Source organism: Manacus candei, unplaced genomic scaffold (genome assembly GCF_025592945.1).
Source record: "Manacus candei isolate 608988 ecotype Guabito, Panama unplaced genomic scaffold, ASM2559294v1 h1tg000151l, whole genome shotgun sequence".
Taxonomy (NCBI): Eukaryota; Metazoa; Chordata; class Aves; order Passeriformes; family Pipridae; genus Manacus; species Manacus candei.
The window spans coordinates 66114-138202 of NW_026138199.1; the positions used below are offsets into that span (position 1 = coordinate 66114).

A 72089-nucleotide genomic window follows, 5' to 3' on the forward strand; every position below is an offset into this window, starting at 1 on the left:
AGATTCTCCTCTGTGAGCTTGAATCCTCCTCTGTGACATCACATCCCGCCCTGTGACATCACAGCGACCTGTGACATCACATCCACCTCTGTGACATCACATCCTCCTCTGTGACATCACATCCTCCACTGTGACATAACAGTTCTCCTGTGACATCACATCCTCCTCTGCGACATCACATCCTCAACTGTGACTTCACAGTTCCCTTTGACAGCATATCCTCCTCTGTGACATCATTTCCCCTCTGTGACATCGCATGTCTCTTATGACATCAAATCATCCTCTGTGACATCACAACCTCCTCTGTGACATCACATCCTCCATGAGATATCGCGTCTCTCCTATGACATCACATCCTCCTTCGTGACATCACCGCTCACCTATGTAATCACAGTTCCCCTGAGACATCATAGCCTCCTCTCTGTCATTTAATCTTCCTGTGGGACATCACATTCTCCTCTGGACATTGCATGTTTCCTGTGACATCACATCCTCCTCTGTGACATAACAGCTCTCCCGTGGCATCACATCCTCCGCGGTGACATCACATTCCCCCTGCGACCCCGCATCTCTCCAATGAAATCACATCCTCCTTCGTGACATCACAGCTCACCTATGTAATCACAGTTCCCCTGTGACATCATCGCCTCCTCTCCGACATTTAATCTTCCTCTGGGACATCACATTCTCCTCTGGGACATTGCATGTTTCCTGTGACATCACATCCTCCTCTGTGACATCACTGATCTCCTGTGACATCACATTCTCCCCTGTGGCATTACAGCACCTCCGTGACATCGCATCCTCCTATGTGTCATCACATCCTCCTCTGTGACATCACAGCTCCCCTATGACATCACATCCTCATCGGTGACATCACATGCTTACTGCGACATCACATCCTCCTCTGTGAATTCACATCCTCCTCTGTGACATCACATCCCGCCCTGTGACATCACAGCAACCTGTGACATCACATCCGCCTCTGTGACATCACAGCTCTCCTGTGACATCACATCCTCCTCTGTGACATCACATCCTCCTCTGTGACATCACATCCTCCACTGTGACATAACAGTTCTCCTGTGACATCACATCCTCCTCTGTGACATCACATCCTCCTCTCTGACATCACATGCTTACTGCGACATCACATCATCCTCTGCGACATCACATCCTCAACTGTGACTTCACAGTTCCCTTTGACATCATATCCTCCTCTGTGACATCATTTCCCCTCTGTGACATCGTGTCTCTCCTATGACATCACATCCTCCTTCGTGACATCAGAGCTCACCTATGTAATCACAGTTCCCCTGTGAGATCATAGCCTCCTCTCTGACATTTAATATTCCTCTGGGACATCACATTCTCCTCTGGGACATTGCATGTTTCCTGTGACATCACATCCTCCTCTGTGACATCACAGCTACCCAATGACATCACATCCTCCTCTGTGACATCACATCCCGCCCGGTGATATCACATGCTTACTACAACATCACATCCTTTTCTGTGATATCACATCCTCCTCTGTGACATCACATCCTCTTCTGTGAAATCACAGGTCTCCTATGACATCACAGCTCCCCTATGACATCACATCCTCCTCTGTGACAGCACATCCTCCTCTGTGACATCACATCCTCTTCTGTGAAATCACTGGTCTCCTATGACATCACAGCTCCCCTATTACATCACAGCCCCTCTGTGACATCACATCCTCCTCTGTGGCATCACATCCTCGTCTGTGACATCACTTGAACCCTAGGACATCACATCCTCCTCTGTGACATCACATCCTCCTCTGTGACATCACATCCCCCTCTGACTTCACAGTTCCCTTTGACATCACATCCTACCCTATGACATCATATCCCCTCTGTGACATCGCAAGTCTCTTTTGACATCAAATCATCCTCTGTCATCACAGATCTCCTGTGATGTCACATTCTCCCCTGTGACATAACAGACCCTCTGTGACATCACATCCCCCTCTGTGACATCACAGCTCTCCTGTGACATCACAGCTCCCCTATGACATCACATCCTCCTCTGTGACATCACATCCTCCCTGTGACGTCAGAGCTCTTCTATGGCATCACAGATCTCCTATGACATCACACCCTCCTCTGCGACATCACATCCTCCTCTGTGACTTCACAGTTCCCTTTGACATCACATCCTCCTCTGTGATATCATATCCCCTCTGTGAATTCGCATGTCTCTTATGACATCAAATCATCCTCTGTGACATCACAGATCTCCTGGGACATCACATTCTCCCCTGTGACATCACATCTACCTCTGTGACATCACATCCTCCTCTGTGACATAACAACTCTCCTGTGACATCACATCCTCCTCTGCGACATCACATCCTCCTCTGTGACATCACCGCTCTTCTATGACATCACAGCTCCCCTATGACATCACATCCTCCTCTGTGACAGCACATCCTCCTCTGTGACATCACATCCTCTTCTGTGAAATCACAGGTCTCCTATGACATCACAGCTCCCCTATTACATCACAGCCCCTCTGGGACATCACATCCTCCTCTGTGACATCACAGCTCTCCTGTGACATCACATCCTCCTCTGTGACATCACAACCTCCTCTGTGGCATCACATCCTCGTCTGTGACATCACTTGAACCCTAGGACATCACATCCTCCTCTGTGACATCACATCCTCCTCTGTGACATCACATCCTCCTCTGTGACATCACATCCTCCCTGTCACGTCAGAGCTCTTCTATGACATCACAGATCTCCTATAACATCACACCCTCCTCTGCGACATCACATCCTCCTCTGTGACTTCACAGTTCCCTTTGACATCACATCCTCCTCTCTGACATCATATCCCCTCTGTGAATTTGCATGTCTCTTATGACATCAAATCATCCTCTGTGACATCACAGATCTCCTGTGACATCACATTTTCCCCTGTGACATCACATCTACCTCTGTGACATCACATCCTCCTCTGTGACATCACAGACCTCCTGTGACATCACATTCTCCTCTGCGACATCACATCCTCCTCTGTGACATCACCGCTCTTCTATGACATCACAGCTCCCCTATGACATCACATCCTCCTCTGTGACAGCACATCCTCCTCTGTGACATCACATCCTCTTCTGTGAAATCACAGGTCTCCTATGACATCACAGCTCCCCTATTACATCACAGCCCCTCTGTGACATCACATCCTCCTCTGTGACATCACAGCTGTCCTGTGACATCACATCCTCCTCTGTGACATCACATCCTCCTCTGTGACATCACATCCTCCTCCGTGACATCACAGTTCTCCTATGACATCACAGCTCCCCTATGACATCACATCCTCCTCTGTGACATCACATCCTCAACTGTGACTTCACAGTTCCCTTTGACAGCATATCCTCCTCTGTGACATCATTTCCCCTCTGTGACATCGCATGTCTCTTATGACATCAAATCATCCTCTGTGACATCACAACCTCCTCTGTGACATCACATCCTCCATGAGACATCGCGTCTCTCCTATGACATCACATCCTCCTTCGTGACATCACCGCTCACCTATGTAATCACAGTTCCCCTGAGACATCATTGCCTCCTCTCTGTCATTTAATCTTCCTCTGGGACATCACATTCTCCTCTGGGACATTGCATGTTTCCTGTGACATCACATCCTCCTCTGTGACATAACAGCTCTCCCGTGGCATCACATCCTCCGCGGTGACATCACATTCCCCCTGCGACCCCGCATCTCTCCAATGAAATCACATCCTCCTTCGTGACATCACAGCTCACCTATGTAATCACAGTTCCCCTGTGACATCATCGCCTCCTCTCCGACATTTAATCTTCCTCTGGGACATCACATTCTCCTCTGGGACATTGCATGTTTCCTGTGACATCACATCCTCCTCTGTGACATCACTGATCTCCTGTGACATCACATTCTCCCCTGTGGCATTACAGCACCTCCGTGACATCGCATCCTCCTATGTGTCATCACATCCTCCTCTGTGACATCACAGCTCCCCTATGACATCACATCCTCATCGGTGACATCACATGCTTACGGCGACATCACATCCTCCTCTGTGAATTCACATCCTCCTCTGTGACATCACAGGTCTCCTATGACATCACATTCTCCTCTGTGAGCTTGCATCCTCCTCTGTGACATCACATCCCGCCCTGTGACATCACAGCAACCTGTGACATCACATCCGCCTCTGTGACATCACAGCTCTCCTGTGACATCACATCCTCCTCTGTGACATCACATCCTCCTCTGTGACATCACATCCTCCACTGTGACATAACAGTTCTCCTGTGACATCACATCCTCCTCTGTGACATCACATCCTCCTCTGTGACATCACATGCTTACTGCGACATCACATCCTCCTCTGTGACATCACATCCTCAACTGTGACTTAACAGTTCCCTTTGACATCATATCCTCCTCTGTGACATCATTTCCCCTCTGTGACATCGCATGTCTCTTATGACATCAAATCATCCTCTGTGACATCACATCCTCCATGAGACATCACGTCTCTCCTATGACATCACATCCTCCTTCGTGACATCACAGCTCACCTATGTAATCACAGTTCCCCTGTGACATCATAGCCTCCTCTCTGACATTTAATCTTCCTGTGGGACATCACATTCTCCTCTGGGACATTGCATGTTTCCTGTGACATCACATCCTCCTCTGTGACATCACAGCTCCCCTATGACATCACATCCTCCTCTGCGACATCACATCCTCCTCTCTGACATCACAGCTCTCCTATGACATCACAGCTCCCCTATGACATCACATCCTCCTCTGTGACATCACATCCCGCCCGGTGAGATCACATGCTTACTGCAACATCACATCCTCCTCTGTGATATCACATCCTCCTCTGTGACATTCACAGGTCTCCGATGACATCAGATTCTCCTCTGTGAGCTTGCATCCTCCTCTGTGACATCTCATCCCACCCTGTGACTTCACAGCGACCTGGGACATCATATCCTCATCTGTGGCATCACATCTTCCCCGTTACTTCACAGCTCCCATGTGACATCACATCCTCCTCTGTAACATCACATCCTCCCCTGTGATATCAAAACTCCCAGTGACGTCACATCCTCCTCTGTGTCATCACATGTCTCCTATTACACCATATCCTACCTGTGACATCGCATCCTCCGCTGTGTAATCACATCCCCTCTGTGACATCGCACGTCTTCTACGACATCACATCCACCTCTATGACATCGCAACCACATCCACCTCTGTGACATCATATCCCCTCTGTGAATTCGCATGTCTCTTATGACATCAAATCATCCTCTGTGACATCACAGATCTCCTGTGACATCACATTCTCCCCTGTGACATCACATCTACCTCTGTGACATCACATCCTCCTCTGTGACATAACAACTCTCCTGTGACATCACATCCTCCTCTGCGACATCACATCCTCCTCTGTGACATCACCGCTCTTCTATGACATCACAGCTCCCCTATGACATCACATCCTCCTCTGTGACAGCACATCCTCCTCTGTGACATCACATCCTCTTCTGTGAAATCACAGGTCTCCTATGACATCACAGCTCCCCTATTACATCACAGCCCCTCTGGGACATCACATCCTCCTCTGTGACATCACAGCTCTCCTGTGACAACACATCCTCCTCTGTGACATCACATCCTCCTCTGTGGCATCACATCCTCGTCTGTGACATCACTTGAACCCTAGGACATCACATCCTCCTCTGTGACATCACATCCTCCTCTGTGACATCACATCCTCCCTGTCACGTCAGAGCTCTTCTATGACATCACAGATCTCCTATAACATCACACCCTCCTCTGCGACATCACATCCTCCTCTGTGACTTCACAGTTCCCTTTGACATCACATCCTCCTCTCTGACATCATATCCCCTCTGTGACTTCGCATGTCTCTTATGACATCAAATCATCCTCTGTGACATCACAGATCTCCTGTGACATCACATTCTCCCCTGTGACATCACATCTACCTCTGTGACATCACATCCTCCTCTGTGACATCACAGATCTCCTGTGGCATCACATCCTCCTCTGCGACATCACATCCTCCTCTGTGACATCACCGCTCTTCTATGACATCACAGCTCCCCTATGACATCACATCCTCCTCTGTAACAGCACATCCTCCTCTGTGACATCACATCCTCTTCTGTGAAATCACAGGTCTCCTATGACATCACAGCTCCCCTATTACATCACAGCCCCTCTGTGACATCACATCCTCCTCTGTGACATCACAGCTCTCCGGTGACATCACATCCTCCTCTGACTTCACAGTTCCATTTGACATCACATCCTACCCTATGACATCATATCCCCTCTGTGACATCGCAAGTCTCTTTTGATATCAAATCATCCTCTGTCATCACAGATCTCCTGTGATGTCACATTCTCCCCTGTGACATAACAGACCCTCTGTGACATCACATCCTCCTCTGTGACATCACAGCTCTCCTGTGACATCACATCCTCCTCTGTGCCATCACATCCTCCTCTGTGATATCACAGCTCTCCCGTGGCATCACATCCTCCGCGGTGACATCACATTCCCTCTCCGACTCGCAACTCTCCAATGAAATCACATCCTCGTTCGTGACATCACAGCTCACCTATGTAATCACTGTTCCCCTGTGATATCATAGCCTCCTCTCTGACATTTAATCTTCCTCTGGGACATCACATTCTGCTCTGGGACATTGCATGTTTCCTGTGACATCACAGTTCCCCTCTGACATCACATCCTCATCGGTGACATCACATGCTTACTGCGACATCACATCCTTCTCTGTGAATTCACATCCTCCTCTGTGAAATCACAGGCCTCCTATTACATCACATTCTCCTCTGTGAGCGTGAATCCTCCTCTGTGACATCACATCCCGCCCTGTGACATCACAGTAACTTGTGACATCACATCCGCCTCTGTGACATCACAACTCTCCTGTGACATCACATCCTCCTCTGTGACATCACATCCTCCTCTGTGACATCACATCCTCCACTGTGACATAACAGTTCTCCTGTGACATCACATCCTCCTCTGTGACATCACATCCTCCTCTGTGACATCACATGCTTGCTGCGACATCACATCCTCCTCTGCGACATCACATCCTCAACTGTGACTTCACTGTTCCCTTTGACATCATATCCTCCTCTGTGACATCATTTCCCCTCTGTGACATGGCATGTCTCTTATGACATCAAATCATCCTCTGTGACATCACATCCTCCTCTGTGACATCACATCCTCTGTGACATTCACAGGTCTCCGATGACATCAGATTCTCCTCTGTGAGCTTGCATCCTCTTCTGTGACATCACATCCCGCCCTGTGACTTCACAGCAACCTGGGACATCATATCCTCATCTGTGGCATCACATCTTCCCCGTTACATCACAGCTCCCATGTGACATCACATCCTCCTCTGTAACATCACATCCTCCCCTGTGACATCAAAACTCCCAGTGACGTCACATCCTCCTCTGTGTCATCACATGTCTCCTATTACACCATATCCTCCCTGTGACATCGCATCCTCCGCTGTGTAATCACATCCCCTCTGTGACATCGCACGTCTTCTAGGACATCACATCCACCTCTGTGACATCGCATCCACATCCACCTCTGTGACATCACATCCCCTCTGTGGCATCACATGCTTCCTGTGAAAGCAGACCCACATCTGTGATATCACATCCCCCTCTGTGACATCATATGTCTCCTATGACATCACATCCTCCTTTGTGACATCTCAGCCTCCTTTGTGACAACACAGCTCTCCAATGACATCACAACTCCCTAAGAGATCACATCCTCCTCTGTGACATCACATCCTCCTCTGTGAGAACACATCCTCCTCTGTGACATCACTGGTCTCCTGTGGCATCACATCCTCCGCGGTGACATCACATTCCCCCTGCGACCCTGCAACTCTCCAATGAAATCACATCCTCCTTCGTGACATCACAGTTCACCTATGTAATCACAGTTCCCCTGTGACATCATAGCCTCCTCTCTGACATTTAATCTTCCTCTGGGACATTGCATGTTTCCTGTGACATCACATCCTCCTCTGTGACATCACAGCTCCCCTATGACATCACATCCTCATCGGTGACATCACATGCTTATTGCGACATCACATCCTCCTCTGTGAATTCACATCCTCCTCTGTGATATCACAGGTCTCCTATGACATCACATTCTCCTCTGTGAGCTTGCATCCTCCTCTGTGACATCACATCCCGCCCTGTGACATTACAGCAACCTGTGACATCACATCCGCCTCTGTGACATCACAGCTCTCCTGTGACATCACATCCTCCTCCGTGACATCACATCCTCCTCTGTGACATCACATCCCGCCCGGTGATATCACATGCTTACTGCGACATCACATCCTCCTCTGTGACATCACATCCTCCTCTATGACATCAGAGGTCTCCTATGACATCACAGCTCCCCTGTGACATAACAGCCCCTCTGTGACATCACATCCTCCTCTGTGACATCACAGCTCTCCTGTGACATCACATCCTCCTCTGTGACATCACATCCTCCTCTGTGGCATCACATCCTCGACTGTGATATCACTTGAACCCTAGGACATCACATCCTCCTCTGTTACATCACATCCTCCTCTGTGACATCACATCCCCCTCTGACTTCACAGTTCCCTTTGACATCACATCCTACCTTATGACATCATATCCCCTCTGTGACATCACAGCTCTCCTGTGACATCACATCCTCCTCTGTGCCATCACATCCTCCTCTGTGATATCACAGCTCTCCTATGACATCACAGCTCCCCTATGACATCACATCCTCCTCTGTGACATCACATCCTCCTCTTTTGACATCAAATCATCCTCTGTCATCACAGATCTCCTGTGATGTCACATTCTCCCCTGTGACATAACAGACCCTCTGTGACATCACATCCTCCTCTGTGACGTCACAGCTCTCCTGTGACATCACATCCTCCTCTGTGACATCACATCCTCCTCTGTGATATCACAGCTCTCTTATGACATCACACCTCCCCTATGACATCACATCCTCCTCTGTGACATCACATCCACCCTGTGACGTCAGAGCTCTTCTATGACATCAGAGATCTCCTATGACATCGCATCCTCCTCTGTGACATCACATGCTTACTGCGACATCACGCCCTCCTCTGCGACATCAAATCCTCCTGTGTGACTTCACAGTTCCCTTTGACATCACATCCTCCTCTGTGACATCGTAACCCCTCTGTGACTTCGCAGGTCTCTTATGACATCACATCCTCCACTGTGACATCACAGCTCACCTGTGACATCACATCCTCCTCTGTGACATCGCATCCTCCTCTGTGGCATCACATCCTCGTCTGTGACATCACTTGAACCCTAGGACATCACATCCTCCTCTGTGACATCACATCCTCCTCTGTGACATCACATCCCCCTCTGACTTCACAGTTCCCTTTGACATCACATCCTACCCTATGACATCATATCCCCTCTGTGACATCGCAAGTCTCTTTTGACATCAAATCATCCTCTGTCATCACAGATCTCCTGTGATGTCACATTCTCCCCTGTGACATAACAGACCCACTGTGACAGCACATCCTCCTCTGTGACATCACAGATCTCCTGTGACATCACATCCTCCCTGTGCCATCACATCCTCCTCTGTGATATCACAGCTCTCCTATGACATCACAGCTCCCCTATGACATCACATCCTCCTCTGTGACATCACATCCTCCCTGTGACGTCAGAGCTCTTCTATGACATCACAGATCTCCTATGACATCGCATCCTCCTCTGTGACATCACAGTTCCCTTTGACATCACATCCTCCTCTCTGACATCATATCCCCTCTGTGACTTCGCATGTCTCTTATGACATCAAATCATCCTCTGCGACATCACAGATCTCCTGTGACATCACATTCTCCCCTGTGACATCACATCTACCTCTGTGACATCAAATCATCCTCTGTGACATCACAGATCTCCTGTGACATCACATTCTCCCCTGTATCATGACAGTCCCTCTGTGACATCACAACCACGTCTGTGACATCATATCCTCCTCTGTGATTTCACATCCTCCTCAGTTATATCACAGATCTCCTGTGACATCACATTCTCCCCTGTGACATAACAGCCCCTCTGTGACATCACATCCTCCTCTGTGAGATCACATCCTCCTCGGTGACATAACAGCTCTCCTATGACATCACAGTTCTCCTGTGACATCACATCCTTCCTGTGACATCACATGCTTCTTGTGACTTCACATACTCTTCTATGGCATCACATCCTCCTCTGTGACATCCTATCCTCCTCTGTGACATCACATCCTCCCTGTGACATCACATACTCCTCTGGGAAAAGACAGCTCCATGTGACATCACATCCTCTTCTGTGACATCACAGCTCCCCGGGGCATCGCATCCCCCCCTGCAACATCACGTCACTCCTATGACATCAGATCTTCCTTTGTGACATCACAGCTCACCTATGAAATCACAGTTCCCCTGTGACATCATAGCCTCCTCTCTGACATTTAATCTTCCTCTGGGACATCACATTCTCCTCTGGGACATTGCATGTTTCCTGTGACAGCACATCCTCCTCTGTGACATCACAGATCTCCTGTGAATTAACATCCTCCTCTGTGCCATCACATACTCCCCATGGCATCACATTCTCCTCTGTGACATCGGAGCTCTCCTATGACATCACATCTTTCCTGATACCACATGCTTCCTACGACATCACATTCTCCTCTCTGACATCACATCGTCCTCTGTGACATCACTTTCCCCTCTGTGACATCGCATGTCTCTTATGACAGCACATCCTCCTCTGTGACATCACAGATCTCCTGTGACATCACATCCTCCTCAGTGACATCACATTGCACTCTGCTACATCACATCCTCAACTGTGACATCACAGCTCCACGTGACATCACATCCTCCTCTGTGATATCGGATGTCTCCTAGGAAATCAATTCCTCCTCTGTGACATCACATCCTTCTCTGTGATATCACAGCTCCCCAGTGACATGAAATCCTTCTTGTGACATCACATGCTTCCTGTGACATCACATCCTCCCCTGTGTCATCACTTGTACCCTAGGACATCACATCCTCCTCTGTGACATCACATTCTCCTCTGTGACATCACATCCTCCTGTGACTTCACAGTTCCCTTTGACATCATATCCTACCCTATGATATCATATACCCTCTGTGACATCGCAAGTCTCTTATGACATCAAATCATCCTCTGTCATCACAGATCTCCTGTGACATCACATCCTCCTCTGAGACATCACATCCTCCTCTGTGACATCACAGTTCCCCTATGACATCACATCCTCCTCTGTGACATCACATCCTCCCTGACACGTCAGAGCTCTTCTATGACATCACAGATCTCCTATAACATCACACCCTCCTCTGCGACATCACATCCTCCTCTGTGACTTCACAGTTCCCTTTGACATCACATCCTCCTCTGTGACATCATATCCCCTCTGTAACTTCGCATGTCTCTTATGACATCAAATCATCCTCTGTGACATCACAGATCATCTGTGACATCACATTCTCCCCTGTGACATCACATTCTCCCCTGGGACATCACATCTACCTCTGTGACATAACAACTCTCCTGTGACATCACATCCTCCTCTGCGACATCACATCCTCCTCTGTGACATCACCGCTCTTCTATGACATCACAGCTCCCCTATGACATCACATCCTCCTCGGTGACAGCACATCCTCTTCTGCGACATCACATCCTCTTCTGTGAAATCACAGGTCTCCTATGACATCACAGCTCCCCTATTACATCACAGCCCCTCTGTGACATCACATCCTCTTCTGTGAATTCACAGGTCTCCTATGACATCACAGCTCCCCTATTACATCACAGCCCCTCTGTGGCATCACATCCTCCTCTGTGACATCACAGCTCTCCTGTGACATCACATCCTCCTCTGTGACATCACATCCTCCTCTATGGCATCACACCCTCCTCTGTGACATCATATCCCCTCTGTGACTTCGCATGTCTCTTATGACATCAAATCATCCTCTGCGACATCACAGATCTCCTGTGACATCACATTCTCCCCTGTGACATCACATCTACCTCTGTGACATCAAATCATCCTCTGTGACATCACAGATCTCCTGTGACATCACATTCTCCTCTGTGATATCGGATGTCTCCTAGGAAATCAAGTCCTCCTCTGTGACATCACATCCCCCTCTGACTTCACAGTTCCCTTTGACATCACATCCTACCCTATGACATCATATCCCCTCTGTGACATCGCAAGTCTCTTTTGACATCAAATCATCCTCTGTCATCACAGATCTCCTGTGATGTCACATTCTCCCCTGTGACATAACAGACCCTCTGTGACATCACATCCTCCTCTGTGACATCACATCCTCCTCTGTGATATCACAGCTCTCCTATGACATCACACCTCCCCTATGACATCACATCCTCCCTGTGACGTCAGAGCTCTTCTATGACATCACAGATCTCCTATGACATCGCATCCTCCTCTGTGACATCACATGATTCCTGTGACATCACATCCTCCCCTGTGTCATCACTTGTACCCTAGGACATCACATCCTCCTCTGTGACATCACATTCTCCTCTGTGACATCACATCCTCCTCTGTGACTTCACAGTTCCCTTTGACATCATATCCTACCCTATGATATCATATACCCTCTGTGACATCGCAAGTCTCTTATGACATCAAATCATCCTCTGTCATCACAGATCTCCTGTGACATCACATCCTCCTCTGAGACATCACATCCTCCTCTGTGACATCACAGTTCCCCTATGACATCACATCCTCCTCTGCGACATCACATCCTCCCTGACACGTCAGAGCTCTTCTATGACATCACAGATCTCCTATAACATCACACCCTCCTCTGCGACATCACATCCTCCTCTGTGACTTCACAGTTCCCTTTGACATCACATCCTCCTCTGTGACATCATATCCCCTCTGTAACTTCGCATGTCTCTTATGACATCAAATCATCCTCTGTGACATCACAGATCTCCTGTGACATCACATTGTCCCCTGTGACATCACATTCTCCCCTGGGACATCACATCTACCTCTGTGACATAACAACTCTCCTGTGACAGCACATCCTCTTCTGTGACATCACATCCTCTTCTGTGAAATCACAGGTCTCCTATGACATCACAGCTCCCCTATTACATCACAGCCCCTCTGTGACATCACATCCTCTTCTGTGAATTCACAGGTCTCCTATGACATCACAGCTCCCCTATTACATCACAGCCCCTCTGTGGCATCACATCCTCCTCTGTGACATCACAGCTCTCCTGTGACATCACATCCTCCTCTGTGACATCACATCCTCCTCTATGGCATCACATCCTCGTCTGTGACATCACTTCAACCCTAGGACATCACATCCTCCTCTGTGACATCACATCCTCCTCTGTGACATCACATCCCCCTCTGAGATCACAGTTCCCTTTGACATCACATCCTACCCTATGACATCATATCCCCTCTGTGACATCGCAAGTCTCTTTTGACATCAAATCATCCTCTGTCATCACAGATCTCCTGTGATGTCACATTCTCCCCTGTGACATAACAGACCCTCTGTGACATCACATCCTCCTCTGTGACATCACAGCTCTCCTGTGACATCACATCCTCCTCTGTGACATCACATCCTCCTCTGTGATAGAACAGCTCTCCTATGACATCACACCTCCCCTATGACATCACATCCTCCTCTGTGACATCACATCCTCCCTGTGACGTCAGAGCTCTTCTATGACATCACAGATCTCCTATGACATCGCATCCTCCTCTGTGACATCACATGCTTACTGCGACATCACACCCTCCTCTGCGACATCACATCCTCCTCTGTGACTTCACAGTTCCCTTTGACATCACATCCTCCTCTGTGACATCATATCCCCTCTGTGACTTCGCATGTCTCTTATGACATCAAATCATCCTCTGTGACATCACAGATCTCCTGGGACATCACATTCTCCCCTGTGACATCACATCTACCTCTGTGACATCACATCCTCCTCTGTGACATAACAGTTCTCCCGTGGTATCACATCCTCCGCGGTGACATCACATTCCCCCTGCGACCCCGCAACTCTCCAATGAAATCACATCCTCCTTCGTGACATCACAGCTCACCTATGTAATCACAGTTCCCCTGTGACATCATCGCCTCCTCTCTGACATTTAATCTTCCCCTGGGACATCACATTCTCCTCTGGGACATTGCATGTTTCCTGTGACATCACATCCTCCTCTGTGACATCACAGTTCCCCAATGACATCACATCCTCATCGGTGACATCACATGCTTACTGCGACATCACATCCTCCTCTGTGACATCACATCCTCCTCTGTGACTTCACAGTTCCCTTTGACATCACATCCTCCTCTGTGACATCATATCCCCTCTGTGACTTCGCATGTCTCTTATGACATCAAATCATCCTCTGCGACATCACAGATCTCCTGTGACATCACATTGTCCCCTGTGACATCACATTCTCCCCTGGGACATCACATCTACCTCTGTGACATAACAACTCTCCTGTGACATCACATCCTCCTCTGCGACATCACATCCTCCTCTGTGACATCACCGCTCTTCTATGACATCACAGCTCCCCTATGACATCACATCCTCCTCGGTGACAGCACATCCTCTTCTGTGACATCACATCCTCTTCTGTGAAATCACAGGTCTCCTATGACATCACAGCTCCCCTATTACATCACAGCCCCTCTGTGACATCACATCCTCTTCTGTGAATTCACAGGTCTCCTATGACATCACAGCTCCCCTATTACATCACAGCCCCTCTGTGGCATCACATCCTCCTCTGTGACATCACAGCTCTCCTGTGACATCACATCCTCCTCTGTGACATCACATCCTCCTCTATGGCATCACATCCTCGTCTGTGACATCACTTCAACCCTAGGACATCACATCCTCCTCTGTGACATCACATCCTCCTCTGTGACATCACATCCCCCTCTGAGATCACAGTTCCCTTTGACATCACATCCTACCCTATGACATCATATCCCCTCTGTGACATCGCAAGTCTCTTTTGACATCAAATCATCCTCTGTCATCACAGATCTCCTGTGATGTCACATTCTCCCCTGTGACATAACAGACCCTCTGTGACATCACATCCTCCTCTGTGACATCACAGCTCTCCTGTGACATCACATCCTCCTCTGTGACATCACATCCTCCTCTGTGATAGAACAGCTCTCCTATGACATCACACCTCCCCTATGACATCACATCCTCCTCTGTGACATCACATCCTCCCTGTGACGTCAGAGCTCTTCTATGACATCACAGATCTCCTATGACATCGCATCCTCCTCTGTGACATCACATGCTTACTGCGACATCACACCCTCCTCTGCGACATCACATCCTCCTCTGTGACTTCACAGTTCCCTTTGACATCACATCCTCCTCTGTGACATCATATCCCCTCTGTGACTTCGCATGTCTCTTATGACATCAAATCATCCTCTGTGACATCACAGATCTCCTGGGACATCACATTCTCCCCTGTGACATCACATCTACCTCTGTGACATCACATCCTCCTCTGTGACATAACAGCTCTCCCGTGGTATCACATCCTCCGCGGTGACGTCACATTCCCCCTGCGACCCCGCAACTCTCCAATGAAATCACATCCTCCTTCGTGACATCACAGCTCACCTATGTAATCACAGTTCCCCTGTGACATCATCGCCTCCTCTCTGACATTTAATCTTCCCCTGGGACATCACATTCTCCTCTGGGACATTGCATGTTTCCTGTGACATCACATCCTCCTCTGTGACATCACAGTTCCCCAATGACATCACATCCTCATCGGTGACATCACATGCTTACTGCGACATCACATCCTCCTCTGTGACATCACATCCTCCTCTGTGACTTCACAGTTCCCTTTGACATCACATCCTCCTCTGTGACATCATATCCCCTCTGTGACTTCGCATGTCTCTTATGACATCAAATCATCCTCTGCGACATCACAGATCTCCTGTGACATCACATTCTCCCCTGTGACATCACATCTACCTCTGTGATATCAAATCATCCTCTGTGACATCACAGATCTCCTGTGACATCACATTCTCCTCTGTGATATCGGATGTCTCCTAGGAAATCAATTCCTCCTCTGTGACATCACATCCTTCTCTGTGATATCACAGTTCCCAGTGACATGAAATCCTTCTTGTGACATCACATGCTTCCTGTGACATCACATCCTCCCCTGTGTCATCACTTGTACCCTAGGACATCACATCCTCCTCTGTGACATCACATCCTCCTCTGTGACATCACATCACCCTCTGTGACCTCACAGTTCCCTTTGACATCACATCCCACCCTATGATATCATATACCCTCTGTGACATCGCAAGTCTCTTATGACATCAAATCATCCTCTGTCATCACAGATCTCCTGTGACATCACATCCTCCTCTGAGACATCACATCCTCCTCTGTGACATCACAGTTCCCCTATGACATCACATCCTCCTCTGTGACATCACATCCTCCCTGTCACGTCAGAGCTCTTCTATGACATCACAGATCTCCTATAACATCACACCCTCCTCTGCGACATCACATCCTCCTCTGTGACTTCACAGTTCCCTTTGACATCACATCCTCCTCTGTGACATCATATCCCCTCTGTGACTTCGCATGTCTCTTATGACATCAAATCATCCTCTGTGACATCACAGATCTCCTGGGACATCACATTCTCCCCTGTGACATCACATCTACCTCTGTGACATCACATCCTCCTCTGTGACATAACAACTCTCCCGTGGCATCACATCCTCCGCGGTGACATCACATTCTCCCTGCGACCCCGCAACTCTCCAATGAAATCACATCCTCCTTCGTGACATCACAGCTCACCTATGTAATCACAGTTCCCCTGTGACATCATAGCCCCCTCTCTGACATTTAATCTTCCCCTGGGACATCACATTCTCCTCTGGGACATTGCATGTTTCCTGTGACATCATATCCTCCTCTGTGACATCACAGTTCCCCAATGACATCACATCCTCATCGGTGACATCACATGCTTACTGTGACATCACATCCATCTCTGTGAATTCACATCCTCCTCTGTGACATCACAGGTCTCCTATGACATCAGATTCTCCTCTGTGAGCTTGAATCCTCCTCTGTGACATCACATCCCGCCCTGTGACATCACAGCGACCTGTGACATCACATCCACCTCTGTGACATCACATCCTCCTCTGTGACATCACATCCTCCACTGTGACATAACAGTTCTCCTGTGACATCACATCCTCCTCTGTGACATCACATCCTCAACTGTGACTTCACAGTTCCCTTTGACAGCATATCCTCCTCTGTGACATCATTTCCCCTCTGTGACATCGCATGTCTCTTATGACATCAAATCATCCTCTGTGACATCACAACCTCCTCTGTGACATCACATCCTCCATGAGACATCGCGTCTCTCCTATGACATCACATCCTCCTTCGTGACATCACAGCTCACCTATGTAATCACAGTTCCCCTGTGACATCATCGCCTCCTCTCCGACATTTAATCTTCCTCTGGGACATCACATTCTCCTCTGGGACATTGCATGTTTCCTGTGACATCAGATCCTCCTCTGTCACATCACTGATCTCCTGTGACATCACATTCTCCCCTGTGGCATTACAGCACCTCCGTGACATCGCATCCTCCTATTTGTCATCACATCCTCCTCTGTGACATCACAGCTCCCCTATGACATCACATCCTCATCGGTGACATCACATGCTTACTGAGACATCACATCCTCCTCTGTGAATTCACATCCTCCTCTGTGACATCACAGGTCTCCTATGACATCACATTCTCCTCTGTGAGCTTGCATCCTCCTCTGTGACATCACATCCCGCCCTGTGACATTACAGCAACCTGTGTCATCACATCCGCCTCTGTGACATCACAGCTCTCCTGTGACATCACATCCTCCTCTGTGACATCACATCCTCCTCTGTGACATCACATCCTCCACTGTGACATAACTGTTCTCCTGTGACATCACATCCTCCTCTGTGACATCACATCCTCCTCTGTGACATCACATGCTTACTGCGACATCACATCCTCCTCTGCGACATCACATCCTCAACTGTGACTTCACAGTTCCCTTTGACATCATATCCTCCTCTGTGACATCATTTCCCCTCTGTGACATCGCATGTCTCTTATGACATCAAATCATCCTCTGTGACATCACAACCTCCTCTGTGACATCACATCCTCCATGAGACATCGCGTCTCTCCTATGACATCACACCCTCCTTCGTGACATCACAGCTCACCTATGTAATCACAGTTCCCCTGTGAGATCATAGCCTCCTCTCTGACATTTAATCTTCCTCTGGGACATCACATTCTCCTCTGGGACATTGCATGTTTCCTGTGACATCACATCCTCCTCTGTGACATCACAGCTACCCTATGACATCACATCCTCCTCTGTGACATCACATCCTCCTCTGTGACATCACATCATCCTCTCTGACATCACAGCTCTCCTATGACATCACAGCTCCCCTATGACATCACATCCTCCTCTGTGACATCACATCCCGCCCGGTGAGATCACATGCTTACTGCGACATCACATCCTCCTCTGTGATATCACATCCTCCTCTGTGACATTCACAGGTCTCCGATGACATCAGATTCTCCTCTGTGAGCTTGCATCCTCCTCTGTCACATCTCATCCCGCCCTGTGATTTCACAGCGACCTGGGACATCATATCCTCATCTGTGGCATCACATCTTCCCCGTTACTTCACAGCTCCCATGTGACATCACATCCTCCTCTGTAACATCACATCCTCCCCTGTGATATCAAAACTCCCAGTGACATCACATCCTCCTCTGTGTCATCACGTCTCCTATTACACCATATCCTACCTGTGACATCGCATCCTCCGCTGTGTAATCACATCCCCTCTGTGACATCGCACGTCTTCTACGACATCACATCCACCTCTATGACATCGCAACCACATCCACCTCTGTGACATCATATCCCCTCTGTGAATTCGCATGTCTCTTATGACATCAAATCATCCTCTGTGACATCACAGATCTCCTGGGACATCACATTCTCCCCTCTGACATCACATCTACCTCTGTGACATCACATCCTCCTCTGTGACATAACAACTCTCCTGTGACATCACATCCTCCTCTGCGACATCACATCCTCCTCTGTGACATCACCGCTCTTCTATGACATCACAGCTCCCCTATGACATCACATCCTCCTCTGTGACAGCACATCCTCCTCTGTGACATCACATCCTCTTCTGTGAAATCACAGGTCTCCTATGACATCACAGCTCCCCTATTACATCACAGCCCCTCTGTGACATCACATCCTCCTCTGTGACATCACAGCTCTCCTGTGACATCACATCCTCCTCTGTGACATCACATCCTCCTCTGTGGCATCACATCCTCGTCTGTGACATCACTTGAACCCTAGGACATCACATCCTCCTCTGTGACATCACATCCTCCTCTGTGACATCACATCCTCCCTGTCACGTCAGAGCTCTTCTATGACATCACAGATCTCCTATAACATCACACCCTCCTCTGCGACATCACATCCTCCTCTGTGACTTCACAGTTCCCTTTGACATCACATCCTCCTCTCTGACATCATATCCCCTCTGTGAATTCGCATGTCTCTTATGACATCAAATCATCCTCTGTGACATCACAGATCTCCTGTGACATCACATTCTCCCCTGTGACATCACATCTACCTCTGTGACATCACATCCTCCTCTGTGACATCACAGATCTCCTGTGACATCACATCCTCCTCTGCGACATCACATCCTCCTCTGTGACATCACCGCTCTTCTATGACATCACAGCTCCCCTATGACATCACATCCTCCTCTGTGACAGCACATCCTCCTCTGTGACATCACATCCTCTTCTGTGAAATCACAGGTCTCCTATGACATCACAGCTCCCCTATTACATCACAGCCCCTCTGTGACATCACATCCTCCTCTGTGACATCACAGTTCTCCTGTGACATCACATCCTCCTCTGTGACATCACATCCTCATCTGTGGCATCACATCCTCGTCTGTGACATCACTTGAACCCTAGGACATCACATCCTCCTCTGTGACATCACATCCTCCTCTGTGACATCACATCCCCCTCTGACTTCACAGTTCCCTTTGACATCACATCCTACCCTATGACATCATATCCCCTCTGTGACATCGCAAGTCTCTTTTGACATCAAATCATCCTCTGTCATCACAGATCTCCTGTGATGTCACATTCTCCCCTGTGACATAACAGACCCTCTGTGACATCACATCCTCCTCTGTGACATCACAGCTCTCCTGTGACATCACATCCTCCTCTGTGCCATAACATCCTCCTCTGTGATATCACAGCTCTCCTATGACATCACACCTCCCCTATGACATCACATCCTCCTCTGTGACATCACATCCTCCCTGTGACGTCAGAGCTCTTCTATGGCATCACAGATCTCCTATGACATCGCATCCTCCTCTGTGACATCACATGCTTACTGCGACATCACACCCTCCTCTGCGACATCACATCCTCCTCTGTGACTTCACAGTTCCCTTTGACATCACATCCTCCTCTGTGACATCATATCCCCTCTGTGACTTCGCATGTCTCTTATGACATCAAATCATCCTCTGTGACATCACAGATCTCCTGGGACATCACATTCTCCCCTGTGACATCACATCTACCTCTGTGACATCACATCCTCCTCTGTGACATAACAGCTCTCCCGTGGCATCACATCCTCCGCGGTGACATCACATTCCCCCTGCGACCCCGCAACTCTCCAATGAAATCACATCCTCCTTCGTGACATCACAGCTCACCTATGTAATCACAGTTCCCCTGTGACATCATAGCCCCCTCTCTGACATTTAATCTTCCCCTGGGACATCACATTCTCCTCTGGGACATTGCATGTTTCCTGTGACATCACATCCTCCTCTGTGACATCACAGTTCCCCAATGACATCACATCCTCATCGGTGACATCACATGCTTACTGTGACATCACATCCTCCTCTGTGAATTCACATCCTCCTCTGTGACATCACAGGTCTCCTATGACATCAGATTCTCCTTTGTGAGCTTGAATCCTCCTCTGTGACAACACATCCCGCCCTGTGACATCACAGAGACCTGTGACATCACATCCACCTCTGTGACATCACATCCTCCTCTGTGACATCACATCCTCCCTGTGACGTCAGAGCTCTTCTATGACATCACAGATCTCCTATGACATCACATCCTCCTCTGTGACATCACATGCTTCCTGTGACATCACATCCTCCCCTGTGTCATCACTTGTACCCTAGAACATCACATCCTCCTCTGTGACATCACATCCTCCTCTGTGACATCACATCCTCCTCTGTGACTTCACAGTTCCCTTTGACATCACATCCTCCTCTGTGACATCACATCCTCCCTGTCACGTCAGAGCTCTTCTATGTCATCACAGATCTCCTATAACATCACACCCTCCTCTGCGACATCACATCCTCCTCTGTGACTTCACAGTTCCCTTTGACATCATATCCTCCTCTGTGACATCATATCCCCTCTGGGAATTCGCATGTCTCTTATGACATCAAATAATCCTCTGTGACATCACAGATCTCCTGTGACATCACATCCTCCTCTGAGACATCACATCCTCCTCTGTGACATCACAGTTCCCCTGTGACATCACATCCTCCTCTGTGACATCACATCCTCCCTGTCACGTCAGAGCTCTTCTATGTCACCACAGATCTCCTATAACATCACACCCTCCTCTGCGACATCACATCCTCCTCTGTGACTTCACAGTTCCCTTTGACATCATATCCTCCTCTGTGACATCATATCCCCTCTGTGAATTCGCATGTCTCTTATGACATCAAATAATCCTCTGTGACATCACAGATCATCTGTGACATCACATTCTCCCCTGTGACATCACATCTACCTCTGTGACATCACATCCTCCTCTGTGACATAACAACTCTCCTGTGAGCTTGCATCCTCCTCTGCGACATCACATCCTCCTCTGTGACATCACCGCTCTTCTATGACATCACAGCTCCCCTATGACATCACATCCTCCTCTGTGACAGCACATCCTCTTCTGTGACATCACATCCTCTTCTGTGAAATCACAGGTCTCCTATGACATCACAGCTCCCCTATTACATTACAGCCCCTCTGTGACATCACAACCTCCTCTGTGACATCACAGCTCTCCTGTGACATCACATCCTCCTCTGTGACATCACATCCTCCTCTGTGGCATCACATCCTCATCTGTGACATCACTTGAACCCTAGGACATCACATCCTCCTCTGTGACATCACATCCTCCTCTGTGACATCACATCCCCCTCTGACTTCACAGTTCCCTTTGACATCACATCCTACCCTATGACATCATATCCCCTCTGTGACATCGCAAGTCTCTTTTGACATCAAATCATCCTCTGTCATCACAGATCTCCTGTGATGTCACATTCTCCCCTGTGACATCACAGCTCTCCTGTGACATCACATCCTCCTCTGTGACATCACATCCTCCTCTGTGATATCACAGCTCTCCTATGACATCACACCTCCTCTATGACATCACATCCTCCTCTGTGACATCACATCCTCCCTGTGACGTCAGAGCTCTTCTATGACATCACAGATCTCCTATGACATCGCATCCTCCTCTGTGACATCACATGCTTACTGCGACATCACACCCTCCTCTGCGACATCACATCCTCCTCTGTGACTTCACAGTTCCCTTTGACATCACATCCTCCTCTGTGACATCATATCCCCTCTGTGACTTCGCATGTCTCTTATGACATCAAATCATCCTCTGTGACATCACAGATCTCCTGGGACATCACATTCTCCCCTGTGACATCACATCTACCTCTGTGACATCACATCCTCCTCTGTGACATAACAGCTCTCCCGTGGCATCACATCCTCCGCGGTGACATCACATTCCCCCTGCGACCCCGCAACTCTCCAATGAAATCACATCCTCTTTCGTGACATCACAGCTCACCTATGTAATCACAGTTCCCCTGTGACATCATAGCCCCCTCTCTGACATTTAATCTTCCCCTGGGACATCACATTCTCCTCTGGGACATTGCATGTTTCCTGTGACATCACATCCTCCTCTGTGACATCACAGTTCCCCAATGACATCACATCCTCATCGGTGACATCACATGCTTACTGTGACATCACATCCTCCTCTGTGAATTCACATCCTCCTCTGTGACATCACAGGTCTCCTATGACATCAGATTCTCCTCTGTGAGCTTGGATCCTCCTCTGTGACATCACATCCCGCCCTGTGACATCACAGCGACCTGTGACATCACATCCACCTCTGTGACATCACAACCTCCTCTGTGACATCACATCCTCCATGAGACATCGCGTCCCTCTTATGACATCACATCCTCCTTCGTGACATCACAGCTCACCTATGTAATCACAGTTCCCCTGTGACATCATCGCCTCCTCTCCGACATTTAATCTTCCTCTGGGACATCACATTCTCCTCTGGGACATTGCATGTTTCCTGTGACATCACATCCTCCTCTGTGACATCACTGATCTCCTGTGACATCACATTCTCCCCTGTGGCATTACAGCACCTCCGTGACATCGCATCCTCCTATGTGTCATCACATCCTCCTCTGTGACATCACAGCTCCCCTATGACATCACATCCTCATCGGTGACATCACATGCTTACTGCGACATCACATCCTCCTCTGTGAATTCACATCCTCCTCTGTGACATCACAGTTCTCCTATGACATCACATTCTCCTCTGTGAGCTTGCATCCTCCTCTGTGACATCACATCCCGCCCTGTGACATCACAGCAACCTGTGACATCACATCCGCCTCTGTGACATCACAGCTCTCCTGTGACATCACATCCTCCTCTGTGACATCACATCCTCCTCTGTGACATCACATCCTCCACTGTGACATAACAGTTCTCCTGTGACATCACATCCTCCTCTGTGACATCACATCCTCCTCTCTGACATCACATGCTTACTGCGACATCACATCCTCCTCTGTGACATCACATCCTCAACTATGACTTCACAGTTCCCTTTGACATCATATCCTCCTCTGTGACATCATTTCCCCTCTGTGACATCGCATGTCTCTTATGACATCAAATCATCCTCTGTGACATCACATCCTCCATGAGACATCGCGTCTCTCCTATGACATCACATCCTCCTTCGTGACATCACAGCTCACCTATGTAATCACAGTTCCCCTGTGACATCATAGCCTCCTCTCTGACATTTAATCTTCCTCTGGGACATCACATTCTCCTCTGGGACATTGCATGTTTCCTGTGACATCACATCCTCCTCTGTGACATCACATCCTCCTCTGTTACATCACATCCTCCTCTCTGACATCACAGCTCTCCTATGACATCACAGCTCCCCTATGACATCACATCCTCCTCTGTGACATCACATCCCGCCCGGTGATATCACATGCTTACTGCAACATCACATCCTCCTCTGTGATATCACATCCTCCTCTGTGACATTCACAGGTCTCCGATGACATCAGATTCTCCTCTGTGAGCTTGCATCCTCCTCTGTGACATCTCATCCCGCCCTGTGACTTCACAGCGACCTGGGACATCATATCCTCATCTGTGGCATCACATCTTCCCCGTTACTTCACAGCTCCCAAGTGACATCACATCCTCCTCTGTAACATCACATCCTCCCCTGTGATATCAAAACTCCCAGTGACGTCACATCCTCCTCTGTGTCATCACATGTCTCCTATTACACCATATCCTACCTGTGACATCGCATCCTCCGCTGTGTAATCACATCCCCTCTGTGACATCGCACGTCTTCTACGACATCACAGCCACCTCTATGACATCGCATCCACATCCACCTCTGTGACATCATATCCCCTCTGTGAATTCGCATGTCTCTTATGACATCAAATCATCCTCTGTGACATCACAGATCTCCTGTGACATCACATTCTTCCCTGTGACATCACATCTACCTCTGTGACATCACATCCTCCTCTGTGACATAACAAGTCTCCTGTGACATCACATCCTCCTCTGCGACATCACATCCTCCTCTGTGACATCACCGCTCTTCTATGACATCACAGCTCCCCTATGACATCACATCCTCCTCTGTGACAGCACATCCTCCTCTGTGACATCACATCCTCTTCTGTGAAATCACAGGTCTCCTATGACATCACAGCTCCCCTATTCCATCACAGCTCTCCTATGACATCACATCCTCCTCTGTGACATCACATCCTCCTCTGTGGCATCACATCCTCGTCTGTGACATCACTTGAACCCTAGGACATCACATCCTCCTCTGTGACATCACATCCTCCTCTGTGACATCACATACTCCTCTGTGACATCACATCCTCCCTGTCACGTCAGAGCTCTTCTATGACATCACAGATCTCCTATAACATCACACCCTCCTCTGCGACATCACATCCTCCTCTGTGACTTCACAGTTCCCTTTGACATCACATCCTCCTCTCTGACATCATATCCCCTCTGTGAATTCGCATGTCTCTTATGACATCAAATCATCCTCTGTGACATCACAGATCTCCTGTGACATCACATTCTCCCCTGTGACATCACATCTACCTCTGTGACATCACATCCTCCTCTGTGACATCACAGATCTCCTGTGACATCACATCCTCCTCTGCGACATCACATCCTCCTCTGTGACATCACCGCTCTTCTATGACATCACAGCTCCCCTATGACATCACATCCTCCTCTGTGACAGCACATCCTCCTCTGTGACATCACATCCTCATCTGTGAAATCACAGGTCTCCTATGACATCACAGCTCCCCTATTACATCACAGCCCCTCTGTGACATCACATCCTCCTCTGTGACATCACATCCTCCTCTGTGACATCACATCCCCCTCTGACTTCACAGTTCCCTTTGACATCACATCCTACCCTATGACATCATATCCCCTCTGTGACATCGCAAGTCTCTTTTGACATCAAATCATCCTCTGTCATCACAGATCTCCTGTGATGTCACATTCTCCCCTGTGACATAACAGACCCTCTGTGACATCACATCCTCCTCTGTGACATCACAGCTCTCCTGTGACATCACATCCTCCTCTGTGCCATCACATCCTCCTCTGTGATATCACAGCTCTCCTATGACATCACACCTCCCCTATGACATCACATCCTCCTCTGTGACATCACATCCTCCCTGTGACGTCAGAGCTCTTCTATGGCATCACAGATCTCCTATGACATCGCATCCTCCTCTGTGACATCACATGCTTACTGTGACATCACACCCTCCTCTGCGACATCACATCCTCCTCTGTGACTTCACAGTTCCCTTTGACATCACATCCTCCTCTCTGACATCATATCCCCTCTGTGACTTCGCATGTCTCTTATGACATCAAATCATCCTCTGTGACATCACAGATCTCCTGGGACATCACATTCTCCCCTGTGACATCACATCTACCTCTGTGACATCACATCCTCCTCTGTGACATAACAGCTCTCCCGTGGCATCACATCCTCCGCGGTGACATCACATTCCCCCTGCGACCCTGCAACTCTCCAATGAAATCACATCCTCCTTCGTGACATCACAGCTCACCTATGTAATCACAGTTCCCCTGTGACATCATAGCCTCCTCTCTGACATTTAATCTTCCCCTGGGACATCACATTCTCCTCTGGGACATTGCATGTTTCCTGTGACATCACATCCTCCTCTGTGACATCACAGTTCCCCAATGACATCACATCCTCATCGGTGACATCACATGCTTACTGTGACATCACATCCTCCTCTGTGAATTCACATCCTCCTCTGTGACATCACAGGTCTCCTATGACATCAGATTCTCCTCTGTGAGCTTGAATCCTCCTCTGTGACAACACATCCCGCCCTGTGACATCACAGCGACCTGTGACATCACATCCACCTCTGTGACATCACATCCTCCTCTGTGACATCACATCCTCCCTGTGACGTCAGAGCTCTTCTATGACATCACAGATCTCCTATGACATCACATCCTCCTCTGTGACATCACATGCTTCCTGTGACATCACATCCTCCCCTGTGTCATCACTTGTACCCTAGAACATCACATCCTCCTCTGTGACATCACATCCTCCTCTGTGACATCACATCCTCCTCTGTGACTTCACAGTTCCCTTTGACATCACATCCTACCCTATGATATCATATACCCTCTGTGATATCGCAAGTCTCTTATGACATCAAATCATCCTCTGTCATCACAGATCTCCTGTGACATCACATCCTCCTCTGCGACATCACATCCTCCTCTGTGACATCACCGCTCTTCTATGACATCACAGCTCCCCTATGACATCACATCCTCCTCTGTGACAGCACATCCTCTTCTGTGACATCACATCCTCTTCTGTGAAATCACAGGTCTCCTATGACATCACAGCTCCCCTATTACATCACAGCCCCTCTGTGACATCACAACCTCCTCTGTGACATCACAGTTCTCCTGTGACATCACATCCTCCTCTGTGACATCACATCCTCCTCTGTGGCATCACATCCTCCTCTGTGACATCACTTGAACCCTAGGACATCACATCCTCCTCTGTGACATCACATCCTCCTCTGTGACATCACATCCCCCTCTGACTTCACAGTTCCCTTTGACATCACATCCTACCCTATGACATCATATCCCCTCTGTGACATCGCAAGTCTCTTTTGACATCAAATCATCCTCTGTCATCACAGATCTCCTGTGATGTCACATTCTCCCCTGTGACATAACAGACCCTCTGTGACATCACATCCTCCTCTGTGACATCACAGCTCTCCTGTGACATCACATCCTCCTCTGTGACATCACATCCTCCTCTGTGATAGAACAGCTCTCCTATGACATCACAGCTCCCCTATGACATCACATCCTCCTCTGTGACATCACATCCTCCCTGTGACGTCAGAACTCTTCCATGACATCACAGATCTCCTATGACATCGCATCCTCCTCTGTGACATCACATACTTACTGCGACATCACACCCTCCTCTGCGACATCACATCCTCCTCTGTGACTTCACAGTTCCCTTTGACATCACATCCTCCTCTGTGACATCATATCCCCTCTGTGACTTCGCATGTCTCTTATGACATCAAATCATCCTCTGTGACATCACAGATCTCCTGGGACATCACATTCTCCCCTGTGACATCACATCTACCTCTGTGACATCACATCCTCCTCTGTGACATAACAGCTCTCCCGTGGCATCACATCCTCCGCGGTGACATCACATTCCCCCTGCGACCCCGCATCTCTCCAATGAAATCACATCCTCCTTCGTGACATCACAGCTCACCTATGTAATCACAGTTCCCCTGTGACATCATAGCCCCCTCTCTGACATTTAATATTCCCCTGGGACATCACATTCTCCTCTGGGACATTGCATGTTTCCTGTGACATCACATCCTCCTCTGTGACATCACAGTTCCCCAATGACATCACATCCTCATCGGTGACATCACATGCTTACTGTGACATCACATCCTCCTCTGTGAATTCACATCCTCCTCTGTGACATCACAGGTCTCCTATGACATCAGATTCTCCTCTGTGAGCTTGAATCCTCCTCTGTGACATCACATCCCGCCCTGTGACATCACAGCGACCTGTGACACCACATCCACCTCTGTGACATCACATCCTCCTCTGTGACATCACATCCTCCACTGTGACATAACAGTTCTCCTGTGACATCACATCCTCCTCTGTGACATCACATTCTCAACTGTGACTTCACAGTTCCCTTTGACAGCATATCCTCCTCTGTGACATCATTTCCCCTCTGTGACATCGCATGTCTCTTATGACATCAAATCATCCTCTGCGACATCACAACCTCCTCTGTGACATCACATCCTCCATGAGACATCGCGTCTCTCCTATGACATCACATCCTCCTTCGTGACATCACCGCTCACCTATGTAATCACAGTTCCCCTGAGACATCATAGCCTCCTCTCTGTCATTTAATCTTCCTGTGGGACATCACATGCTCCTCTGGGACATTGCATGTTTCCTGTGACATCACATCCTCCTCTGTGACATAACAGCTCTCCCGTGGCATCACATCCTCTGCGGTGACATCACATTCCCCCTGCGACCCCGCAACTCTCCAATGAAATCACATCCTCCTTCGTGACATCACAGCTCACCTATGTAATCACAGTTCCCCTGTGACATCATAGCCTCCTCTCTGACATTAAATCTTCCCCTGGGACATCACATTCTCCTCTGGGACATTGCATGTTTCCTGTGACATCACATCCTCCTCTGTGACATCACAGTTCCCCAATGACATCACATCCTCATCGGTGACATCACATGCTTACTGTGACATCACATCCTCCTCTGTGAATTCACATCCTCCTCTGTGACATCACAGGTCTCCTATGACATCAGATTCTCCTCTGTGAGCTTGAATCCTCCTCTGTGACAACACATCCCGCCCTGTGACATCACAGCGACCTGTGACATCACATCCACCTCTGTGACATCACATCCTCCTCTGTGACATCACATCCTCCCTGTGACGTCAGAGCTCTTCTATGACATCACAGATCTCCTATGACATCACATCCTCCTCTGTGACATCACATGCTTCCTGTGACATCACATCCTCCCCTGTGTCATCACTTGTACCCTAGAACATCACATCCGCCTCTGTGACATCACATCCTCCTCTGTGACATCACATCCTCCTCTGCGACATCACATCCTCCTCTGTGACATCACCGCTCTTCTATGACATCACAGCTCCCCTATGACATCACATCCTCCTCTGTGACAGCACATCCTCTTCTGTGACATCACATCCTCTTCTGTGAAATCACAGGTCTCCTATGACATCACAGATCCCCTATTACATCACAGCCCCTCTGTGACATCACAACCTCCTCTGTGACATCACAGCTCTCCTGTGACATCACATCCTCCTCTGTGACATCACATCCTCCTCTGTGACATCACATCCTCCTCTGTGACATCACTTGAACCCTAGGACATCACATCCTCCTCTGTGACATCACATCCTCCTCTGTGACATCACATCCCCCTCTGACTTCACAGTTCCCTTTGACATCACATCCTACCCTATGACATCATATCCCCTCTGTGACATCGCAAGTCTCTTTTGACATCAAATCATCCTCTGTCATCACAGATCTCCTGTGATGTCACATTCTCCCCTGTGACATAACAGACCCTCTGTGACATCACATCCTCCTCTGTGACATCACAGCTCTCCTGTGACATCACATCCTCCTCTGTGACATCACATCCTCCTCTGTGATAGAACAGCTCTCCTATGACATCACACCTCCCCTATGACATCACATCCTCCTCTGTGACATCACATCCTCCCTGTGACGTCAGAGCTCTTCTATGACATCACAGATCTCCTATGACATTGCATCCTCCTCTGTGACATCACATGCTTACTGCGACATCACACCCTCCTCTGCGACATCACATCCTCCTCTGTGACTTCACAGTTCCCTTTGACATCACATCCTCCTCTCTGACATCATATCCCCTCTGTGACTTCGCATGTCTCTTATGACATCAAATCATCCTCTGTGACATCACAGATCTCCTGTGACATCACATTCTCCTCTGTGACATCACATCTACCTCTGTGACATCACATCCTCCTCTGTGACATAACAGCTCTCCCGTGGCATCACATCCTCCGCGGTGACATCACATTCCCCCTGCGACCCCGCATCTCTCCAATGAAATCACATCCTCCTTCGTGACATCACAGCTCACCTATGTAATCACAGTTCCCCTGTGACATCATAGCCCCCTCTCTGACATTTAATATTCTCCTGGGACATCACATTCTCCTCTGGGACATTGCATGTTTCCTGTGACATCACATCCTCCTCTGTGACATCACAGTTCCCCAATGACATCACATCCTCATCGGTGACATCACATGCTTACTGTGACATCACATCCTCCTCTGTGAATTCACATCCTCCTCTGTGACATCACAGGTCTCCTATGACATCAGATTCTCCTCTGTGAGCTTGAATCCTCCTCTGTGACATCACATCCCGCCCTGTGACATCACAGCGACCTGTGACATCACATCCACCTCTGTGACATCACAGCCCCTCTGTGACATCACATCCTCCACTGTGACATAACAGTTCTCCTGTGACATCACATCCTCCTCTGTGACATCACATCCTCAACTGTGACTTCACAGTTCCCTTTGACAGCATATCCTCCTCTGTGACATCATTTCCCCTCTGTGACATCGCATGACTCTTATGACATCAAATCATCCTCTGTGACATCACAACCTCCTCTGTGACATCACATCCTCCATGAGACATCGCGTCTCTCCTATGACATCACATCCTCCTTCGTGACATCACCGCTCACCTATGTAATCACAGTTCCCCTGAGACATCATAGCCTCCTCTCTGTCATTTAATCTTCCTGTGGGACATCACATTCTCCTCTGGGACATTGCACGTTTCCTGTGACATCACATCCTCCTCTGTGACATAACAGCTCTCCCGTGGCATCACATCCTCCGCGGTGACATCACATTCCTCCTGCGACCCCGCATCTCTCCAATGAAATCACATCCTCCTTCGTGACATCACAGCTCACCTATGTAATCACAGTTCCCCTGTGACATCATCGCCTCCTCTCCGACATTTAATCTTCCTCTGGGACATCACATTCTCCTCTGGGACATTGCATGTTTCCTGTGACATCACATCCTCCTCTGTGACATCACTGATCTCCTGTGACATCACATTCTCCCCTGTGGCATTACAGCACCTCCGTGACATCGCATCCTCCTATGTGTCATCACATCCTCCTCTGTGACATCACAGCTCCCCTATGACATCACATCCTCATCGGTGACATCACATGCTTACTGCGACATCACATCCTCCTCTGGGAATTCACATCCTCCTCTGTGACATCACAGGTCTCCTATGACATCACATTCTCCTCTGTGAGCTTGCATCCTCCTCTGTGACAACACATCCCGCCCTGTGACATCACAGCAACCTGTGACATCACATCCGTCTTTGACATCACAGCTCTCCTGTGACATCACATCCTCCTCTGTGACATCACATCCTCCTCTGTGACATCACATCCTCCACTATGACATAACAGTTCTCCTGTGACATCACATCCTCCTCTGTGACATCACATCCTCCTCTGTGACATCACATGCTTACTGCGACATCACATCCTCCTCTGCGACATCACATCCTCAACTGTGACTTCACAGTTCCCTTTGACATCATATCCTCCTCTGTGACATCATTTCCCCTCTGTGACATCGCATGTCTCTTATGACATCAAATCATCCTCTGTGACATCACATCCTCCTCTGTGACATCACATCCTCCATGAGACATCGCGTCTCTCCTATGACATCACATCCTCCTTCGTGACATCACAGCTCACCTATGTAATCACAGTTCCCCTGTGACATCATAGCCTCCTCTCTGACATTTAATCTTCCTGTGGGACATCACATTCTCCTCTGGGACATTGCATGTTTCCTGAGACATCACATCCTCCTCTGTGACATCACAGCTACCCTATGACATCACATCCTCCCCTGTGACATCACATCCTCCTCTGTGACATCACATCCTCCTCTATGATATCACAGCTCTCCTATGACATCACAGGTCTCCTATGACATCACATCCTCCACTGTGACATCACATCCCGCCCGGTGATATCACATGCTTACTGCGACATCACATCCTCCTCTGTGATATCACATCCTCCTCTGTGACATTCACAGGTCTCCGATGACATCAGATTCTCCTCTGTGAGCCTGCATCCTCCTCTGTGACATCTCATCCCGCCCTGTGACTTCACAGCGACCTGGGACATCATATCTTCATCTGTGGCATCACATCTTCCCCGTTACTTCACAGCTCCCATGTGACATCACATCCTCCTCTGTAACATCACATCCTCCCCTGTGACATCAAAACTCCCAGTGACGTCACATCCTCCTCTGTGTCATCACATGTCTCCTATTACGCCATATCCTCCCTGTGACATCGCATGCTCCGCTGTGTAATCACATCCCCTCTGTGACATCGCACGTCTTCTATGACATCACATCCACCTCTATGACATCGCATCCACATCCACCTCTGTGACATCACATCCCCTCTGTGACATCACCGCTCTCCTATGACATCACAGTTCTCCTGTGACGTCACATCCTCCCTGTGACATCACATGCCTCGTGTGACTTCACATACTCCTCTGCAACATCACATCATTCCTGTGATATCACATCCTCCTCTGTGACATCATATCCTCCGCTGTGACATCACATCATCCCTGTGACATCACATCCTTTTCTGTGACATCACAGATCTCCTGTGACATCACATTCTCCTCTGTGACATAACAGCTCCTCTGTGACATCACATCCTCCCCTGGGACATCACAGCTCTCCTGCGAGATCACAACCTCCTCTGTGACATCACATCCCCCTCTGTGGCTTCACAGTTCCCTTTGACATCACATCCTACTCCATGACATTATATCCCCTCTGTGACATCGCATGTCTCTTATGACATCAAATCATCCTCCGTGACATCACAGATCTCCTGTGGCATCACATTCTCCCCTGTGTCATGACAGTCCCTCTGTGACATCACAACCACCTCTGTGACATCACATCCTCCTCTGTGACATCACAGGTCTCCTGTGACATCACATCCCCCTCTGTGACATCACATCCTCCTCCGTGACATCACAGTTCTCCTATGATATCACAGCTCCCCTATGACATCACATCCTCCTCTGTGACATCACATCCCGCCCGGTGACATCACATGCTTACTGCGACATCACATCCTCCTCTGTGATTTCACATCCTCCTCTGTGACATCACAGGTCTCCTATGACATCATATTCTCCTCTGTGAGCTTGCATCCTCCCCAGTGATATCACAGATCTCCTGTGACATCACCTTCTCCCCTGTGACATAACAGCCCCTCTGTGACATCACATCCTCCTCCGTGACATCACATCCTCCCCTGTGACACAACAGTTCTCCTATGACATCACAGTTCTCCTGTGACATCACATCCTTCCTGTGACATCACATGCTTCCTGTGACTTCACATACTCCTCTATGGCATCTCATCCTCCTCTGTGACATCCTATCCTCCTCTGTGACATCACATCCTCCCTGTGACATCACATGCTCCTCTGGGACAAGACAGCTCCATGTGACATCGCATCCTCAACTGTGACATCACATCCCCCTCTGTGACATCACATCCCCCTCTGTGGCTTCACAGTTCCCTTTGACATCACATCCTACTCCATGACATCATATCCCCTCTGTGACATCGCAAGTCTCTTTTGACATCAAATCATCCTCTGTCATCACAGATCTCCTGTGATGTCACATTCTCCCCTGTGACATAACAGACCCTCTGTGACATCACATCCTCCTCTGTGACATCACAGCTCTCCTGTGACATCACATCCTCCTCTGTGCCATCACATCCTCCTCTGTGATATCACAGCTCTCCTATGACATCACAGCTCCCCTATGACATCACATCCTCCTCTGTGACATCACATCCTCCCTGTGACGTCAGAGCTCTTCTATGGCATCACAGATCTCCTATGACATCGCATCCTCCTCTGTGACATCACATGCTTACTGCGACATCACACCCTCCTCTGCGACATCACATCCTCCTCTGTGACTTCACAGTTCCCTTTGACATCACATCCTCCTCTGTGACATCATATCCCCTCTGTGACTTCGCATGTCTCTTATGACATCAAATCATCCTCTGTGACATCACAGATCTCCTGGGACGTCACATTCTCCCCTGTGACATCACATCTACCTCTGTGACATCACATCCTCCTCTGTGACATAACAGCTCTCCCGTGGCATCACATCCTCCGCGGTGACATCACATTCCCCCTGCGACCCTGCAACTCTCCAATGAAATCACATCCTCCTTCGTGACATCACAGCTCACCTATGTAATCACAGTTCCCCTGTGACATCATAGCCTCCTCTCTGACATTTAATCTTCCCCTGGGACATCACATTCTCCTCTGGGACATTGCATGTTTCCTGTGACATCACATCCTCCTCTGTGACATCACAGTTCCCCAATGACATCACATCCTCATCGGTGACATCACATGCTTACTGTGACATCACATCCTCCTCTGTGAATTCACATCCTCCTCTGTGACATCACAGGTCTCCTATGACATCAGATTCTCCTCTGTGAGCTTGGATCCTCCTCTGTGACATCACATCCCACCCTGTGACATCACAGCGACCTGTGACATCACATCCACCTCTGTGACATCACATCCTCCTCTGTGACATCACATCCTCCACTGTGACATAACAGTTCTCCTGTGACATCACATCCTCCTCTGTGACATCACATCCTCAACTGTGACTTCACAGTTCCCTTTGACAGCATATCCTCCTCTGTGACATCATTTCCCCTCTGTGACATCGCATGTCTCTTATGACATCAAATCATCCTCTGTGACATCACAACCTCCTCTGTGACATCACATCCTCCATGAGACATCGTGTCTCTCCTATGACATCACATCCTCCTTCGTGACATCACAGCTCACCTATGTAATCACAGTTCCCCTGTGACATCATCGCCTCCTCTCCGACATTTAATCTTCCTCTGGGACATCACATTCTCCTCTGGGACATTGCATGTTTCCTGTGACATCACATCCTCCTCTGTGACATCACTGATCTCCTGTGACATCACATTCTCCCCTGTGGCATTACAGCACCTCCGTGACATCGCATCCTCCTATGTGTCATCACATCCTCCTCTGTGACATCACAGCTCCCCTATGACATGACATCCTCATCGGTGACATCACATGCTTACTGCGACATCACATCCTCCTCTGTGAATTCACATCCTCCTCTGTGACATCACAGGTCTCCTATGACATCACATTCTCCTCTGTGAGCTTGCATCCTCCTCTGTGACATCACATCCCGCCCTGTGACATCACAGCAACCTGTGACATCACATCCGCCTCTGTGACATCACAGCTCTCCTGTGACATCACATCCTCCTCTGTGACATCACATCCTCCTCTGTGACATCACATCCTCCACTGTGACATAACAGTTCTCCTGTGACATCACATCCTCCTCTGTGACATCACATCCTCCTCTCTGACATCACATGCTTACTGCGACATCACATCCTCCTCTGTGACATCACATCCTCAACTGTGACTTCACAGTTCCCTTTGACATCATATCCTCCTCTGTGACATCATTTCCCCTCTGTGACATCGCATGTCTCTTATGACATCAAATCATCCTCTGTGACATCACATCCTCCATGAGACATCGCGTCTCTCCTATGACATCACATCCTCCTTCGTGACATCACAGCTCACCTATGTAATCACAGTTCCCCTGTGACATCATAGCCTCCTCTCTGACATTTAATCTTCCTCTGGGACATCACATTCTCCTCTGGGACATTGCATGTTTCCTGTGACATCACATCCTCCTCTGTGACATCACATCCTCCTCTCTGACATCACATCCTCCTCTCTGACATCACAGCTCTCCTATGACATCACAGCTCCCCTATGACATCACATCCTCCTCTGTGACATCACATCCCGCCCGGTGATATCACATGCTTACTGCAACATCACATCCTCCTCTGTGATATCACATCCTCCTCTGTGACATTCACAGGTCTCCGATGACATCAGATTCTCCTCTGTGAGCTTGCATCCTCCTCTGTGACATCTCATCCCGCCCTGTGACTTCACAGCAACCTGGGACATCATATCCTCATCTGTGGCATCACATCTTCCCCGTTACTTCACAGCTCCCAAGTGACATCACATCCTCCTCTGTAACATCACATCCTCCCCTGTGATATCAAAACTCCCAGTGACGTCACATCCTCCTCTGTGTCATCACATGTCTCCTATTACACCATATCCTACCTGTGACATCGCATCCTCCGCTGTGTAATCACATCCCCTCTGTGACATCGCACGTCTTCTACGACATCACATCCACCTCTATGACATCGCATCCACATCCACCTCTGTGACATCATATCCCCTCTGTGAATTCGCATGTCTCTTATGACATCAAATCATCCTCTGTGACATCACAGATCTCCTGTGACATCACATTCTCCCCTGTGACATCACATCTACCTCTGTGACATCACATCCTCCTCTGTGACATCACAGATCTCCTGTGACATCACATCCTCGTCTGCGACATCACATCCTCCTCTGTGACATCACCGCTCTTCTATGACATCACAGCTCCCCTATGACATCACATCCTCCTCTGTGACAGCACATCCTCCTCTGTGACATCACATCCTCTTCTGTGAAATCACAGGTCTCCTATGACATCACAGCTCCCCTATTACATCACAGCCCCTCTGTGACATCACATCCTCCTCTGTGACATCACACCTCTCCTGTGATATCACATCCTCCTCTGTGACATCACATCCTCCTCTGTGGCATCACATCCTCGTCTGTGACATCATTTGAACCCTAGGACATCACATCCTCCTCTGTGACATCACATCCTCGTCTGTGACATCACTTGAACCCTAGGACATCACATCCTCCTCTGTGACATCACATCCTCCTCTGTGACATCACATACTCCTCTGTGACATCACATCCTCCCTGTCACGTCAGAGCTCTTCTATGACATCACAGATCTCCTATAACATCACACCCTCCTCTGCGACATCACATCCTCCTCTGTGACTTCACAGTTCCCTTTGACATCACATCCTCCTCTCTGACATCATATCCCCTCTGTGAATTCGCATGTCTCTTATGACATCAAATCATCCTCTGTGACATCACAGATCTCCTGTGACATCACATGCTCCCCTGTGACATCACATCTACCTCTGTGACATCACATCCTCCTCTGTGACATCACAGCTCTCCTGTGACATCACATCCTCCTCTGTGACATCACATCCTCCTCTGTGACATCACATCCTCCTCCGTGACATCACAGCTCGCCTATGACATCACATCCTCCTCTGTGACATAACAGCTCTCCTGTGACATCACATCCTCCTCTGTGACATCGCATCCGCCTTTGTGACATCACAACTCTTCCATGACATCACAGTTCCACTATGACATCACATCATTCTCTGTGACATCACATGCTCCTCGGTGACAACACAGCTCTCCTGTGACATCTCATCCTTCCTGTGACATCACATGCTTCCTCTGAAATCACATCCGCCTCTGTCACATCGCATGTCTTCTATGACATCACATCCTCCACTGTGAGATTATACGTCCCCAGTCACATCCTATCCTCCTCTGTGACATCACATCCCCCCCTGCGACATCGCATCTCTCCTATGACATCACATCCTCCTTCCTGACATCATAGCTCGCCTATGAAATCACAGCTCACCTGTGACATCATAGCCTCCTCTCTGACATTTAATCTTCCTCTGGGGCATCACATTCTCCTCTGGGACATGGTATGTTTCCTGTGACAGCACATCCTCCTCTGTGACCTCACAGCTTCATGTGACATCGGATGTCTCCTAGGAAATCAAGTCCTCCTCTGTGACATCACAACTCTTTTATGACATCACAGCTCTCCTGTGACATCAGATCTTTCCTGTGACATCACATGCTTCCTGTGACATCAAATCCTCCTCTGCGACATCACATCCTCCTCTTTTGACATCACATCCTCCTCTGTGACATCACATCCTCCTCCGTGACATCACATCCTCCTCTGTGACATCACAGATCTCCTCTGTGACATCACATTCTCCCCTGTGACATCACAGACCCTCTGTGACATCACAGTCCCTCTGTGACATCACATCCACCTCTTTTGACATCACATCCTCCTCTGTGACATCACAGTTCTCTTGTGACATCACATCCTCCTCTGTGACATCACATCCACCACTGGGACAGCACATCCATCTCTGTGACATCGCATGTCGTCAATGACATCACATCCTCCACTGTGAAATTACACTTCCCCAGTCACATACTATCCTCCTCTGTGACATCACATTCCCCTCTGTGACATCGCATTTCTCCTATGACATCACATCCTCCTCCGTGACATCGCATTACATTATGCTACATCACATGCTCCTCTGTGACATCACAGCTCCATGTGACATCACATCCTCCTCAGTGACATCGGATATCTCCTATGACATCACATTCTCCTCTGTGATCTTGCATCCTTCTCTGTGACATCACATCCCGCCCTGTGACATCACAGTAACCTGTGACATCACATCCTCCTCTGTGACATCGCAGGTCTCCTATGACATCACATTCTCCTCTCTGAGCTTGCATCCTCCTCTGTGACATCACATCCCGCCCTGTGACATCACAGCAACCTGGGACATCTTATCCTCATCTGTGGCATCACATCTTCCCCGTTACATCACAGCTCCCATGTGACATCACATCCTCCTCTGTAACATCACATCCTCCCCTGTGACATCAAAATTCCCTGTGACGTCACATCGTCCTCTGTGACATCACGTCTCCTATTACACCATATCTTCCCTGTGACATCACATCCCCTCTGTGACATCGCATGTCTCCGGTGACATTACATCCTCCTCTGTGACATCACATCCACCTCTGTGACAACACAGCTCTCCTGTGACATCTCATCCTTCCTGTGACATCACATGCTTCCTGTGAAATCACATCCGCCTCTGTGACATCGCATGTCTTCTATGACATCACATCCTCCACTGTGAGATTACACGTCCCCAGTCACATCCTATCCTCCTCCGTGACATCACATCCTCCTCTGTGACATCACATCCTCCTTCGTGACATCACAGTTCTTCTATGACATCACAGCTCTCCTGTGACATCACATCCTTCCTGTGACATCACACGCTTCTTGTGACTTCACATACTCCTCTGTGACATCACATTCTCCCTGTGATATCACATCCTCCTCTGTGACATCATATCCTCCTCTGGGACATCAAATCCTCCCTGTAACATCACATGCTCCTCTGTGACATCACAGCTCTATGTTCCAACTCCTTCTAGTACGAAAGGATCGAAGAAGTAAGGCTTATGCCACAAGCACGCCTTCGCACCCAGTAATGAACCCAACTAAATTACTAAGAGCTCCACCATAACCCCCTCCTAGAAAAGGACCGCTAGCGTGGCAGAGCTTGGCAAATGCAGAAGGCTTAAGCCCTTTACCCAGAGGTTCAAATCCTCTCCCTAGCTCCAACACAAACCGCATGACAATTCACTTAACCCTCACTTACTTTATTATATCAATATCCTATGCTCTCTCCATCCTCATCGCCGTAGCATTTCTTACCCTAGTTGAACATAAGATTCTAAGTTATATGCAAGCCCGAAAAGGGCCTAATATTGTAGGACCATTTGGCCTCTTACAACCTATAGCAGATGGAGTAAAGCTATTCATTAAAGAACCAATTCGTCCATCAACTTCATCCCCTTACTTATTTATATCTACTCCTATCTTAGCCCTTCTCCTAGCAATTACAATCTGAACACTGCTTCCCCTACCCTTTCCCCTTACTGACCTAAACCTTGGCATACTCTTCCTTCTAGCTCTATCTAGCTTGGCAGTCTACTCAATTCTATGATCAGGGTGAGCCTCTAACTCAAAATATGCCTTAATCGGCGCCCTCCGAGCAGTTGCACAAACTATCTCTTACGAAGTTACCCTAGCCATTATTCTCCTATCTGTAATTATCCTTAGCGGTAACTACACCCTCAATACCCTAGCTACAACTCAAGAACCTCTCTACCTCATTTTCTCCTCCTGGCCCTTAGCAATAATGATATATCTCCACTCTTGCCGAAACAAACCGTGCTCCATTTGACCTGACAGAAGGAGAATCTGAACTAGTCTCAGGGTTCAAGGTAGAATATGCTGCAGGGCCATTCACCTTGTTTTTCCTTGCCGAATATGCTAATATTATACTAATAAATGCACTCACAACCATTCTATTCCTAAACCCCAGCTCACTTAATCTCCCTCAAGAACTCATTCTCCCTACTTTAGCTACAAAAACCCTCCTCCTTTCCGCAGGATTCTTATGAATCCGCGCCTCTTACCCTCGATTCCGATATGATCAACTCATACATTTGCTTTGAAAAAACTTCTTACCCCTAACATTAGCCTTATGCCTATGGCATACCAGCCTTCCTATCTCCTATGCAGACCTACCCCCCTACCTAAGACACTCAAGGAAATGTGCCTGAATCCAAAAGGGTTACTATGATAAAGTAAACATAGAGGTATACCAATCCTCTCATTTCCTAATTTTAGAAAAGTAGGAATCGAACCTACACTAAAGGAATCAAAATCCTCTATACTCCCTCTATATTATTTTCTAGTAAGGTCAGCTAATTAAGCTATGGGGCCCATACCCCGAAAATGATGGTTTAACTCCTTCCCTTACTAATGAATCCCCAAGCTAAACTAATCTCCACAATAAGCTTACTCCTAGGAACCTCAATCACAATTTCGAGTAACCACTGAATAATAGCATGAGTCAGCTTAGAAATTAACACTTTAGTTATTCTTCCATTAATCTCTAAAAACCACCATCCACGAGCCATTGAAGCCTCTACTAAATACTTTCTAACTCAAACAGCCGCATCTACGCTACTTTTATTCTCCAGCATGACCAATGCATGATTCTCTGGCCAATGGGACATCACCCAACTAACCCACCCCATATCATGTATACTACTAACTATTGCAATTTCAATTAAACTAGGCTTAGTCCCATTTCGTTTCTGATTTCCAGAAGTTCTTCAAGGCACAGTCATAAAATTTCCACCAACCACACTATTCTACCTAACATCCCCCTCACTCAACCCAACTCTCCTGTCTTCGATAACTATTGCTTCCGCTGCCCTAGGTGGCTGAATAGGACTTAACCAAACCCAAACTCACAAAATTTTAGCTTTCTCATCTATCGCACACCTAGGATGAATAACTATTATTCTCAACTATAACCCCAATCTGACTTTAATTACCTTCTATCTATATACTGTAACAACTTCCGCCATCTTCTTCATCCTTAACACAACCAATACCCTAAAACTATCCACTGTTATATCCACATGAACCAAAATTCCATCACTAACCCCAATCCTTATGCTCACTCTCCTCTCCCTTGCAGGTCTTCCTCCCCTAACGGGATTCCTACCCAAATGGTTAATTATTCAAGAGTTCACAAAACAAGAACTAACAGTAGTAGCCACAGCTATTACCCTACTCTCTTTACTTGGACTTTTCTTCTACCTACGACTGGCCTACTGTGCAACCATCACACTACCCCCAAACTTCACTAACTACATAAAACAATGACAAACTAACAAACCAACTAACACCCTAACCACAACCTTTACCTCCTTATCAATTATACTCCTACCACTATCTCCCATAGTACTCGCAATCCCTTAGAAACTTAGGTTATTTAAACCGAAGGCCTTCAAAGCCTTAAACAAGGGCTAATCCCTCTTAGTTTCTGTTAAGGTACACAGGATACTAACCTGCATCTCCTGAATGCAACTCAGATGCTTTAATTAAGCTAGAACCTCCCCCTAGACAGATGGGATTTGATCCCATAAAATTTTAGTTAACAGCTAAATGCCCCAACCAACAGGCTTCTGTCTACTAGATCCCGGCGCATGTTTAATGCACATCAATGAGCTTGCAACTCAACAGGAACTTCACTACAGAATCAAACCTCTGTAAAAAGGACTACAGCCTAACGCTTCTACACTCAGCCATCTTACCTATGACTTTCATCAACCGTTGACTATTTTCCACTAATCACAAAGATATTGGCACACTTTACCTTATTTTTGGCGCATGAGCTGGTATAATCAGCACAGCCCTTAGTCTCCTCATTCGAGCAGAACTAGGACAGCCAGGCACCCTTTTAGGCGATGACCAAATTTACAATGTAATCGTCACCTCACATGCCTTCGTTATAATTTTCTTTATAGTAATGCCTATTATAATCGGAGGGTTTGGTAACTGATTAGTACCATTAATAATTGGTGCCCCCGACATAGCATTTCCACGAATAAATAACATGAGCTTCTGACTACTTCCTCCATCCTTCCTACTTCTTCTAGCATCTTCTACAGTAGAAGTCGGGGCTGGAACAGGATGAACAGTATACCCACCCCTAGCCGGAAATCTAGCCCACGTCGGTGCATCAGTAGACCTTGCCATCTTCTCCCTTCACCTGGCAGGTGTCTCATCCATCCTTGGGGCAATCAACTTTATCACCACAGCAATCAGTATAAAACCACCTGCTCTCTCACAATACCAAACCCCTCTATTCGTTTGATCCGTCCTAATTACTGCAGTTCTACTTCTCCTCTCCCTACCAGTCCTCGCTGCTGGCATTACAATGCTTCTAACAGATCGAAACCTAAACACTACATTCTTTGACCCCGCAGGAGGCGGAGACCCAATTTTATATCAACACTTATTCTGATTTTTTGGCCATCCAGAAGTCTACATCCTTATCCTACCAGGATTCGGAATTATTTCCCATGCTGTAGCCTACTACGCCGGTAAAAAAGAACCCTTTGGCTACATAGGCATAGTCTGAGCCATATTATCCATTGGTTTCTTGGGCTTTATCGTATGAGCTCACCACATATTTACAGTTGGAATGGACGTAGATACCCGAACTTACTTCACATCCGCCACCATAATTATTGCAATCCCCACTGGCATTAAAGTCTTCAGCTGACTAGCAACCCTACACGGTGGAACAATCAAATGAGACCCGCCCATACTATGAGCCCTAGGCTTTATTTTCCTCTTCACCATTGGTGGCCTAACAGGTATCGTTCTTGCCAACTCCTCCCTAGACATCGCCCTGCACGACACCTACTATGTAGTTGCACATTTCCACTATGTGTTATCTATGGGGGCAGTATTCGCCATTTTAGCTGGCTTCACACATTGATTCCCACTGTTCACTGGCTACACCCTTCACTCTACATGAGCTAAAGCCCACTTTGGAGTAATATTCTTTGGGGTCAACCTAACATTCTTCCCACAACATTTCCTAGGCCTAGCTGGTATACCACGACGATACTCAGACTACCCAGATGCTTATACCCTATGAAACACCCTATCCTCCATCGGCTCCCTCATCTCCATAGTAGTTGTAATTATACTAATGTTCATTATCTGAGAAGCCTTCGCATCCAAACGGAAAGTAGTGCAACCAGAACTTACCTCCACAAACATCGAACGAATTCACGGTTGCCCTCCTCCCTACCACACCTTTGAAGAACCAGCTTTTGTCCAAGTACAAGAAAGGAAGGAATCGAACCCTCATAAGCTGGTTTCAAGCCAACCGCATCAAACCACTCATGCTTCTTTCTTATGGGTTGTTAGTAAAATCATTACATAGTCTTGTCAAGACTAAATCACAGGTGAAAACCCAGTACATCCCATCCCAACTCCATGGCCAACCACTCTCAATTTGGTTTTCAAGACGCTTCATCCCCTATTATAGAAGAACTTATTGAATTTCACGACCACGCCCTAATAGTCGCACTAGCCATTTGTAGCCTAGTCCTGTATTTACTAGCTCTTATACTTATAGAAAAACTATCCTCCAACACCGTCGACGCACAAGAAGTAGAACTCGTCTGAACAATCTTACCTGCCATTGTCCTAATTATACTAGCCCTCCCATCCCTTCAAATCCTCTACATGATAGATGAAATCGATGAGCCTGACCTCACCCTCAAAGCTATTGGCCACCAATGATACTGATCCTACGAATATACAGACTTTAAAGATTTATCTTTTGACTCTTACATACTACCAACTATGGATCTACCACTCGGTCATTTCCACCTCCTAGAAGTTGATAACCGCATCGTCATTCCAATAGAATCCCCGATTCGAATTATTGTTACAGCTGATGACGTTCTCCACTCCTGAGCTGTTCCTAGCCTTGGTGTAAAAACCGATGCAATTCCAGGACGACTGAACCAAACTTCCTTGGTCACAACCCGTCCTGGAATCTTCTACGGTCAGTGCTCAGAAATCTGTGGAGCCAACCACAGCTTCATACCTATCGTAGTAGAATCAGCCCCTCTAACACACTTCGAAAACTGATCTTCACCTCTAACATCCTAATCATTAAGAAGCTATGAACCAGCACTAGCCTTTTAAGCTAGAGAAAGAGGATTATTCACCCTCCTTAATGACATGCCCCAACTAAACCCCACACCTTGACTTTTTATCATACTAACTTCATGATTCACTTTTTCTCTTATCCTTCAACCTAAACTCTTACTATTTACCCCAACTAACTCACCCTCCAACAAAACACTACCCACTATAAAAACCCATTCCTGAAACTGGCCATGAACCTAAGCTTCTTTGATCAATTCATAAGCCCAACCCTCCTCGGAATCCCCCTTATCCTCATCTCGCTGTTATTCCCAACCCTATTACTTCCTTCTCCTGGCAATCGATGAATTACAAATTGTCTTTCAACTCTTCAACTCTGATTTCTCCATTTAATCACAAAACAACTAATAACCCCATTAAACAAAAAAGGCCATAAATGAGCCCTAATCCTATCATCACTCATAATTATACTTCTAACAATTAACCTATTAGGCCTCCTACCTTACACATTCACACCTACTACCCAACTATCAATAAACCTAGCCCTCACCTTCCCTCTATGACTTGCCACCCTGCTAACAGGCCTACGAAACCAACCTTCAGCTTCCCTTGGACACCTCCTACCAGAAGGCACCCCAACACCTCTAATTCCTGCCCTCATCAGAATTGAAACAACAAGCCTTCTCATTCGCCCTTTAACCTTAGGAGTTCGCCTCACAGCCAACCTCACAGCAGGACACCTGCTCATCCAACTCATTTCAACAGCCACTACCGTCCTCCTTCCCATTGTACCTACCGTGTCCCTTCTAACTAGAACAATTCTACTCCTCTTAACAATTCTAGAAGTGGCCTTGGCAATAATCCAAGCGTATGTCTTTGTACTTCTTCTAAGCCTTTACTTACAAGAAAACATTTAACCCTTAATGACACACCAAGCCCACTCATTTCACATAGTAGACCCAAGCCCTTGACCCATTTTTGGAGCAGCAGCCGCCCTCCTCACTACCTCTGGGTTAGCCATATGATTTCACCACAACTCTATCCAACTCTTACTCCTAGGCCTACTCTCTATAATCCTAGTGATACTCCAATGAGGACGTGACATCGTACGAGAAAGCACATTCCAAGGCCACCATACCCCTACAGTCCAAAAGGGCTTACGTTACGGAATAATTTTATTTATTACATCCGAAGCATTCTTCTTCCTAGGATTCTTCTGAGCATTCTTCCACTCCAGCTTAGTCCCCACTCCAGAACTCGGAGGACAATGACCTCCTATAGGAATCAAACCTCTCAATCCAATAGAAGTCCCCCTACTAAACACTGCTATCCTCCTAGCCTCAGGAGTCACTGTCACATGAGCACATCACAGCATTACAGAGGGCAATCGGAACCAAGCTACCCAAGCCCTACTTATAACCGTCCTATTAGGATTCTACTTTACAGCACTTCAAGCAATAGAATATTATGAAGCTCCATTCTCAATTGCCGACGGAGTCTATGGATCAACCTTTTTCGTCGCCACAGGATTTCATGGTCTCCACGTAATCATTGGATCCTCCTTCCTCTTGATTTGCCTCCTCCGCCTCGTAAAATTCCACTTCACATCCAACCACCACTTTGGCTTTGAAGCAGCGGCCTGATACTGACATTTTGTTGACATTATCTGACTGTTCCTCTACATAACAATCTATTGATGAGGATCTTGCCCTTCTAGTATATTAATTACAATTGACTTCCAATCTCTAAAATCTGGATCAAAACCAGAGAAAGGCAATTAACATCATCCTCTTTATATTCACAATTTCTCTATCACTATGTATTATCTTAACTTCACTAAACCTTTGATTAGCTCAAATAAATCCAGATTCAGAAAAATTATCCCCATACGAATGTGGCTTTGACCCACTGGGCTCTGCCCGCCTCCCATTTTCCATCCGATTCTTCCTTGTCGCAATCTTATTCCTCTTGTTCGACCTAGAAATCGCCCTCCTACTGCCCCTCCCATGGGCTACTCAACTCCTCTCCCCCCTCACTACCTTAACATGAACCTCCACAGTCATTCTCCTCCTCGCACTAGGGCTAATTTATGAATGAATTCAAGGGGGCTTAGAATGAGCAGAATAACTTCAGAAAGTTAGTCTAGCAAAGACAGTTGATTTCGGCTCAACAAACCACAGTCCTACCCCGTGACTTTCTCAATGACCTTTCTGCATTTAAGCTTCTACTCTGCCTTCACCCTAAGTAGTCTAGGACTAGCCTTTCACCGAATACACTGAATTTCTGCCCTGCTATGCTTAGAAAGCATAATACTATCAATATACATTGCCCTCTCCATATGACCTATTCAAAACCAAACAACATCCCCCACCTTAATGCCCATTCTTATGTTAGCATTCTCAGCCTTGTGAAGCAGGCACCGGTCTAGCAGTCCTAGTAGCTTCCACCCGAACTCACGGATCGGATCATTTACACAATCTAAACCTTCTACAATGTTAAAAATTATTCTCCCTACAATCATATTACTCCCCATAACCCTCCTATCTCCTCCAAAATTCCTATGACTCAATGTCACCTCGCACAGCCTCTTAATTGCAACCGCTAGCTTACAATGACTTCCTTCAACCTATTACCCTAGCAAAAACCTATCACCATGACTTGGAACTGATCAAATTTCATCCCCCTTATTAGTTCTATCTTGTTGACTTCTACCTCTTATAATCCTGGCAAGCCAAAATCACCTTCAACAAGAACCTCCCACACGAAAATATATTTTTACCATAACCATAATCCTCACCCAACCATTCATTATCTTGGCCTTCTCAGCCTTAGAACTGATATTATTTTATATCGCATTCGAAGCTACCCTAATCCCTACCCTAATTCTAATCACACGATGGGGTAGCCAACCAGAACGTTTAAGTGCTGGAATCTACCTCTTATTTTAGACACTAATTAGTTCTCTTCCCCTATTAGTAGTGATCCTCTATCTTCACACTCAAACAGGAACTATACACATCACTATAATAAAACTTTCACACTCATCTCTTACAAACTCCTGAACAGGCCTCATATCAAGTCTAGCCCTATTGCTCGCTTTCATAGTGAAAGCTCCCCTTTACGGACTACACCTGTGACTCCCAAAAGCCCACGTAGAGGCACCAATCACAGGATCCATACTCCTAGCTGCGCTCCTCCTCAAACTTGGGGGATACGGCATTATGCGTACCTTAATAATTACAAACTCCCTATTAGACTACCTCTACTACCCATTTTTAACCCTAGCCTTATGAGGGGCACTAATGACAAGCTCCATCTGCCTACGCCAAATCGACCTTAAGTCATTAATCGCCTACTCCTCAGTAAGCCACATAGGTCTAGTCATTGCCGCAACAATAATCCAAACCCACTGATCCTTTTCAGGGGCCATAATCCTAATGATTTCACATGGACTCACCTCTTCCATACTATTTTGCCTAGCTAATACAAACTAGGAATGCATACATAGTCGTACTCTCCTTCTAACACGAGGCCTACAACCCCTTTTACCTCTAACAGGAATCTGATGGCTCCTAGCCAACCTAACAAACATAACCCTTCCTCCTACCACTAACCTGATAGCTGAATTAACTATCATAATTGCACTCTTCAACTGATCTACCTTCACCATTATCCTAACCGGAGCCGCAACTCTACTAACTGCAGCCTATACCCTCTACATACTCCTTATAACCCAACGAGGTCCAACTCCAACCTATATTACAACCACCCAAAATTCAAATACACGAGAACATCTCCTTATAACACTTCATATCCTACCCTCCCTCCTCCTCATCCTAAAACCAGAGCTAATCTCAGGAATTCCCACATGCAAGCATAGTTTTAAACCAAACATTAGACTGTGATCCTAAAAATAGAAGTTAAACTCTTCTTGCCTGCCGAGGGGAGGTTTAACCAACAAGAACTGCTAACTCTTGCATCTGAGCCTAAGACCTCAGCCCCCTTACTTTTAAAGGATAATAGCAATCCACTGGTCTTAGGAGCCATTCATCTTGGTGCAAGTCCAAGTAAAAGTAATGGACTTCCCATTAATCCTCAACACCTCTATATTCTTGACCCTGGCTACCCTCTCTATACCCATCCTACTCCCCCTCCTATCCAAAAACTATCTAAACTCTCCAACAACCATCATACACACTGTTAAAACTTCCTTCATAGTTAGTTTAATTCCCATAATCCTCTCCATCTACTTAAATATGGAAAATACCACTTTCTATTGAGAATGAAAATTTATTGCGAACTTCAAAATCCCTTTTAGCCTTAAAATAGACCAATACTCCTTAACGTTTTTTCCTATTGCACTATTCTTAACATGATCTATTCTTCAATTTACAACATGATATATAGCCTCAGAACCCCACACCACAAAATTCTCTCTTTACCTTCTAATCTTTCTCATTGCAATACTCATCTTAATCATCGCTAATAACATATTCCTCTTATTTATCGGCTGAGAGGGAGTCGGAATTATATCCTTCCTCCTGATTGGATGGTGACACGGTCGAGCAGAACCCAACACCGCTGCACTTCAAGCCGTACTTTACAACCGTATTGGGGATATTGGACTAATCCTCTGCATAGCATGACTAGCATCCTCAATAAACACTTGAGAAATTCAACAGCAATCCTCCCCAAACCAAATATCCCTTCTCCCTCTCTTAGGGCTCATCCTAACCGCCACAGGTAAATCCGCCCAATTTGGCCTGCATCCATGACTCCCAGCAGCTATAGAAGGGCCAACCCCTGTATCTGCCCTACTCCATTCCAGCACAATAGTAGTTGCCGGAATCTTTCTACTTATTCGCACTCACCACATATTATGTAACAACCAAATTGCCCTAACTATGTGCCTTTGTATAGGTGCCCTATCCACCCTATTTGCCGCTACATGCGCTCTTACCCAAAACGACATCAAAAAAATTATTGCTTTCTCTACATCCAGCCAACTAGGACTAATAATAGTCACTATTGGCCTAAATCTACCTCAACTAGCCTTCCTACACATTTCTACGCATGCATTCTTTAAAGCCATACTCTTCCTTTGCTCTGGGTCTATCATTCACAGCCTTAACGGTGAACAAGACATTCGAAAAATAGGAGGATTACAGAAACTACTCCCTACAACTACCTCATGCCTGATAATCGGAAATTTAACTCTCATAGGAACACCATTTTTAGCAGGGTTTTACTCAAAAGATCTCATTATCCAAAGTCTTAACACCTCCTATCTAAACACCTGAGCACTCCTCCTAACCCTCGTAGCTACAGCTTTTACTGCAACTTACAGCCTACGTATAGCCCTACTAGTACAAACTGACTACACCCGGATTCCCTCCATTACTCCCATCAATGAAAACAACCCAGCAGTCACAAACCCAATTACTCGTCTCGCTCTGGGAAGTATTATAGCTGGTCTATTAATTACCTCTTATATCTCCCCTACAAAAACCCCTCCTATAACCATACCACTGGTCACAAAAACCACTGCTATCATTATTACAACATTAGGCATCATTCTGGCATTAGAACTATCAAAACTCACACATACCTTCTCTGCCCCCAAACAAAATATCACTATAAACTTCTCCAGCACTCTAGGATATTTTAACCCCCTTATACACCGCCTCAGCTCTACTAAACTCCTAAACAACGGTCAGAACATTGCATCCCATTTAATCGACCTATCCTGATATAAAAAAATAGGCCCAGAAGGACTAGCGACCCTTCAACTCAAAGTATCCAAAATCTCAACTACTCTACACTCCGGACTAATCAAAACCTATCTAGGATCCTTCACTCTATCTATCTTAATTATAATCTTATTTACACAGAACTAAGAATTAATGGCCCCTAACTTACGAAAACATCACCCCCTTCTAAAAATAATCAACAATTCTTTAATTGACCTCCCAACACCACCAAACATTTCCGCCTGATGAAACTTTGGATCTCTTCTTGGAATCTGTTTAACAATCCAAATCACCACTGGCCTCCTACTAGCAATACATTATACAGCGGATATCACCCTGGCATTCACGTCCGCCGCCCATACATGCCGAAATGTTCAATTTGGCTGACTAATCCGAAACCTCCATGCAAACGGTGCCTCCTTCTTCTTCATATGCATTTACCTACACATTGGATGAGGATTCTACTATGGTTCCTACCTATATAAAGAAACCTGAAACACAGGAGTTATTCTCCTCTTAACTCTAATAGCAACTGCCTTCGTAGGATATGTCCTCCCATGAGGCCAAATATCATTCTGAGGCGCTACAGTAATTACTAACCTATTCTCAGCAATTCCTTACATTGGCCAAACACTTGTAGAATGAGCTTGAGGAGGATTCTCAGTTGACAACCCTACACTTACCCGGTTCTTTGCCCTCCACTTCCTCCTCCCATTCTTAATTGCAGGTCTCACCCTCCTCCACTTAACTTTCTTACACGAAACAGGCTCAAACAACCCCCTAGGTATTTATTCAGACTGCGATAAAATCCCATTCCACCCCTATTTCTCAATAAAAGATATTCTAGGCCTTTTGTTCCTCCTCATTCCTCTAATAACACTTGCCATATTCTCACCCAACCTCTTAGGAGATCCAGAAAATTTTACACCTGCAAACCCATTAGTAACACCTCCCCACATTAAACCTGAGTGGTACTTCCTATTTGCATATGCCATCCTACCATCAATCCCCAACAAATTAGGAGGAGTCCTAGCCCTAGCCGCCTCCGTCTTAATTCTATTTCTAGCCCCATTCCTCCACATGTCAAAGCAACGAACTATAACCTTCCGACCTCTCTCCCAACTTCTATTCTGAATCCTAGTAACAAATCTTTTAATCCTTACATGAATCGGTAGCCAACCAGTCGAACATCCATTTATTATCATCGACCAACTCGCCTCAACTACCTACTTCACAATCATTCTCATCTTATTCCCCATTACTAGTCTCCTAGAAAATAAGATACTCAACCTCTAACCACTCTAATAGTTTATAAAAAACGTTGGTCTTGTAAACCAAAGACTGAAGGCCGCCCCCTTCTTAGAGTTTTCCAAAAAATATCCAAGCACCCCCCAACTTTCCAATCAACACATACATCAAGGGGAGGGGCCCCCCCCTCCCCCCATACCCTACGGTATGTATTACTTTGCATAGCATCCTCCACCACATTAGATATAACATGCATGTAGGAAAATCTGACATACTATTATTGCAAAAACCATCCAAATTTCCATACTATCTCCCATACAATCCAAAACTTGTCATTCACAGATCTAGGCACATTCCCACACAAGGACATAACATGTCATGTTCTAGGAATAATCCCGCCAAACGAACTAAAACCTAAAACTGCTAATTTTCGCATAAAATCCTTCTCAATACGAGGAACGTCACAGAACCTAAAATCCATGGTCCATGGACCACTCACCACTTAACCTTGCTCTATGTACCAACCAAGAAGTGCTGGGTTATTTATTAGTCGTACTCCTCACGAGAAACCAGCAACCCGGCGTTAGTAATGTTTATCGTGTCCAACTTCAGGTGTATTCTTTCTCTTTCCACCAATAACCCACTCTCATAACTTGCTCTTTGTCGCCTCTGGTTCCTCGGTCAGGGCCATAACTTCCTTAATTTTCCTAAACTTGCGCTCCGTTACTAATGGTTGGGGATGCTTGGCCAACCTGGACCTCGTGATCTCGGCATTTTCTCTCTTCTAAACTTTTGGGGTTTTTTTTTGGGGTAGATCTCAATAAGCCCTTCAGAGTGCTCCGCCAGGGGGCTCCCATATATGGTTGACATGTACCCCTTATGGTCGGCGAGCGGTTTTCTCACTTTCGCGTGAAAATTAATGATATGGTTTCAAGTGTTATTCGGTCTCATACTGTTGCACCGATGCACTGTCACGTGCTGTTGGCTTGGTTTTTCCATTACGTCTCTCATCAAGTTGCAATTTAATTAATGCACGCCAGACATATTTTTTGTCGTCAATTTCACAAAAAATTACAAAAATTTTGTCATTTTTTGCAATGATCTAGGGACTTTCCCTCTATTCATCATTAATTTTTGGTTTTAAATTTTTTAACAAAAATTTCAAATTTTACAAACTTTCCATTCCCCTAATTTTCCAATTCAGACATTTGCATCATCAATTTGTTAAATTTTTTTAACACACTTTAATCTACCCCATCATTTCCTTTCATCATTCATTTGTTCATTTGTTTGTTTATACTTTAATCTACCCCATCATTTCCTTTCATCATTCATTTGTTCATTTCTTTGTTTACACTTTAATCTACCCCATCATTTCCTTTCATCATTCATTTGTTCATTTGTTTGTTTACACTTTAATCTACCCCATCATTTCCTTTCATCATTCATTTGTTCATTTCTTTGTTTACACTTTAATCTACCCCATCATTTCCTTTCATCATTCATTTGTTCATTTCTTTGTTTACACTTTAATCTACCCCATCATTTCCTTTCACCCTCTTACCTCCCCAATTAATCGCCCCCACTACTCTAACTAATATTCCACCCACATACACCTTGAACAGTTGGTCCCAAACTTTTTTCCAACCCTTCAGAAAAAAAGGAATCAAACCTTTATCACCAACTCCCAAAGCTGGCATTTTCATTAAACTATTCTCTGAACCACACCTCCTTAAACCGCCCGAATTGCCCCACGAGACAACCCTCGGACAAGTTCTAGCACAACAAACAACGTCAGCAACAGACCCCAGCCCGCAATTAAAAATTGTCCCACCCCCCAAGAATAAAACATAGCCACTCCCTCAAAATCCAACCAAATAGATAAAACACCCCCACTATCCACCGTGTTTATCCCTAACCACTCTAACTCAGATAGCCCTATAATAAACACCCCACCCCCCAACACTAAAACTAACCCAGCACCATACCCAACAACCTGCCAGTCCCCTCAGGTCTCAGGAAATGGATCTGCTGCCAGTGAAACCGAATACACAAAAACCACTAACATCCCACCTAAATATACCAGAAATAACACTAGTGATACAAAAGACACCCCCAAACTCATTAACCATCCACACCCTACAATAGACGCCAACACTAACCCCACTACTGCATAGTATGGAGAAGGATTGGAAGCAACTGCTAGTCCTCCCAAAATAAAACTAACACTTAAAAATAGTATAAAGTACGTCATAACAATTCCTACTTGGTCTCTATCCAAGACCTTTGACCTGAAAAACCATCGTTGTAATTTCAACTACAAGAACATAAAACCTTAACAAACCCGCCCACAACACTACAATCCTGCCCCTTTCTACTCTTCTAACTTCTCAACAACACATTTTTGTTATCCACTAGAACTACTTCTCCAACCACTAAACAAATCCTAAATCAATAGCAACTATTACTACAACTAAAACAAGCCCCAATAATAATCACTATGCCTATAACAGCCTTAGTCCTTGTAGCTTACAATAAAGCATAACACTGAAGATGTTAAGACGGCTATTACACATACCCAAGGACAAAAAAGACTTAGTCCTAACCTTACAGTTAGTTCTTGCCAAATACATACATGCAAGTATCCGCATCCCAGTGAAAATGCCCTCAGCACCTTAAAAAGACAGCAGGAGCAGGCATCAGGCACACCACTCCAATTGTAGCCCAAAACGCCTTGCCTAGCCACACCCCCACGGGTTTTCAGCAGTGATTAATATTAAGCAATAAGTGTAAACTTGACTTAGTTAAAGCAACTTACCAGGCTTGGTAAATCTTGTGCCAGCCACCGCGGTCACACAAGAAACCCAAATTAACTTTATACGGCGTAAAGAGTGGTTTTTCATTATCACTTCAACTAAGACTGAAATGTAACCAAGCTGTTATAAGCACAAGATGCATCCAATACTCCCATAGAAATGATCTTAGCTTCATGATCAACAAAACTCCACGAAAGCCAGGACACAAACTGGGATTAGATACCCCACTATGCCTGGCCCTAAATCCCGATGCTTTCACCACTTAAGCATCCGCCTGAGAACTACGAACACAAACGCTTAAAACTCTAAGGACTTGGCGGTGTTCCAAACCCACCTAGAGGAACCTGTTCTATAACCGATAACCCACGATACACCCAACCATCCCTTGCCAAATCAGCCTATATACCGCCGTCGTCAGCCCACCCCTAAACTGAGGGTTTAACAGTGGGCACAACAGCAACATCCCACTAATAAGACAGGTCAAGGTATAGCTCATGAGATGGTAGAAATGGGCTACATTTTCTAGCACAGAATACCTCAGGACAAGGAGTGTGAAATCACTCCTAAAAGGCGGATTTAGCAGTAAAGCAGGATAATAATGCCTCCTTTAAGCTGGTTCTGAAGCACGTACATACCGCCCGTCACCCTCCTCACAAGCTATGATTAATTTTATTTATAATAAACCCCTAAGCTAGAGATGAGGCAAGTCGTAACAAGGGAAGTGTACCGGAAGGTGCACTTAGTCTACCAAGACGTAGCTATAACTAAAGCATTCAACTTACACCTGAAAGATATCTGTTCCAGATCAGATCACCTTGAAGCCTAACTCTAGCTCTTCTACCAGATTACATATAAACTAAGTTAATACTATCCATTAAATCAAAACATTCTCTCACTCAACCTAGTATAGGTCATAGAAAGGTAAACTCAAGACACAATAGAGATCATGTACCGTAAGGGAAGAATGAAATAGTAATGACAAACCAAGCAATAAATAGCAAAGACCAACCCTTGTACCTTTTGCATCATGATTTAGCGAGAACTACCCAAGCAAAACGCCAATTTAAGCTTGCTTCCCCGAAACCCAAGCGAGCTACTTACGAGCAGCTATCTACTGAGCAAACCCGTCTCTGTTGCAAAAGAGTGGGAAGACTCATTAGTAGTGGTGAAAAGCCAGTCGAGCTGGGTGATAGCTGGTTGCCTATGAAATGAATCTTAGTTCCCTCTTAATTCACCTCCCAGGACTACACTCAACCCACATGAAGCGAATTAAGGGCTATTTAAAGGAGGTACAGCTCCTTTAAAAAAGAATACACTCTCCCCTAGTGGATAAATTTAATTACAGCTTAATTGTGGGCCTTCAAGCAGCCACCATTAAAGAATGCCTCAAAGTTCCTCACCTAAAAAAATCTAAACTTCCTCATGACTCCCTCTTCCCCAATAGGCCAACTTATATTAAATAAGAGAATTTATGCTAAAATAAGTAACTAGGGATCCCCTCTATGGCGCAAGCTTACATTACAACATTATTAATAATCCACAGGATATTTTTTAACCTTAACAAGACCTTATACCCAAAACTCTGTTAACCTACCTATGGAGCGCCCCCAAAGACGATTAAAATCTGTAAAAGGAACTAGGCAAATCCAAGACCCGACTGTTTACCAAAAACATAGCCTTTAGCAAACCAAGTATTAAAGGTGAAGCCTGCCCAGTGACAATTCGTTCAACGGCCGCGGTATCCTAACCGTGCAAAGGTAGCGCAATCAATTGTCCCATAAATCGGGACTTGTATGAATGGCTTAACGAGGTCTTAGCTGTCTCCTACAGATAATCAGTGAAATTGATCTTCCCGTGCAAAAGCAGGAATAACCCCATAAGACAAGAAGACCCTGTGGAACTTTAAAATCTACTACCACTCCCATAAACAATACTCACCCACAGGGCCTACTCCACCAGGATTTTACTGGTGTGCATTTTTTGGTTGGGGCGACCTTGGAGACAAACTTAACCTCCAAATATCAGACAATCCATCTTAACCAAGAACTACCCATCAACGTGCTAATAGTAACCAGACCCAATATAATTGATTAATGAACCTAGCTACCCCAGGGATAACAGCGCAATCTCCTTCAAGAGCCCACATCGACAAGGAGGTTTACGACCTCGATGTTGGATCAGGACATCCTAGTGGTGCAACCGCTACCAAGGGTTCGTTTGTTCAACAATTAACAGTCCTACGTGATCTGAGTTCAGACCGGAGTAATCCAGGTCGGTTTCTATCTATGTTCCAACTCCTTCTAGTACGAAAGGATCGAAGAAGTAAGGCCTATGCCACAAGCACGCCTTCGCACCCAGTAATGAACCCAACTAAATTACTAAGAGCTCCACCATAACCCCCTCCTAGAAAAGGACCGCTAGCGTGGCAGAGCTTGGCAAATGCAGAAGGCTTAAGCCCTTTACCCAGAGGTTCAAATCCTCTCCCTAGCTCCAACACAAACCACATGACAATTCACTTAACCCTCACTTACTTTATTATATCAATATCCTATGCTCTCTCCATCCTCATCGCCGTAGCATTTCTTACCCTAGTTGAACATAAGATTCTAAGTTATATGCAAGCCCGAAAAGGGCCTAATATTGTAGGACCATTTGGCCTCTTACAACCTATAGCAGATGGAGTAAAGCTATTCATTAAAGAACCAATTCGTCCATCAACTTCATCCCCTTACTTATTTATATCTACTCCTATCTTAGCCCTTCTCCTAGCAATTACAATCTGAACACTGCTTCCCCTACCCTTTCCCCTTACTGACCTAAACCTTGGCATACTCTTCCTTCTAGCTCTATCTAGCTTGGCAGTCTACTCAATTCTATGATCAGGGTGAGCCTCTAACTCAAAATATGCCTTAATCGGCGCCCTCCGAGCAGTCGCACAAACTATCTCTTACGAAGTTACCCTAGCCATTATTCTCCTATCCGTAATTATCCTTACTGGTAACTACACCCTCAATACCCTAGCTACAACTCAAGAACCTCTCTACCTCATTTTCTCCTCCTGGCCCTTAGCAATAATGATATATCTCCACTCTTGCCGAAACAAACCGTGCTCCATTTGACCTGACAGAAGGAGAATCTGAACTAGTCTCAGGGTTCAACGTAGAATATGCTGCAGGGCCATTCACCTTGTTTTTTCTTGCCGAATATGCTAATATTATACTAATAAATGCACTCACAACCATTCTATTCCTAAACCCCAGCTCACTTAATCTCCCTCAAGAACTCATTCCCCCTACTTTAGCTACAAAAACCCTCCTCCTTTCCGCAGGATTCTTATGAATCCACACCTCTTACCCTCGATTCCGATATGATCAACTCATACATTTGCTTTGAAAAAACTTCTTACCCCTAACATATGCCTACGGCATACCAGCCTTCCTATCTCCTATGCACGCCTACCCCCCTACCTAAGACACTCAAGGAAATGTGCCTGAATCCAAAAGGGTTACTATGATAAAGTAAACATAGAGGTATACCAATCCTCTCATTTCCTAATTTTAGAAAAGTAGGAATCGAACCTACACTAAAGGAATCAAAATCCTCTATACTCCCTCTATATTATTTTCTAGTAAGGTCAGCTAATTAAGCTATCGGTCCCATACCCCAAAACTGATGGTTTAACTCTACCTTAAACCCCAAACCGTAAACCCTAAAACCTAAACCCTAACCCTTGCTAACCTTAACCCTAACCCTAACCCTAACATCTCATAGCAGAGGGAGGGAGGGGCCTGATTCCTCATCAGATATATCAACAGTCAAAAGCCTGTAAGCTCAGCTCTTGCCTTTTCAGGGCTTCACACCGTCAGCACTGGAGGGAGGGAGGGGCCCGACTGCTCATCAGAGGTATCATGCAAGTCAAAAGCCTGAAAAGTCTCCTAGAATGCATAAATCATTAACCATTTCAGTCTCTGACAACTGGTCCACACAGTAACTGCAAGCTATGCCCAAAGCCTGTTCCCTAACCTTAGAAGAGAGACTGCAACCCTCGAGATGTTGGAGGCTCGAGGCATGGTCCGCGACACTAATCATGGCTATAACTCATAACTTCTTGGAGTATGGGGACTTCCCTACTTCACCCCCGGCAGATCAAGGCCACCACTTCAACTGACAGACATGGAAGCATTGTTGGACCCCGTGGGCGGTGACTATATACATCTGTCCACTCTCAGTTTTTCTTTCTCTTACTCTCCCTTGCTCTTATCCTGCCTTTCTCCCCCCTATGCATTTTCTTTCCCCCCCCCAAAGGTTATCTCTGTGTCACATGGTGGTATGACAGCACCCAAACTGCTAGCATGCCTGTTGATACAGAATTGTTAAAATAAACCTTGCCAGTATATGTTTTCAGACACCGATTATTTAGTGTCGTTTCACTTTAATCCACCCCAAGGGAATTATTAATAAAAACCTGAGTTACCCCCTCTCCCCTTTTCCTGGGGCGGGTTGTAACACCAATCAGCACTGACTCCGCCCAGTAGGCGGAGCCAGTGACACAGAACAATCAACACCGACTCCACCTCTTGACTCCACCCAGTGGGCGGGGTCAGTGCTCTATAGAAGCAGAGTACATACCGGACGGCGGTGGGTACTCTGCCAGACACGCAACAGAACAGCAACAGCAAAAGCAGAGACCCAAGAGAAAAACCAAAAGATTCTGACAGCGGTGGGCACTGAATCGGGCTTATAGACCGAGAGGGGTTTACTGGACACCACTGCGTTCCTGGAATGGGGTAAACCCGCGATAGTTAGATCGTGCATTGAGACAGATTCTGACTAACCCTAACCCTAACCCCAACCCTAACCCCTAACCCTTACCCTAACCCTAACCTTAACCCTAACCCGAATCCTAACCCTAACCCTAACCCTAACCCTAACCCTAAACCCTAACCCCAACCCTAACCCTTACCCTAACCCTAACCCTAACCCTAGTAGCTTGCAGTCTCTTTTTTAAAGTTAGGGTTAGGGAACTGGTTTTGTGCATAGCTTGCAGTCTCTTTTTTAAGGTTAAGGTTAGGGAACAGGGTTTGCACATAGCTTGCATTCGCTTTTTTAGGATTACGGTCAGGGAATTGGGTTTGCGCATAGTTTGCAGTCTCTTTTTTAAGGTTAGGGTTAGGGAAGAGGGTTTGCGCATAACTTGCAGTCTCGTTTTTAGGGTTAGGGTTAGGGAAAAGGGTTTCGCATAGCTTGCATTCTCACTTTTAAGGTTAGGGTTAGGGAAAAAGGTTTGCGCGTAGCTTGCAGTCTCTTGGTTAGGGTTAGGGTTAGGGAACAGGGTTTGCGCATAGCTTCCAGTCTCTCTTTTAATGTTGGGGTTAGGGGACAGTGCTCTATAGAAGTAGAGTACATACTGGACGGCGGTGGGTATTCTGCCAGACACGCAACTGAACAGCAACAGAAAAAGCAGAGACCCAAGAGAAAAAGCAAAAGATTCTGACAGCGGCGGGCAATGAATCGGGCTTATAGCCTGAGAGGGGCTTATTGGGCACCACTGCGTGTCCAGAATGGGCTAAAACCGCGATTGTTAGATCGCACACTAAGACAAATTCTTCCTAACCCTAACCCTTACCCATACCCCTAACCGTAACCCTAACAGTAACCCTGTCTTTTGCTAACCCTAAACCTAACCCTAACCCTAACCCTAACTTTTGCTAACTCTAACTCTAACCCTAAATTTCCTAACCCTAACCCTAACCCTTTCTAACCCTAACCCTAACTCAAAACCTAACCCTAACCCTAACCCTAACCCTAACCTCAAACCCTAACCCTAACACTAAACCCTAAACCAAAAGGAAACTTCCTTTGCTATGCCTACTGGGTGGAGTCAGTGCTCATTGGTGTTACAACCCGCCCCAGGAAAAGGGGAGGGGGGTAACTCAGGTTTTTATTAATAATTCCCTTGGGGTGGATTAAAGTGAAACGACACTAAATAATCAGTGTCTGAAAACATATACTGACAAGGTTTATTTTAACAATTCTGTATCAACAGGCATGCTAGCAGTTTGGGAGTTGGGCTATCAGTTGGGAGGCATGGCTGAAAACAGGAAACAACAGCCCTAATTCCCAGGAAAGAAAGCCTGGAAGCTTTGGCTTTGTGGTGCAGTTGGTGGGCCACACTGGGCACTCCATGGGCAGGCAGCAAGAGTTTTCTGGATCTGGGAGTCAATCTGGGGGCCTCGGAGTGTTTGAGGGGAAGTTGGGAGTGTCCTGTGGGACCAGGATGGGATTTGAGGGCTCCTGGAGGGGCTGGGACGGGTGTATACTGCGGGCATCGTCTAGTATTGATGGGGGTAATCAGTGAGCTGACTGTTTCATAATCATCCAAATTTTAACATACAATATGATTATTAGAATAAAAAGCAAAAAGGTAATATCAACAAAACAGTAACAGGGTGAAGCTCTTGGTTGAAGACTGGTTTCTTCTTTTTCTCCAGTGATTTTAATTCTTTTTCGTCTGGGTTTTAATCCCATCTTTGGCATTTTGCTGCCAACATTTTGTCCCCATATCCATTGGAAATTGTATTAACTGTTGATGAGAACAAAGTGGAATCCCAAGGTATGTGATATATTGATAGGATTTCACTGGTTGGCTTTTAATCTGTCCAGGTTTATCGCCATAATGCTTCTGCTCTTTAACCACTTGAATCAGAATGAATTGAGTTGTTTTCTGGGTCGGGTTCTCTTTTTGAGTCCAAGGTTTTTTAGTGGATTCAGTATCAGGCACAAAGGAAATTGAGGGAGGTAAAGAATAACCTTCCCTTTGTTCATTATCACAGGGATCACTCAGTCTATTTTCATTAATGTGAGGAAAGCTGGGAGACTCTAGAAACATCAGTTGAACTTCAAATTCTCCTTGTTTCTTTCTCTGCTGAGACTTAGAATCAGGGTTCTCTGTGGTTTCCCAAGTCTCAATGCCAGGGTAAGACACTGGGTTATGAAGTTGCCTGACCAAACCAGGAGCCTGTTTTTTTAGCAACAGTTTTCTCTCTGCACTCTGACGCAACAAGACTTTGAAGGTGGTCAACCTCAGTTTGAAGCAGCTCATTTTTAGCAACAAGTTTATCCGATTTTTCTCCTGTTTCCCTCTCAAAGGCTAACGATGACTTCAGCACCACATTTTCTGATTTCAAAACAGTAGATTCAACATCAGAAATCCATTCATGACTTCCCTGTCAGCACTCCATCCAAATGTCTGTGCTCTCACTTTGACCTGAGAGAAACCTCAGGCAGGTGGAAAAGGGCAGATAAAGAAAAAACAGATGGGTCCAGCAGAAGTGATGCTGCTTCTGTCAAAAGCAGAGCAGAGACCGAAAGGACTTTAGGAAGTTGCTTACAGAAGCACTTGTGCATTCCAAGTTCCAGCTCAGGAGTCTCAGTGACTTGTCCAACATGAGAGTTTCTTTTCCATTTCTCAACCCCCAGATTCCTCAGGAGTAGGAAACTGGAAACACTGACAGAGAAAAGTTCCATTCCTTCCTAATAATTGTGCTTTGTCCTTCCCATTTGACAGTGCTCTTGGAAATGTGCTGCTGTGATCTGGATCTGTGAGCAGCCCTGACCTCCCAGAGCACTCATCCAATGGCAGGGAGACCCCACCTGGCTCCTGCTGGGGTTCTTGCCACCACGACCCAGTATGGGTCAATGGAATGGGGAGCAGGGTGGTGGGACCAGTAAGGACCAGTTAAGGGGGTTGGGGGCACTTCAGCATCTCCATCAAGGTCAGACCAGTACAGAGCAGCATAGACCAGTATAGATCGGTATAGACCAGTATAAACCAGTATGGACCAGTATAGACCAATATGGGTCACTGGAATGGGGAATGGGGCAGTGGGACCGATAAGGACCAGTTAAGGGGCTTGGGGGCACTTCAGCATCTCCATCAAGGTCAGACCATTATAGACCAGTATAGACCAGTGTAGACCAGTATAGACCAGTATAGACCAGTATAGACTAGTATAGACCAGTAAAAAACCAGTACGGACCAGTATGGACCAGTATGGACCAGTACAGGTCACTAGAACAGCGAGTAGGGTGGTGGGACCAGTAAGGACCAGTTAAGGGGGTTGGGGGCACTTCAGCATCTCCATCAAGGTCAGACCAGTACAGACCGGTACAAACCAGTATGGACCAGTATAGACCAGTATAAACCAGGGTAGAGCAGTATAAACCGATATAAACCAGTACAGGTCACTGAAACAGGGAATGGGGTGGTGGGATCAGTAAGGACCAGTTAAGGGGGTTGGGGGCGCTTCATCATCTCCGTCAAGGTCAGACCAGTACAGACCAGTATAAACCAGTATAGACCAGTATGGACTGGTATAGACCGGTATAGACCAGTATAAACCAGTACAGACCGGTACGGGTCATTGGAATGGGGAATGGGGCAGTGGGACCAGTAAGGACCAGTTAAGGGGGTTGGGGGCACTTCAGCATCTCCATCAAGGTCAGACCAGTACAGACCAGTATAAACCAGGGTAGAGCAGTATAAACCAGTATAAACCAGTACGGGTCCCCGGAACGGGGAATGGGGTGGTGGGACCGATAAGAACCAGTTAAGGGGGTTGGGGGCACTTCAGCATCTCCATCAAGGTCAGGTCAGTATAAACCAGTATAGACCCGTATAGGCCAGTATGGGCCAGTATAAACCGGTATAAACCAGTATGGACCAGTACAGGTGACTGGAACGGGGAATGGGGCGGTGGGACCAGTAAGGACCAGTTAAGGGGCTTGGGGGCACTTCAACATCTCCGTCAACGTCAGACCAGTACAGACCAGTATAGACCAGTATAGATTAGTATAAACCAGTATGGACCAGTATAGACCAATATAAACCAGTACGGGTCACTCGAACACGGAATGGGGTGGTGGGACCAGTAAGGACCAGTTAAGGGGGTTGGGGGCACTTCAGCATCTCCATCAAGGTCAGACCAGTACAAACCAGTATAAACCAGGATAGACCAGTATAAACCAGTATGGACCAGTACGGGTCACTGGAACGCGGAATGGGGTGGTGGGACCAGTAAAGACCAGTTAAGGCAGAACTCAGTTGGGACTTAGTGGTTTGGGGGTGGGCGTGTCCCTTCTTTAGGTGGGCGTGGTCTCTCCCTGGTGGGCGTGTCCCATCCCAAGGTGGCCATAGCCTCTGCAAGTGGGCGTGTCTTTTGCATCCTCTCCCCCTCCCGGAACTGGGAGCTCAACTGGGACTTACTGGGTTTTGGGTGGGCGTGTCCCCTCCCAATGATGGACCCACTTTCAGCCCCTCCCCCCACCTTTAAGGGCCCCCCCAAAGCCCCTCCCCCCCCTTCCTGCACCTCCCCAACCCTCAGGGTTCCTCCTGTCCCTCCCCCACCCTCAGGGTCCCTTCCTTACCCTCCCCCTAGTGAACCTGCTACCCCTCCCCCACTCTCAGGAGCCCTCCCTGCCCCTCCCCCACCTTCAGGGGCCCTCAGGACCCCTCCCCCAACCTCAGAGACTCTCCTGCCCCTCCCCCACCCTCGGGGAACTTCCTACCCTTCCCCCACCCTCAGGGACCCTCAGGGCCCCTCCTTCACTTTCGGGGTCCCTCCCTGCCCCTCCCCAACCCTCAGGACCCTCCTGCCCCTCCCCCCACCTCGGGGTCCCTCCTGTCCCTCCCCCACCCTCAGGGACCCGCCTACCCCTCCCCCACCCTCAGGGACGGTCCTGCCCTTCCCCCACCCTCAGGGAACCTCCTGCCCTTCCCCCACGCTCAAGGACCATCCTGCTCCATCCCCACCCTCAGTGTTCCCTCCTTCCCCTCCCCCCCCCACTGGGGCCGTTACTGGTCCCTTACTGGTCTGTACTGGGAAGGGAGAGGGGAGGGGCCGCCCCCTCGAGGCCCCTACCCCCCAGTGACGTCACCGGGTCCCAAAAATAGCCCCGGGGGCCCAAACTGGAGGGGGGACCTGGAGCCGCTCCCAGTGTGACCAGTTCAGGTACTGGGAGGGACTGGGAGGGAACTGGGAGGGACTGGGAGGGACTGGGAGGGGGCAGGGCTTCCCCCCCTCCCCCCCCTCCGTGTCCTTGGGGTGACCTTGGGGAGGGAGGGGGATGGGCCACTCCCAGTGGCTCCCAGTAGCTCCCAGTAACCCCAGTAATGCCTCCGGTATCTCCAGCGACCCCCCCAGTAACCCCAGTGACCCCCCCAGTAGCTCCTAGTAGCTCCCAGTAACCCCAGTGTCTATCCCAGTAGCTCCCAGTAACTCCCAGTAATCCTAGTGTCCATCCCAGTAACTCCCAGTAACCCCAGTGTCCACCCCAGTAGCTCCCAGTAACTCCCAGTAAGCCCCCCAGTAGCTCCCAGTAACTCCCAGTAACCCCAGTGACCCCCCCAGCAGCTCCCAGTCACCCCAGTGTCCATCCCAGTAACCCCAGTGACCCCCCCAGTAGCTCCCAGTAACTCCCAGTAATCCTAGTGTCCATCCCAGTAACTCCCAGTAACCCCAGTGTCCACCCCAGTAGCCCCCAGTAACTCCCAGTAAGCCCCCCAGTAGCTCCCAGTAACTCCCAGTAACCCCAGTGACCCCCCCAGTAGCTCCCAGTAACTCCCAGTAACCCCAGTGACCCCCCCAGTAGCTCCCAGTAACCCCAGTGTCCATCCCAGTAACCCCAGTGACCTCCCCAGTAGCTCCCAGTAACTCCAGTGTCCATCCCAGTAACCCCAGTGACCCCCCCAGTGGCTTCCAGTAGCTCCCAGTAACTCCCAGTGTCCCCCCCAGTGCCTCCCAGTATGTCCCAGTTTAACCCAGTTCCCCCCCCGTGGGCCCTGGGCCGGGTGGGGGAGGGGTGGGCTCACATTTCCATGGCAACATCCCTTTCCCTCTGGCCCAGTTTCTCCCAGTTCCTCCCAGTTTAACCCAGTTTTTCCACATTTTTCTCCATTTTTCCACATTTCCCCCCATTTTCCCCATTTTTCCCAGATTTCCCCCCATTTTTCCACATTTTCCTGAATTTTTCCCCATTTCCCCCCATTTTCCACATTTTTCCCAATTTTCCTACATTTTCCCAGATTTTTTCCCATTTTTCCCCCATTTTCCCAGATTTTTCCCCATTTTGTCCAGATTTTCCCAGATTTCCCCCCCATTTTCCCAGATTTTTCCCCATTTTTTCCACATTTTTCCCACATTTTCACACATTTTCACACATTTTACTCCAGATTTTCCCAGATTTTTTTTCCCATTTTTTTTCCACATTTTCCCCGATTTTTCTCACATTTTTCCCAGATTTGCCCAGATTTCTTCCCCCATTTTCCTGGATTTTTCCCAGAATTTCCCATATTTGCCCCATTTTTCAAAAATTTTTTTTATCTTTCCTCATTTTTCCCCATTTCCTGGATTTTCTCCCATTTTTTCCGCATTTTCCCAGATTTTTCCTGGATTTTTCCCAGATTTTCCCAGATTTTTCCCCATTTTTTTAAAATCTTTCCCCATTTTTCCCCATTTTCTGGGATTTTTTCCCATTTTTCTCCATTTCCCCCCATTTTCCCCAGAATTTCCGGCATTTCCCCCCCAGTTTGTCCCCATTTTCCCAGATTTCTCCCAGATTTTCCCAGATTTTTCCCTATTTTTTCCCCATTTTCCCAGATTTTTCCCAGATTTTTCCTCCACTTTTCCCAGAATTTCCCACATTTTCCCAGATTTTTCCCACATTTTTTCCCATTTTTCCCACATTTTCTCAGATTTTTCTCCAGATTTTCGTCCAGATTTTCTTCCTGATTTTCCCACATTTTCCCACATTTTCCCCCATTTTTCTTGATTTTTCCCGATTTTCCCCATTTTTCCGGATTTTTTTCCCATTTTTTCCCATTTTCACACATTTTTCCTCATTTTCACACATTTTTCCTCATTTTCCCCCATTTTCATGGATTTCTCCTCATTTCCCCCATTTTACCACAGTTTTTTCCAATTTTTTCACATTTTCCCAGATTTTTCCCCATTTTCCCCAGATTTTTCCCCATTTCGCCCCCATTTTCTCCGATTTTTCCCCATTTTCCCACATTTTCCCAATTTTTTTCCCACATTTTCCCAGATTTTCTCCCTATTTCCCCAGATTTTTCCTCATTTTTCCCATTTTTTCCCAAATTTTTTCCCGATTATTTTCCCCATTTTCCCAGATTTCCCCCCTTTTTTCCCACATTTCCCTGGATTTTTTCCCAATTTCCCCCCATTTTCCATGATTTTTCCCACATTTTTTCCACATTTTCCCAGATTTTTCCTTATTTTCCCCCATTTTTCCCAGATTTTTCCCCATTTTTCTCAGATTTTTTTCCCCATATTTCCAGATTTTCCCAGAATATTCCCCATTTTCCCCCCATTTTTTCCCTATTTTCCCAGATTTTTCCCATTTTTTCCCCTTTCCCCCCCATTTTTTCCACATTTTTCCCAGATTTTCTCCCAATTTTTTCCCCATTTTCCCAGATTTTTTCTCGATTTCCCCCCATTTTCCCAGATTTTCCCCCCATTTTTCCCACATTTTCACACATTTTCACACATTTTTCCCCATTTTCCCCCTTTTTTCCTCATTTTTCCATATTTTCCCATATTTTTCCCCATTTTCCCCAGAATTTCCCACATTTTCCCCCATTTTTCCCCATTTCCCCAGATTTTTCTCACATTTTTCCCAGAATTTTCCGCAATTTCCCCATTTGCCCACATTTTCCCAGATTTTTCACCATTTTCCTGATTTGCCCCCCATTTTTCCCACATTTTCACACATTTTTCTCCAGATTTCCCCCACATTTTTCCCCCATTTCCCCACATTTTCTTGGATTTTTGGGTCCCCAGTTTTCCAAATTTCCCAAATTTCCCCAGTGGGAAAAAATGGGGGGAAAAAAACAGGAATTTTGGGGAAAATGGGGAAAAATTGGGGAAAAAAGTGGGAAATATGGTGAACACGAATGAAAAATTGGGAAAAATGGGGGAAAATTTGAGAAAAAAGTGGGAAATTTGGGGAAAATTGATAAAAATGGGGAAAAATGGGGGGAAATTTAGGAAAACTGGGGGAAAATCCGGAAAAATGTGGAAAAACGGGGGAAATTTTGGGGAAAAAGTCAGAAATTTGGGGAAATGGGGGATTTGAGGGGAAATGGAGGGAAAACTGGGAAAAAAGAAAGAAATTTGGGGAAAACGGGTGAAAAATCAGGAAAAATGGGGGATAATTGGGAAAAATTAGGGGAAATTTAGGAAAAAATTGGGAAAAAATGGCGGAATTTGGGGAAAATGGGGTGAATTGAGAAAAAAATGGGGGAATTTGGGTAAAATTGGATGAAAAATGGGGAAAGTTGGGAAAAATGGGGGGAAATTTGGGGAAAATGGGGAAAAATGGGGGAAATTTGGGAACAATGGAAGGAATTTGGAAACAAAATGGGGAAAAATTGAGAAAAATGGGGAAATTTGGGAAAAATGGGGGAAATGGGGGGAAAATTGGGGAAAGAGTGGGAAATTTGGGAGAAATGGATGAAAAACTGGGAAAAATGAGGGGAAATTTGGGAAAAACTTGGGTATCCGAACCAGGTTCGGCCCCGCGATGACCCCCATAGCCCCGGGATCAGGTGAGACCCCTACCCCATGCCCTGACCCCTCCCCCTCCCCGAGGTCACTGCCCTGACCCCCCGAGTCCAGGCTGTCAACCCTCCCCCACCCCGTGGACCCTCCCACACTTTATGGCCCCTTCCCCATTCTGTGGCCCCTACCCCATTCTGTAGCCCCTACCCCACTCTGTGACCCCTCTCCCACTTCATGGTCCCTCCCCCACTCTCTGACCCCTCCACCACTCTATGGCCCCTCATCCACTTTATGGCCCCTCCCCCACTCTCAGACCCTTCCCCCACTTTATGGTCCCTCCCCCACTCTGCGGCTCCTCCCCCACTCTGTGACCCCTCCCCCATTCTGTGACCCCTCTCCCACTCTGTGGCCCCTCCGCCACTTTACGGCCTCTCCCCCACTCTGTGACCCCTCCCCCACCAACAGCTTCTCCCTGCAGAGAGAACAGCCAACACGCTATTTCACTTCTCACTTTAACAAAGCTCTTTTCTCCTTCAAGCCCCTCAAAGGCGCCAAGGCCACATAGGAGGCCACACACAAACAGTACTCCTCTTCCCACTTGACTACACCTTCTCCCTCACTGTTCTACAGGGAACACCAGGAATCTGCTCGCAGAGGCCTCTCCTTTCCCATCAGTAGCTCAGCACAAAGAGCTAAAGGAGCTCAAGCCTTAGGCCACAAGAGCTGACAGCGAGGAAACTTTGGGAGCAAACTAATGCTGCTAACACGGACCCAGCTGAATCCAGCACACAATCACAGAATCCAAGAGTCCTTCAGCTTGGAAAAGACCTCCAAGCTCACTGAGTCTTGTGCAGACCCTCCCCGACCGCCTGCAGGGACTGGATGATGCTTTGCACAAGCACCAAAAGGAATGTTGTGAAAGCCATGGCCTGCAGGAGGACACAGAGAAGGGCTTGGTTGGGGCTGGGAAGGAGGGAGCTGGCGCTGGGGGAGTGGGGATGGAGCCTCGGGGATGTGGCGCAGCAAGGACAGGGGCCCAGGCAGCTGGCAGGCGGCAAGGCCTCAACCCCTGCCCCAGCAGCAGCACCGGGCCCTGCCCAAGGCGCTCCTGCCAGGGGCTGGGCCCTGCAGGCAGGGGCAGAACCCACTCCCTGGGGCGGCCTTGCTACCCTGGCCCTCGTCCGGCCCAGCCTCTCCCTGTGTGCGTGCTCCCCACAGCACAGGCTGCACTGGGCAGCATCCCCTGATGGGCCCTGCAGAGCTGCCCCACGCGGACACTTCCCTTTTATGTCACAGGTGCCACAGCCTGTCCCAGCCAGCCCTGCCCATTGTCCCCACCCCGGCTCAGTGACTCACAGTGGCCCCTGGCAACCAAAGAACCAAAGCCCCACACCCCCAGAGTGCAGCCCTACCCATGTGCAAGGGGCCCCCAAAGGGTTCCCTGCACAAAGCAGCCCCTCCAAACCCTTGTCAGATAGAAAACTGGGGGACGTGACCCTTGGATGCTTTTAGTACAGAGATACAAGCTTTTCTTGAATAATGGAGGGGGTCACTTTTTAATTATTAATATTTACAGTTATCCATTTGGGGACAGGATGTCCTACAGGCTAATGTGCTGTCACATTTGGAGTGAAAAGTACTTTTCAAAGAAACCCAGGGTGCATGGGTGATGCAGAGGAAGCTGCCAAGTCACCCAATGTGAAGCTCAACACTGCTTTGCAACAGCACTGCCCTTTCACACACATCTTTGGCAAAGACAAAGATGTCAGGGTCTAGTTTCTAAATCAGTAACACTTGACAAGACCTCTTTATGAACTGACAGCAAGAGAACTTAGGAGCAGCTTAGGGTTGGCAAGTGTAGGAGCCAAGAAGAGAAGGGCTGATGGGTATGTCATGAACACTGACAGCTGGATGGTCGTGGAGCCGACCAAGGACTGCCAGACACAAAAGACATCACCTGCTGGACTTGGCCCAAACACCAGCCCCCTCCTCTCCCTTCTCAACCACTCAACCACACCCTGCACACACCCACACCTGCCAGGGCCAACTGGCTGTTTCTCTTCTCTTTTCTGCCTGGGGGCGAAGGAAGAAGGACAGCGAGGGCATTTGCCTTCGGGCAAGAGGGAAGGGGAAGGAGATCCCCCCAAATCCATCCCTGGCAGGATGGGGGCTGGAGGAGACATTGGGGGACCCCCAAGAATATTTTCGAGGGGAAGAAAGGATGGGGGCACCCACAGGGGGTTGGGGGGGGGGAGGGACCCAGGAATCTCATGGTGGGACACTGGGGAGTTCCCAGTAGTTTCTTGGGGGGGTGGACCCCCAGCAGTCCGGGGTGGAAAAATGGACGGAGGAATCCGCCGTAAAGGGTTGGTGACACCCAAAAGACTCTAGGAGGGGGTCGGGAGGGGCCCCGGAGTCCTGAAGAGTGTTTGGTGGTCCCCAGGAGGGAGTCTGGGGGTCTGAGGTGGTCCCAGGAGATTTTCAAGGGTTAAGGGGATGCACAGGAGATTTGGGGGACGAGGGGGAAAGGCGGAGGGTCCCCAGGAGTTTTGGGGGGGATCTGGGCGGTTCCTGAGAGTCTTGGGGGAGATTCGGAGGGGTCACCAGGAGCCCCCGGACCCCCTGAACTCACCCCACACCACCATGGCTTCGTTGGGGCCGCACGTGAAAAACAGCGCAGCGGGGGGAGACCCTGGGACCGGGATCGATCGGGACCAATCGGTTTCAATCCCGATCCTCCCCTCCCCCGCCATCACCGCCCCGCTCCCGGCAGCCCCCGCGGAAGTTTCGACGTTCTATTGGGTGACTCACCGGCACAAGGACAGGGGCCCAGCAGAATTTGGCAATGACGTCATTCCAGCAGAGCCGTTCTATTGGCTGCGACCCACGAGGGAGCCCCAAAACCTGTTCATGGCTTGGGGGGGAAGGACAGCCGGC

General features: G+C 47.3%; 2 long non-coding RNA genes across 3 annotated transcripts in view; both read right to left on the reverse strand.

Annotated features, from left to right (window-relative positions):
- Positions 1-2706, reverse strand: part of LOC127463183 (uncharacterized) — a 55327-nt gene extending 52621 nt beyond the window's left edge. The window contains exon 1 of the long non-coding RNA XR_007900688.1: positions 2616-2706. This is a non-coding gene — a long non-coding RNA (uncharacterized LOC127463183). The remainder of the gene's footprint in view (positions 1-2615) is intronic.
- Positions 2707-8819: 6113 nt separating this feature from the next.
- Positions 8820-37046, reverse strand: LOC127463182 (uncharacterized). Of its 2 annotated transcripts, none has more exons than XR_007900685.1 (4): positions 36962-37046; positions 31145-31282; positions 15476-15789; positions 8820-8900 (listed from the first exon to the last, which is right to left on the reverse strand). It is a non-coding gene; the product is annotated as an uncharacterized LOC127463182 (long non-coding RNA). The 2 variants fall into 2 exon arrangements; XR_007900686.1 differs by lacking the exon at positions 8820-8900 and adding an exon at positions 9780-9810.
- Positions 37047-72089: the final 35043 nt, after the last annotated feature.